Genomic DNA, 72,089 nt, shown 5'->3' with positions numbered 1-72,089 from the left:
TTTCAGTCAATTACTGTCATCCTGATCCTCTTTCCATGCTAATTATCTATGTCCTGTTTCAGTCAATTGCTATCATCCTGATCCTTTGACCATTCTAATAATCTATGCCCTATTTCAGTCAATTACTATCATCTTGATCCTCTGAACATTCTAATTATCTATGTCCTGTTTCAGTCAATTACTATCATCATGATCTTCTGTCCATTCTAATTATCTATGTCCTGTTTCAGTCAATTACTATCATCCTGATCCTCTGTCTATTATAATTATCTATGTCCTGTTTCAGTCAATTACTATCATCCTGATCCTCTGTCCATTCTAATTATCTATGTCCTGTTTCAGTCAATTGCTATCATCCTGATCCTCTGACCATTCTAATTATCTCTGCCCTATTTCAGTCAATTACTCTCATCTTGATCCTCTGAGCATTCTAATTATCTATGTCCTGTTTCAGTCAATTACTATCATCATGATCCTCTGTCCATTCTAATTATCTATGTCCTGTTTCAGTCAATTACTATCATCCTGATCCTCTGTCCATTCTAATTATCTATGTCCTGTTTCAGTCAATTGCTATCATCCTGATCCTCTGAACATTCTAATTATCTATGTTCTATTTCAGTCAATTGCTATCATCCTGATCCTCTGAACATTCTAATTATCTATGTCCTATTTCTGTCAATTACTGACATCTTGATTCTCTGAACATTCTAATTATCTATGTCCTGTTTCAGTAAATTGCTATCATCCTGATCCTCTGAACATTCTAATTATCTATGTTCTATTTCAGTCAATTACTATCATCCTGATCCTCTGTCTATTCTAATTATCTATGTCCTGTTTCAGTCAATTACTATCATCATGATCCTCTGTCCATTCTAATTATCTATGTCCTGTTTCAGTCAATTACTATCATCCTGATCCTCTGTCCATTCTAATTATCTATGTCCTGTTTCAGTCAATTGCTATCATCCTGATCCTCTGAACATTCTAATTATCTATGTTCTATTTCAGTCAATTACTATCATCCTGATCCTCTGTCCATTCTAATTATCTATGTCCTGTTTCAGTCAATTGCTATCATCCTGATCTTCTGTCTATTCTAATTATCTATGTCCTGTTTCAGTCAATTGCTATCATCCTGATCCTCTGAACATTCTAATTATCTATGTCCTATTTCTGTCAATTACTGACATCTTGATTCTCTGAACATTCTAATTATCTATGTCCTGTTTCAGTCAATTGCTATCATCCTGATCCTCTGACCATTCTAATTATCTATGCCCTATTTCAGTCAATTACTATCATCTTGATCCTCTGAACATTCTAATTATCTATGTCCTGTTTCAGTCAATTACTATCATCCTGATCGTCTGTCCTTTCTAATTATCTATGTCCTGTTTCAGTCAATTACTATCATCCTGACTGTCTGTCCATTCTAAATATCTATGTCCTGTTTCAGTCAATTAAAATCATCTTGATCCTCTGATCATTCTAATTATCTATGTCCTATTTCTGTCAATTACTGACATCTTGATCCTCTGAACATTCTAATTATCTATGTCCTGTTTCAGTCAATTACTATCATCCTGATCCTCTGAACATTCTAATCATCCATGTCCTATTTCAGTCAATTACTATCATCTTGATCCTCTGAACATTCTAATTATCTATGTCCTATTTCAGTCAATTACTATCATCCTGATCCTCTGAAGATTCTAATTCTCTATGTCCTATTTCAGTCAATTACTATCATCCCGATCCTCTGAACATTCTAATTATCTATGTCCTGTTTCAGTCAATTACTATCATCATGATCCTCTGTCCATTCTAATTATCTATGTCCTGTTCCAGTCATTTACTATCATCCTGATCCTCTGTCTATTCTAATTATTTATGTCCTGTTTCAGTCAATTACTATCATCCTGATCCTCTGTCTCTTCTAATTATCTATGTCCTTTTTCAGCCAAATACTATCATCTTGATCCTCTGAACATTGTAATTATCTATGTCCTATTTCAGTCAATTACGATCACCCTGATCCTCTGAACATTCTAATTATCTATGTCCTATTTCAGGCAATTACTATCATCCTGATCCTCTGTCTATTCTAATTATCTCTGTTCTATTTCAGTCAATTACTATCATCCTGATCCTCTGTCTATTCAAATTATCTATGTCCTATTTCAGTCAATTACGATCATCCTGATCCTCTGAACATTCTAATTATCTATGTCCTATTTCAGTCAATTACTATCATCCTGATCCTCTGTCTATTCAAATTATCTATGTCCTGTTTCAGTCAATTACTATCATCCTGATCCTCTGTCTATTCTAATTATCTATGTCCTGTTTCAGTCAATTACTATCATCCTGATCCTTTGAACATTCTAATTATCTATGTCCTGTTTCAGTCAATTACTATCATCCTGACTGTCTGTCCATTCTAAATATCTATGTCCTGTTTCAGTCAATTACTGTCATCCTGATCCTCTTTCCATGCTAATTATCTATGTCCTGTTTCAGTCAATTGCTATCATCCTGATCCTTTGACCATTCTAATAATCTATGCCCTATTTCAGTCAATTACTATCATCTTGATCCTCTGAACATTCTAATTATCTATGTCCTGTTTCAGTCAATTGCTATCATCCTGATCCTCTGAACATTCGAATTATCTATGTCCTGTTTCAGTCAATTACTATCATCATGATCCTCTGTCCATTCTAATTATCTATGTCCTGTTTCAGTCAATTACTATCATCTTGATCCTCTGAACATTCTAATTATCTATGTCCTGTTTCAGTCAATTACTATCATCCTGATCGTCTGTCCTTTCTATTTATCTATGTCCTGTTTCAGTCAATTACTATCATCCTGACTGTCTGTCCATTCTAAATATCTATGTCCTGTTTCAGTCAATTACAATCATCTTGATCCTCTGATCATTCTAATTATCTATGTCCTATTTCTGTAAATTACTGACATCTTGATCCTCTGAACATTCTAATTATCTATGTCCTGTTTCAGTCAATTACTATCATCCTGATCCTCTGAACATTCTAATCATCCATGTCCTATTTCAGTCAATTACTATCATCTTGATCCTCTGAACATTCTAATTATCTATGTCCTATTTCAGTCAATTACTATCATCCTGATCCTCTGAAGATTCTAATTATCTATGTCCTTTTTCAGCCAAATACTATCATCTTGATCCTCTGAACATTGTAATTATCTATGTCCTATTTCAGTCAATTACGATCACCCTGATCCTCTGAACATTCTAATTATCTATGTCCTATTTCAGGCAATTACTATCATCCTGATCCTCTGTCTATTCTAATTATCTCTGTTCTATTTCAGTCAATTACTATCATCCTGATCCTCTGTCTATTCAAATAATCTATGTCCTATTTCAGTCAATTACGATCATCCTGATCCTCTGAACATTCTAATTATCTATGTCCTATTTCAGTCAATTACTATCATCCTGATCCTCTGTCTATTCAAATTATCTATGTCCTGTTTCAGTCAATTACTATCATCCTGATCCTCTGTCTATTCTAATTATCTATGTCCTGTTTCAGTCAATTACTATCATCCTGATCCTTTGAACATTCTAATTATCTATGTCCTGTTTCAGTCAATTACTATCATCCTGACTGTCTGTCCATTCTAAATATCTATGTCCTGTTTCAGTCAATTACTGTCATCCTGATCCTCTTTCCATGCTAATTATCTATGTCCTGTTTCAGTCAATTGCTATCATCCTGATCCTTTGACCATTCTAATAATCTATGCCCTATTTCAGTCAATTACTATCATCTTGATCCTCTGAACATTCTAATTATCTATGTCCTGTTTCAGTCAATTACTATCATCATGATCTTCTGTCCATTCTTATTATCTATGTCCTGTTTCAGTCAATTACTATCATCCTGATCCTCTGTCTATTATAATTATCTATGTCCTGTTTCAGTCAATTACTATCATCCTGATCCTCTGTCCATTCTAATTATCTATGTCCTGTTTCAGTCAATTGCTATCATCCTGATCCTCTGACCATTCTAATTATCTCTGCCCTATTTCAGTCAATTACTCTCATCTTGATCCTCTGAGCATTCTAATTATCTATGTCCTGTTTCAGTCAATTACTATCATCATGATCCTCTGTCCATTCTAATTATCTATGTCCTGTTTCAGTCAATTACTATCATCCTGATCCTCTGTCCATTCTAATTATCTATGTCCTGTTTCAGTCAATTGCTATCATCCTGATCCTCTGAACATTCTAATTATCTATGTTCTATTTCAGTCAATTACTATCATCCTGATCCTCTGTCCATTCTAATTATCTATGTCCTGTTTCAGTCAATTGCTATCATCCAGATCTTCTGTCTATTCTAATTATCTATGTCCTGTTTCAGTCAATTGCTATCATCCTGATCCTCTGAACATTCTAATTATCTATGTCCTATTTCTGTCAATTACTGACATCTTGATTCTCTGAACATTCTAATTATCTATGTCCTGTTTCAGTAAATTGCTATCATCCTGATCCTCTGAACATTCTAATTATCTATGTTCTATTTCAGTCAATTACTATCATCCTGATCCTCTGTCTATTCTAATTATCTATGTCCTGTTTCAGTCAATTACTATCATCATGATCCTCTGTCCATTCTAATTATCTATGTCCTGTTTCAGTCAATTACTATCATCCTGATCCTCTGTCCATTCTAATTATCTATGTCCTGTTTCAGTCAATTGCTATCATCCTGATCCTCTGAACATTCTAATTATCTATGTTCTATTTCAGTCAATTACTAACATCCTGATCCTCTGTCCATTCTAATTATCTATGTCCTGTTTCAGTCAATTGCTATCATCCTGATCTTCTGTCTATTCTAATTATCTATGTCCTGTTTCAGTCAATTGCTATCATCCTGATCCTCTGAACATTCTAATTATCTATGTCCTATTTCTGTCAATTACTGACATCTTGATTCTCTGAACATTCTAATTATCTATGTCCTGTTTCAGTCAATTGCTATCATCCTGATCCTCTGACCATTCTAATTATCTATGCCCTATTTCAGTCAATTACTATCATCTTGATCCTCTGAACATTCTAATTATCTATGTCCTGTTTCAGTCAATTACTATCATCCTGATCGTCTGTCCTTTCTAATTATCTATGTCCTGTTTCAGTCAATTACTATCATCCTGACTGTCTGTCCATTCTAAATATCTATGTCCTGTTTCAGTCAATTACAATCATCTTGATCCTCTGATCATTCTAATTATCTATGTCCTATTTCTGTCAATTACTGACATCTTGATCCTCTGAACATTCTAATTATCTATGTCCTGTTTCAGTCAATTACTATCATCCTGATCCTCTGAACATTCTAATCATCCATGTCCTATTTCAGTCAATTACTATCATCTTGATCCTCTGAACATTCTAATTATCTATGTCCTATTTCAGTCAATTACTATCATCCTGATCCTCTGAAGATTCTAATTCTCTATGTCCTATTTCAGTCAATTACTATCATCCCGATCCTCTGAACATTCTAATTATCTATGTCCTGTTTCAGTCAATTACTATCATCATGATCCTCTGTCCATTCTAATTATCTATGTCCTGTTTCAGTCATTTACTATCATCCTGATCCTCTGTCTATTCTAATTATTTATGTCCTGTTTCAGTCAATTACTATCATCCTGATCCTCTGTCTCTTCTAATTATCTATGTCCTTTTTCAGCCAAATACTATCATCTTGATCCTCTGAACATTGTAATTATCTATGTCCTATTTCAGTCAATTACGATCACCCTGATCCTCTGAACATTCTAATTATCTATGTCCTATTTCAGGCAATTACTATCATCCTGATCCTCTGTCTATTCAAATTATCTATGTCCTATTTCAGTCAATTACGATCATCCTGATCCTCTGAACATTCTAATTATCTATGTCCTATTTCAGTCAATTACTATCATCCTGATCCTCTGTCTATTCAAATTATCTATGTCCTGTTTCAGTCAATTACTATCATCCTGATCCTCTGTCTATTCTAATTATCTATGTCCTGTTTCAGTCAATTACTATCATCCTGATCCTTTGAACATTCTAATTATCTATGTCCTGTTTCAGTCAATTACTATCATCCTGACTGTCTGTCCATTCTAAATATCTATGTCCTGTTTCAGTCAATTACTGTCATCCTGATCCTCTTTCCATGCTAATTATCTATGTCCTGTTTCAGTCAATTGCTATCATCCTGATCCTTTGACCATTCTAATAATCTATGCCCTATTTCAGTCAATTACTATCATCTTGATCCTCGGAACATTCTAATTATCTCTGTCCTGTTTCAGTCAATTGCTATCATCCTGATCCTCTGAACATTCGAATTATCTATGTCCTGTTTCAGTCAATTACTATCATCATGATCCTCTGTCCATTCTAATTATCTATGTCCTGTTTCAGTCAATTACTATCATCTTGATCCTCTGAACATTCTAATTATCTATGTCCTGTTTCAGTCAATTACTATCATCCTGATCGTCTGTCCTTTCTATTTATCTATGTCCTGTTTCAGTCAATTACTATCATCCTGACTGTCTGTCCATTCTAAATATCTATGTCCTGTTTCAGTCAATTACAATCATCTTGATCCTCTGATCATTCTAATTATCTATGTCCTATTTCTGTAAATTACTGATATCTTGATCCTCTGAACATTCTAATTATCTATGTCCTGTTTCAGTCAATTACTATCATCCTGATCCTCTGAACATTCTAATCATCCATGTCCTATTTCAGTCAATTACTATCATCTTGATCCTCTGAACATTCTAATTATCTATGTCCTATTTCAGTCAATTACTATCATCCTGATCCTCTGAAGATTCTAATTCTCTATGTCCTATTTCAGTCAATTACTATCATCCCGATCCTCTGAACATTCTAATTATCTATGTCCTGTTTCAGTCAATTACTATCATCATGATCCTCTGTCCATTCTAATTATCTATGTCCTGTTTCAGTCATTTACTATCATCCTGATCCTCTGTCTATTCTAATTATTTATGTCCTGTTTCAGTCAATTACTATCATCTTGATCCTCTGAACATTGTAATTATCTATGTCCTATTTCAGTCAATTACGATCATCATGATCCTCTGTCCATTCTAATTATCTATGTCCTGTTTCAGTCAATTACTATCATCTTGATCCTCTGAACATTCTAATTATCTATGTCCTATTTCAGGCAATTACTATCATCCTGATCCTCTGTCTATTCTAATTATCTCTGTTCTATTTCAGTCAATTACTATCATCCTGATCCTCTGTCTATTCAAATTATCTATGTCCTATTTCAGTCAATTACGATCATCCTGATCCTCTGAACATTCTAATTATCTATGTCCTATTTCAGTCAATTACTATCATCCTGATCCTCTGTCTATTCAAATTATCTATGTCCTGTTTCAGTCAATTACTATCATCCTGATCCTCTGTCTATTCTAATTATCTATGTCCTGTTTCAGTCAATTACTATCATCCTGATCCTTTGAACATTCTAATTATCTATGTCCTGTTTCAGTCAATTACTATCATCCTGACTGTCTGTCCATTCTAAATATCTATGTCCTGTTTCAGTCAATTACTGTCATCCTGATCCTCTTTCCATGCTAATTATCTATGTCCTGTTTCAGTCAATTGCTATCATCCTGATCCTTTGACCATTCTAATAATCTATGCCCTATTTCAGTCAATTACTATCATCTTGATCCTCTGAACATTCTAATTATCTATGTCCTGTTTCAGTCAATTACTATCATCATGATCTTCTGTCCATTCTTATTATCTATGTCCTGTTTCAGTCAATTACTATCATCCTGATCCTCTGTCTATTATAATTATCTATGTCCTGTTTCAGTCAATTACTATCATCCTGATCCTCTGTCCATTCTAATTATCTATGTCCTGTTTCAGTCAATTGCTATCATCCTGATCCTCTGACCATTCTAATTATCTCTGCCCTATTTCAGTCAATTACTCTCATCTTGATCCTCTGAGCATTCTAATTATCTATGTCCTGTTTCAGTCAATTACTATCATCATGATCCTCTGTCCATTCTAATTATCTATGTCCTGTTTCAGTCAATTACTATCATCCTGATCCTCTGTCCATTCTAATTATCTATGTCCTGTTTCAGTCAATTGCTATCATCCTGATCCTCTGAACATTCTAATTATCTATGTTCTATTTCAGTCAATTACTATCATCCTGATCCTCTGTCCATTCTAATTATCTATGTCCTGTTTCAGTCAATTGCTATCATCCAGATCTTCTGTCTATTCTAATTATCTATGTCCTGTTTCAGTCAATTGCTATCATCCTGATTCTCTGTCTATTATAATTATCTATGTCCTGTTTCAGTCAATTACTATCATCCTGATCCTCTGTCCATTCTAATTATCTATGTCCTGTTTCAGTCATTTGCTATCATCCTGATCCTCTGACCATTCTAATAATCTATGCCCTGTTTCAGTCAATTACATTCATCCTGATCCTCTGAACATTCTAATTATGTATGTCCTGTTTCAGTCAATTACTATCATCCTGATCCTCTGTCTATTCTAATTATCTATGTCCTGTTTCAGTCAATTGCTATCATCCTGATCCTCTGACCATTCTAATTATCTATGCCCTTTTTCAGTCAATTACTATCATCTTGATCCTCTGAACATTCTAATTATCTATGTCCTGTTTCAGTCAATTACTATCATCCTGATCGTCTGTCCATTCTAATTATCTATGTCCTGTTTCAGTCAATTACTATCATCCTGACTGTCTGTCCATTCTAAATATCTATGTCCTGTTTCAGTCATTTAAAATCATCTTGATCCTCTGATCCTTCTAATTATCTATGGCCTATTTCTGTAAATTACTGACATCTTGATCCTCTGAACATTCTAATTATCTATGTCCTGTTTCAGTCAATTACAATCATCTTGATCCTCTGAACATTATAATTATCTATGTCCTATTTCTGTAAATTACTGACATCTTAATCCTCTGAACATTCTAATTATCTCTGTCCTATTTCAGTCAATTAATATCATCCTGATCCTCTGTCCATTCTAATTATCTATGTCCTGTTTCAGTCAATTACTATCATCCTGATCCTCTGAACATTCTAATTATCTATGTCCTGTTTCAGTCAATTGCTATCATCCTGATCCTCTGAACATTCTAATTATCTATGTCCTATTTCTGTCAATTACTGACATCTTGATCCTCTGAACATTCTAATTATCTACGTCCTGTTTCAGTCAATTGCTATCATCCTGATCCTCTGAACATTCTATTTATCTATGTCCTATTTCTGTCAATTACTGACATCTTGATTCTCTGAACATTCTAATTATCTATGTCCTGTTTCAGTCAATTGCTATCATCCTGATCCTCTGAACATTCTATTTATCTATGTCCTATTTCTGTCAATTACTGACATCTTGATCCTCTGAACATTCTAATTATCTCTGTCCTGTTTCAGTCAATTGCTATCATCCTGATCCTCTGAACATTCTAATTATCTATGTCCTATTTCTGTCAATTACTGACATCTTGATCCTCTGAACATTCTAATTATCTATGTCCCGTTTCAGTCAATTGCTATCATCCTGATCCTCAGAAGATTCTAATTATCTATGTCCAATTTCAGTCAATTACTATCATCCTGATCCTCTGAACATTCTAATTATCTATCTCCAGTTTCAGTCAATTACTATCATCCTGATCCTCTGAAGATTCTAATTATCTATGTCCTGTTTCAGTCAATTACTATCATCCTGATCCTCTGAACATTCTAATTATCGATGTCCTATTTCTGTCAAATTACTGACATCTTGATCCTCTGAACTTTCTAATTATCTGTGTCCTGTTTCAGTCAATTACTTTCATCCTTATCCTCCAAACATTCAAATTATCTATGTCCTATTTCAGTCAATTACTATCATCCTGATCCTCTGTCTATTCTAATTATCTATTTCCTGTTTCAGTAAATTACTATCATCCTGATCATCTGTCCATTCTAATTATCTATGCCCTGTTCCAGTCAATTACTATCATCCTGATCCTCTGAACATTCTAATTATCTATGTCCTATTTCAGTCAATTACTATCATCTTGATCCTCTGAACATTCTAATTATCTATGTCCTATTTCAGTCAATTACTATCATCCTGATCCTCTGAAGATTCTAATTATCTATGTCCTATTTCAGTCAATTACTATCATCCTGATCCTCTGAACATTCTAATTATCTATGTCCTGTTTCAGTCAATTACTATCATCATGATCCTCTTTCCATTCTAATTATCGATGTCCTGTTTCAGTCATTTACTATCATCCTGATCCTCTGTCCATTCTAATTATTTATGTCCTGTTTCAATTAATTACTATCATCCTGATACTCTGAACATTCTAATTATCTATGCCCTTTTTCAGTCAATTACTATCATCTTGATCGTCTGAACATTGTAATTATCTATGTCCTATTTCAGTCAATTACGATCATCCTGATCCTCTGAACATTCTAATTATCTATGTCCTATTTCAGTCAATTACTATCATCCTGATCCTCTGTCTATTCTAATTATCTATGTCCTATTTCAGTCAATTACTATCATCCTGATCCTCTGTCTATTCAAATTATCTATGTCCTGTTTCAGTCAATTACTATCATCCTGATCCTCTGTCTATTCTAATTATCTATGTCCTGTTTCAGTCAATTACTATCATCCTGATCCGCTGAACATTCTAATTATCTATGTCCTGTTTCAGTCAATTACTATCATCCTGACTGTCTGTCCATTCTAAATATCTATGTCATGTTTCAGTCAATTACTGTCATCCTGATCCTCTTTCCATTCTAATTATCTATGTCCTGTTTCAGTCAATTACTAACATCCTGATCCTCTGAACATTCGAATTATCTGTGTCCTGTTTCAATCAATTACTATCATCATGATCCTCTGTCCATTCTAATTATCTATGTCCTGTTTCAGTAAATTACTATCATCCTGATCCTCTGTCTATTATAATTATCTATGTCCTGTTTCAGTCAATTACTATCATCCTGATCCTCTGTCCATTCTAATTATCTATTTCCTGTTTCAGTCAATTGCTATCATCCTGATCCTTTGACCATTCTAATTATCTATGCCCTATTTCAGTCAATTACTATCATCATGATCCTCTGTCCATTCCAATTATCTATGTCCTGTTTCAGTCAATTACTATCATCATGATCCTCTGTCCATTCTAATTATCTATGTCCTGTTTCAGTCAATTACTATCATCCTGATCCTCTGTCCATTCTAATTATCTATGTCCTGTTTCAGTCAATTGCTATCATCCTGATCCTCTGACCATTCTAATTATCTATGCCCTATTTCAGTCAATTACTATCATCTTGATCCTCTGAACATTCTAATTATCTGTGTCCTGTTTCAGTCAAATTACTGACATCTTGATCCTCTGAACATTCTAATTATCTGTGTCCCGTTTCAGTCAATTACTATCATCCTTATCCTCCAAAAATTCAAATTATCTATGTCCTGTTTCAGTCAATTACTATCATCCTGATCCTCTGTCTATTCTAATTATCTATTTCCTGTTTCAGTAAATTACTATCATCGTGATCATCTGTCCATTCTAATTATCTATGCCCTGTTTCAGTCAATTACTATCATCCTGATCCTCTGTCCATTCTAATTATCTATGTCCTGCTTCAGTCAATTACTATCATCCTGATCCTCTGAACATTCTAATTATCTATGTCCTATTTCTGTCAATTACTATCATCCTGATCCTCTGTCTATTCTAATTATCTATGTCCTATTTCAGTCAATTACTATCATCCTGATCCTCTGTCCATTCAAATTATCTATGTCCAGTTTCAGTCAATTACTATCATCCTGATCCTCTGTCTATTCTAATTATGTATGTCCTGTTTCAGTCAATTACTATCATCCTGATCCTCTGAACATTCTAATTATCTATGTCCTGTTTCAGTCAATTACTATCATCCTGACTGTCTGTCCATTCTAAATATCTATGTCCTGTTTCAGTCAATTACTGTCATCCTGATCCTCTTTCCATTCTAATTATCTATGTCCTGTTTCAGTCAATTACTATCATCCTGATCCTCTGAACATTTGAATTATCTGTGTCCTGTTTCAGTCAATTACTATCATCATGATCCTCTGTCCATTCTAATTATCTATGTCCTGTTTCAGTAAATTACTATCATCCTGATCCTCTGTCTATTATAATTATCTATGTCCTGTTTCAGTCAATTACTATCATCCTGATCCTCTGTCCATTCTAATTATCTATGTCCTGTTTCAGTCAATTGCTATCATCCTGAACCTCTGACCATTCTAATTATCTATGCCCTATTTCAGTCAATTACTATCATCATGATCCTCTGTCTATTCTAATTATCTATTTCCTGTTTCAGTAAATTACTATCATCCTGATCATCTGTCCATTCTAATTATCTATGCCCTGTTTCAGTCAATTACTATCATCCTGATCCTCTGTCCATTCTAATTATCTATGTCCTGCTTCAGTCAATTACTATCATCCTGATCCTCTGAACATTCTAATTATCTATGTCCTATTTCTGTCAATTACTATCATCCTGATCCTCTGTCTATTCTAATTATCTATGTCCTATTTCAGTCAATTACTATCATCCTGATCCTCTGTCTATTCAAATTATCGATGTCCAGTTTCAGTCAATTACTATCATCCTGATCCTCTGTCTATTCTAATTATGTATGTCCTGTTTCAGTCAATTACTATCATCCTGATCCTCTGAACATTCTAATTATCTATGTCCTGTTTCAGTCAATTACTATCATCCTGACTGTCTGTCCATTCTAAATATCTATGTCCTGTTTCAGTCAATTACTGTCATCCTGATCCTCTTTCCATTCTAATTATCTATGTCCTGTTTCAGTCAATTACTATCATCCTGATCCTCTGAACATTTGAATTATCTGTGTCCTGTTTCAGTCAATTACTATCATCATGATCCTCTGTCCATTCTAATTATCTATGTCCTGTTTCAGTAAATTACTATCATCCTGATCCTCTGTCTATTATAATTATCTATGTCCTGTTTCAGTCAATTACTATCATCCTGATCCTCTGTCCATTCTAATTATCTATGTCCTGTTTCAGTCAATTGCTATCATCCTGAACCTCTGACCATTCTAATTATCTATGCCCTATTTCAGTCAATTACTATCATCATGATCCTCTGTCCATTCCAATTATCTATGTCCTGTTTCAGTCAATTACTATCATCATGATCCTCTGTCCATTCTAATTATCTATGTCCTGTTTCAGTCAATTACTATCATCCTGATCCTCTGTCCATTCTAATTATCTATGTCCTGTTTCAGTCAATTGCTATCATCCTGATCCTCTGACCATTCTAATTATCTATGCCCTATTTCAGTCAATTACTATCATCTTGATCCTCTGAACATTCTAATTATCTGTGTCCTGTTTCAGTCAAATTACTGACATCTTGATCCTCTGAACTTTCTAATTATCTGTGTCCTGTTTCAGTCAATTACTATCATCCTTATCCTCCAAACATTCTAATTATCTATGTCCTATTTCAGTCAATTACTATCATCCTGATCCTCTGTCTATTCTAATTATCTATTTCCTGTTTCAGTAAATTACTATCATCCTGATCATCTGTCCATTCTAATTATCTATGCCCTGTTTCAGTCAATTACTATCATCCCGATCCTCTGTCCATTCTAATTATCTATGTCCTGTTTCAGTCAATTACTATCATCCTGATCCTCTGAACATTCTAATTATCTATGTCCTATTTCAGTCAATTACTATCATCTTGATCCTCTGAACATTCTAATTATCTATGTCCTATTTCAGTCAATTACTATCATCCTGATCCTCTGAAGATTCTAAGTATCTATGTCCTATTTCAGTCAATTACTATCATCCTGATCTTCTGAACATTCTAATTATCTATGTCCTGTTTCAGTCAATTACTATCATCATGATCCTCTGTCCATTCTAATTATCGATGTCCTGTTTCAGTCATTTACTATCATCCTGATCCTCTGTCCATTCTAATTATTTATGTCCTGTTTCAGTCAATTACTATCATCCTGATACTCTGAACATTCTAATTATCTATGTCCTTTTTCAGTCAATTACTATCATCTTGATCGTCTGAACATTGTAATTATCTATGTCCTATTTCAGTCAATTACTATCATCCTGATCCTCTGTCTATTCCAATTATCTATGTCCTATTTCAGTCAATTACTATCATCCTGATCCTCTGAAGATTCTAAGTATCTATGTCCTATTTCAGTCAATTACTATCATCCTGATCTTCTGAACATTCTAATTATCTATGTCCTGTTTCAGTCAATTACTATCATCATGATCCTCTGTCCATTCTAATTATCGATGTCCTGTTTCAGTCATTTACTATCATCCTGATCCTCTGTCCATTCTAATTATTTATGTCCTGTTTCAGTCAATTACTATCATCCTGATACTCTGAACATTCTAATTATCTATGTCCTTTTTCAGTCAATTACTATCATCTTGATCGTCTGAACATTGTAATTATCTATGTCCTATTTCAGTCAATTACTATCATCCTGATCCTCTGTCTATTCCAATTATCTATGTCCTATTTCAGTCAATTACTATCATCCTGATCCTCTGTCTATTCAAATTATCTATGTCCTGTTTCAGTCAATTACTATCATCCTGATCCTCTGTCTATTCTAATTATCTATGTCCTGTTTCAGTCAATTACTATCATCCTGATCCTCTGAACATTCTAATTATCTATGTCCTGTTTCAGTCAATTACTATCATCCTGACTGTCTGTCCATTCGAAATATCTATGTCCTGTTTCAGTCAATTCCTGTCATCCTGATCTTCTTTCCATTCTAATTATCTATGTCCTGATTCAGTCAATTACTATCATCCTGATCCTCTGTCTATTCTAATTATCTATGTCCTGTTTCAGTGAATTACTATCATCCTGATCCTCTGAACATTCTAATTATCTATGTCCTGTTTCAGTCAATTACTATCATCCTGATCCTCTGAACATTCGAATTATCTATGTCCTGTTTCAGTCAATTACTATCATCATGATCCTCTGTCCATTCTAATTATCTATGTCCTGTTTCAGTAAATTACTATCATCCTGATCCTCTGTCTATTATAATTATCTATGTCCTGTTTCAGTCAATTACTATCATCCTGATCCTCTGTCCATTCTAATTATCTATGTCCTGTTTCAGTCAATTGCTATCATCCTGCTCCTCTGACCATTCTAATTATCTATGCACCATTTCAGTCAATTACTATCATCATGATCCTCTGTCCATTCTAATTATCTATGCCCTGTTTCAGTCAATTGCTATCATCATGATCCTCTGTCCATTCTAATTATCAATGTCCTGTTTCAGTCAATTACTATCATCCTGATCCTCTGTCCATTCTAATTATCTATGTCAAGTTTCAGTCAATTGCTATCATCCTGATCCTCTGACCATTCTAATTATCTATGCCCTATTTCAGTCAATTACTATCATCTTGATCCTCTGAACATTCTAATTATCTATGTCCTGTTTCAGTCAATTGCTATCATCCTGATCCTCTGAACATTCTAATTATCTATGTCCTATTTCTGTCAATTACTGACATCTTGATCCTCTGAACATTCTAATTATCTATGTCCTGTTTCAGTCAATTGCTATCATCCTGATCCTCTGAACATTCTAATTATCTCTGTCCTATTTCTGTCAATTGCTATCATCCTGATCCTCTGAATATTCTAATTATCTATGTCCAGTTTCAGTCAATTACTATCATCCTGATCCTCTGAAGATTCTAATTATCTATGTCCTGTTTCAGTCAATTACTATCATCCTGATCCTCTGAACATTCTAATTATCGATGTCCTATTTCTGTCAAATTACTGACATCTTGATCCTCTGAACTTTCTAATTATCTGTGTCCTGTTTCAGTCAATTACTGTCATCCATATCCTCCAAACATTCTAATTATCTATGTCCTATTTCAGTCAATTACTATCATCCTGAACCTCTGTCTATTCTAATTATCTATTTCCTGTTTCAGTAAATTACTATCATCCTGATCATCTGTCCATTCTAATTATCTATGCCCTGTGTGAGTCAATTACTATCATCCTGATCCTCTGAACATTCTAATTATCTATGTCCTGTTTCAGTCAATTACTATCATCTTGATCCTCTGAACATTCTAATTATCTATGTCCTATTTCAGTCAATTACTATCATCCTGATCCTCTGAAGATTCTAATTATCTATGTCCTATTTCAGTCAATTACTATCATCCTGATCCTCTGAACATTCTAATTATCTATGTCCTGTTTCAGTCAATTACTATCATCATGATCCTCTTTCCATTCTAATTATCGATGTCCTGTTTCAGTCATTTACTATCATCCTGATCCTCTGTCCATTCTAATTATTTATGTCCTGTTTCAGTCAATTACTATCATCCTGATACTCTGAACATTCTAATTATCTATGTCCTTTTTCAGTCAATTACTATCATCTTGATCGTCTGAACATTGTAATTATCTATGTCCTATTTCAGTCAATTACGATCATCCTGATCCTCTGAACATTCTAATTATCTATGTCCTATTTCAGTCAATTACTATCATCCTGATCCTCTGTCTATTCTAATTATCTATGTCCTATTTCAGTCAATTACTATCATCCTGATCCTCTGTCTATTCAAATTATCTATGTCCTGTTTCAGTCAATTACTATCATCCTGATCCTCTGTCTATTCTAATTATCTATGTCCTGTTTCAGTCAATTACTATCATCCTGATCCTCTGAACATTCGAATTATCTATGTCCTGTTTCAGTCAATTACTATCATCCTGATCCTCTGAACATTCTAATTATCTATGTCCTATTTCAGTCAATTACTATCATCTTGATCCTCTGAACATTCTAATTATCTATGTCCTATTTCAGTCAATTACTAGCATCCTGATCCTCTGAAGATTCTAAGTATCTATGTCCTATTTCAGTCAATTACTATCATCCTGATCTTCTGAACATTCTAATTATCTATGTCCTGTTTCAGTCTATTACCATCATCAGGATCCTCTGTCCATTCTAATTATCTATGTCCTGTTTCAGTCATTTACTATCATCCTGATCCTCTGTCCATTCTAATTATTTATGTCCTGTTTCAGTCAATTACTATCATCCTGATACTCTGAACATTCTAATTATCTATGTCCTTTTTCAGTCAATTACTATCATCTTGATCGTCTGAACATTGGAATTATCTATGTCCTATTTCAGTCAATTACTATCATCCTGATCCTCTGTCTATTCCAATTATCTATGTCCTATTTCAGTCAATTACTATCATCCTGATCCTCTGTCTATTCAAATTATCTATGTCCTGTTTCAATCAATTACTATCATCCTGATCCTCTGTCTATTCTAATTATCTATGTTCTGTTTCAGTCAATTACTATCATCCTGATCCTCTGAACATTCTAATTATCTATGTCCTGTTTCAGTCAATTACTATCATCCTGACTGTCTGTCCATTCGAAATATCTATGTCCTGTTTCAGTCAATTCCTGTCATCCTGATCCTCTTTCCATTCTAATTATCTATGTCCTTATTCAGTCAATTACTATCATCCTGATCCTCAGTCTATTCTAATTATCTATGTCCTGTTTCAGTCAATTACTATCATCCTGATCCTCTGAACATTCTAATTATCTATGTCCTGTTTCAGTCAATTACTATCATCCTGATCCTCTGAACATTCGAATTATCTATGTCCTGTTTCAGTCAATTACTATCATCATGATCCTCTGTCCATTCTAATTATCTATGTCCTGTTTCAGTAAATTACTATCATCCTGATCCTCTGTCTACTATAATTATCTATGTCCTGTTTCAGTCAATTACTATCATCCTGATCCACTGTCCATTCTAATTATCTATGTCCTGTTTCAGTCAATTGCTATCATCCTGCTCCTCTGACCATTCTAATTATCTATGCCCCATTTCAGTCAATCACTATCATCATGATCCTCTGTCCATTCTAATTATCTATGTCCTGTTTCAGTCAATTGCTATCATCATGATCCTCTGTCCATTCTAATTATCTATGTCCTGTTTCAGTCAATTACTATCATCCTGATCCTCTGTCCATTCTAATTATCTATGCCCTGTTTCAGTCAATTGCTATCATCCTGATCCTCTGACCGTTCTAATTATCTATGCCCTATTTCAGTCAATTACTATCATCTTGATCCTCTGAACATTCTAATTATCTATGTCCTGTTTCAGTCAATTGCTATCATCCTGATCCTCTGAACATTCTAATTATCTATGTCCTATTTCTGTCAATTACTGACATCTTGATCCTCTGAACATTCTAATTATCTATGTCCTGTTTCAGTCAATTGCTATCATCCTGATCCTCTGAACATTCTAATTATCTCTGTCCTATTTCTGTCAATTGCTATCATCCTGATCCTCTGAACATTCTAATTATCTATGTCCAGTTTCAGTCAATTACTATCATCCTGATCCTCTGAAGATTCTAATTATCTATGTCCTGTTTCAGTCAATTACTATCATCCTGATCCTCTGAACATTCTAATTATCGATGTCCTATTTCTGTCAAATTACTGACATCTTGATCCTCTGAACTTTCTAATTATCTGTGTCCTGTTTCAGTCAATTACTATCATCCTTATCCTCCAAACATTCTAATTATCTATGTCCTATTTCAGTCAATTACTATCATCCTGATCCTCTGTCTATTCTAATTATCTATTTCCTGTTTCAGTAAATTACTATCATCCTGATCATCTGTCCATTCTAATTATCTATGCCCTGTTTCAGTCAATTACTATCATCCTGATCCTCTGAACATTATAATTATCTATGTCCTATTTCAGTCAATTACTATGATCTTGATCCTCTGAACATTCCAATTATCTATGTCCTATTTCAGTCAATTACTATCATCCTGATCCTCTGAAGATTCTAATTATCTATGTCCTATTTCAGTCAATTACTGTCATCCTGATCCTCAGAACATTCTAATTATCTATGTCCTGTTTCAGTCAATTACTATCATCATGATCCTCCTTCCATTCTAATTATCGATGTCCTGTTTCAGTCATTTACTATCATCCTGATCCTCTGTCCATTCTAATTATTTATGTCCTGTTTCAGTCAATTACTATCATCCTGATACTCTGAACATTCTAATTATCTATGTCCTTTTTCAGTCAATTACTATCATCTTGATCGTCTGAACATTGTAATTATCTATGTCCTATTTCAGTCAATTACGATCATCCTGATCCTCTGAACATTCTAATTATCTATGTCCTATTTCAGTCAATTACTATCATCCTGATCCTCTGTCTATTCAAATTATCTATGTCCTGTTTCAGTCAATTACTATCATCCTGATCCTCTGTCTATTCTAATTATCTATGTCCTGTTTCAGTCAATTACTATCATCCTGATCCTCTGAACATTCTAATTATCTATGCCCTGTTTCAGTCAATTACTATCATCCTGATCCTCTGAACATTCTAATTATCTATGTCCTATTTCAGTCAATTAATATCATCTTGATCCTCTGAACATTCTAATTATCTATGTCCTATTTCAGTCAATTACTATCATCCTGATCCTCTGAAGATTCTAATTATCTATGTCCTATTTCAGTCAATTACTATCATCCTGATCCTCTGAACATTCTAATTATCTATGTCCTGTTTCAGTCAATTACTATCATCATGATCCTCCTTCCATTCTAATTATCGATGTCCTGTTTCAGTCATTTACTATCATCCTGATCCTCTGTCCATTCTAATTATTTATGTCCTGTTTCAGTCAATTACTATCATCCTGATACTCTGAACATTCTAATTATCTATGTCCTTTTTCAGTCAATTACTATCATCTTGATCGTCTGAACATTCTAATTATCTATGTCCTATTTCAGTCAATTACTATCATCCTGATCCTCTGTCTATTCAAATTATCTATGTCCTGTTTCAGTCAATTACTATCATCCTGATCCTCTGTCTATTCTAATTATCTATGTCCTGTTTCAGTCAATTACTCTCATCCTGATCCTCTGAACATTCTAATTATCTATGTCCTGTTTCAGTCAATTACTATCATCCTGACTGTCTGTCCATTCTAAATATCTATGTCCTGTTTCAGTCAATTACTGTCATCCTGATCCTCTTTCCATTCTAATTATCTATGTCCTGTTCCAGTCAATTACTATCATCCTGATCCTCTGAACATTCGAATTATCTGTGTCCTGTTTCAGTCAATTACTGTCATCATGATCCTCTGTCCATTCTAATTATCTATGTCCTGTTTCAGTAAATTACTATCATCCTGATCCTCTGTCTATTATAATTATCTATGTCCTGTTTCAGTCAATTGCTATCATCCTGATCCTCTGACCATTCTAATTATCTATGCCCTATTTCAGTCAATTACTATCATCATGATCCTCTGTCCATTCTAATTATCGATGTCCTGTTTCAGTCATTTACTATCATCCTGATCCTCTGTCCATTCTAATTATTTATGTCCTGTTTCAGTCAATTACTATCATCCTGATACTCTGAACATTCTAATTATCTATGTCCTTTTTCAGTCAATTACTATCATCTTGATCGTCTGAACATTGTAATTATCTATGTCCTATTTCAGTCAATTACGATCATCCTGATCCTCTGAACATTCTAATTATCTATGTCCTATTTCAGTCAATTACTATCATCCTGATCCTCTGTCTATTCTAATTATCTATGTCCTATTTCAGTCAATTACTATCATCCTGATCCTCTGTCTATTCAAATTATCTATGTCCTGTTTCAGTCAATTGCTATCATCCTGATCCTCTGTCTATTCTAATTATCTATGTCCTGTTTCAGTCAATTACTATCATCCTGATCCTCTGAACATTCTAATTATCTATGTCCTGTTTCAGTCAATTACTATCATCCTGACTGTCTGTCCATTCTAAATATCTATGTCCTGTTTCAGTCAATTACTATCATCCTGATCCTCTGAACATTCTAATTATCTATGTCCTATTTCAGTCAATTACTATCATCTTGATCCTCTGAACATTCTAATTATCTATGTCCTATTTCAGTCAATTACTATCATCCTGATCCTCTGAAGATTCAAAGTATCTATGTCCTATTTCAGTCAATTACTATCATCCTGATCTTCTGAACATTCTAATTATCTATGTCCTGTTTCAGTCAATTACTATCATCATGATCCTCTGTCCATTCTAATTATCGATGTCCTGTTTCAGTCATTTACTATCATCCTGATCCTCTGTCCATTCTAATTATTTATGTCCTGTTTCAGTCAATTACTATCATCCTGATACTCTGAACATTCTAATTATCTATGTCCTTTTTCAGTCAATTACTATCATCTTGATCGTCTGAACATTGTAATTATCTATGTCCTATTTCAGTCAATTACTATCATCCTGATCCTCTGTCTATTCCAATTATTTATGTCCTATTTCAGTCAATTACTATCATCCTGATCCTCTGTCTATTCAAATTATCTATGTCCTGTTTCAGTCAATTACTATCATCCTGATCCTCTGTCTATTCTAATTATCTATGTCCTGTTTCAGTCAATTACTATCATCCTGATCCTCTGAACATTCTAATTATCTATGTCCTGTTTCAGTGAATTACTATCATCCTGACTGTCTGTCCATTCGAAATATCTATGTCCTGTTTCAGTCAATTCCTGTCATCCTGATCCTCTTTCCATTCTAATTATCTATGTCCTGATTCAGTCAATTACTATCATCCTGATCCTCTGTCTATTCTAATTATCTATGTCCTGTTTCAGTCAATTACTATCATCCTGATCCTCTGAACATTCTAATTATCTATGTCCTGTTTCAGTCAATTACTATCATCCTGATCCTCTGAACATTCGAATTATCTATGTCCTGTTTCAGTCAATTACTATCATCATGATCCTCTGTCCATTCTAATTATCTATGTCCTGTTTCAGTAAATTACTATCATCCTGATCCTCTGTCTACTATAATTATCTATGTCCTGTTTCAGTCAATTATTATCATCCTGATCCTCTGTCCATTCTAATTATCTATGTCCTGTTTCAGTCAAATGCTATCATCCTGCTCCTCTGACCATTCTAATTATCTATGCCCTATTTCAGTCAATTCCTGTCATCCTGATGCTCTTTCCATTCTAATTATCTATGTCCTGATTCAGTCAATTACTATCATCCTGATCCTCTGTCTATTCTAATTATCTATGTCCTGTTTGAGTCAATTACTATCATCCTGATCCTCTGAACATTCTAATTATCTATGTCCTGTTTCAGTCAATTACTATCATCCTGATCCTCTGAACATTCGAATTATCTATGTCCTGTTTCAGTCAATTACTATCATCATGATCCTCTGTCCATTCTAATTATCTATGTCCTGTTTCAGTAAATTACTATCATCCTGATCCTCTGTCTACTATAATTATCTATGTCCTGTTTCAGTCAATTATTATCATCCTGATCCTCTGTCCATTCTAATTATCTATGACCTGTTTCAGTCAATTGCTATCATCCTGCTCCTCTGACCATTCTAATTATCTATGCCCCATTTCAGTCAATTACTATCATCATGATCTTCTGTCCATTCTAATTATCTATGTCCTGTTTCAGTCAATTGCTATCATCATAATCCTCTGTCCATTCTAATTATCTATGTCCTGTTTCAGTCAATTACTATCATCTTGATCCTCTGTCCATTCTAATTATCTATGTCAAGTTTCAGTCAATTGCTATCATCCTGATCCTCTGACCATTCTAATTATCTATGCCCTATTTCAGTCAATTACTATCATCTTGATCCTCTGAACATTCTAATTATCTATGTCCTGTTTCATTCAATTGCTATCATCCTGATCCTCTGAACATTCTAATTATCTATGTCCTATTTCTGTCAATTACTGACATCTTGATCCTCTGAACATTCTAGTTATCTATGTCCTGTTTCAGTCAATTGCTGTCATCCTGATCCTCTGAAGATTCTAAATATCTCTGTCCTATTTCTGTCAATTGCTATCATCCTGATCCTCTGAACATTCTAATTATCTATGTCCAGTTTCAGTCAATTGCTATCATCCTGATCCTCTGAAGATTCTAATTATCTATGTCCTGTTTCAGTCAATTACTATCATCCTGATCCTCTGAACATTCTAATTATCGATGTCCTATTTCTGTCAAATTACTGACATCTTGATCCTCTGAACTTTCTAATTATCTGTGTCCTGTTTCAGTCAATTACTATCATCCTTATCCTCCAAACATTCTAATTATCTATGTCCTATTTCAGTCAATTACTATCATCCTGATCCACTGTCTATTCTAATTATCTATTTCCTGTTTCAGTAAATTACTATCATCCTGATCATCTGTCCATTCTAATTATCTATGCCCTGTTTCAGTCAATTACTATCATCCTGATCCTCTGAACATTCTAATTATCTATGTCCTATTTCAGTCAATTACTATCATCTTGATCCTCTGAACATTCTAATTATCTATGTCCTATTTCAGTCAATTACTATCATCCGGATCCTCTGAAGATTCTAATTATCTATGTCCTATTTCAGTCAATTACTATCATCCTGAACCTCTGAATATTCTAATTATCTATGTCCTGTTTCAGTCAATTACTATCATCATGATCCTCTTTCCATTCTAATTATCGATGTCCTGTTTCAGTCAATTACTATCATCCTGATCCTCTGTCCATTCTAATTATTTATGTCCTGTTTCAGTCAATTACTATCATCCTGATACTCTGAACATTCTAATTATCTATGTCCTTTTTCAGTCAATTACTATCATCTTGATCGTCTGAACATTGTAATTATCTATGTCCTATTTCAGTCAATTACGATCATCCTGATCCTCTGAACATTCTAATTATCTATGTCCTATTTCAGTCAATTACTATCATCCTGATCCTCTGTCTATTCTAATTATCTATGTCCTATTTCAGTCAATTACTATCATCCTGATCCTCTGTCTATTCAAATTATCTATGTCCTGTTTCAGTCAATTACTATCATCCTGATCCTCTGTCTATTCTAATTATCTATGTCCTGTTTCAGTCAATTACTATCATCCTGATCCTCTGAACATTCTAATTATCTATGTCCTGTTTCAGTCAATTACTATCATCCTGACTGTCTGTCCATTCTAAATATCTATGTCCTGTTTCAGTCAATTACTGTCATCCTGATCCTCTTTCCATTCTAATTATCTATGTCCTGTTCCAGTCAATTACTATCATCCTGATCCTCTGAACATTCGAATTATCTATGTCCTGTTTCAGTCAATTACTGTCATCATGATCCTCTGTCCATTCTAATTATCTATGTCCTGTTTCAGTCAATTACTATCATCCTGATCCTCTGTCTATTATAATTATCTATGTCCTGTTTCAGTCAATTGCTATCATCCTGATCCTCTGACCATTCTAATTATCTATGCCCTATTTCAGTCAATTACTATCATCATTTGAGGGGGGTGATCTTCTTGATGGTTGGCCCAAGAGCTCTCTTCATGCCATCATACATTCCTCTGATGTTTCCGGTGTCTGAGGCCAGCTGAATATGACTGCATAGGTGTTGCCAGTAGTCGTTTGCGCAACGCCTAGCTGTTCTTTGTGCAGTACTTCTGGCTGCTTTAAGTGCTGCGGATGTTAAATCGCTGGGGGGTTTCTTGTAGTTCAAAAGTGCAATGCGCTTAGCGGCTATGACAGGTTCCAGCTCTTCATTATGAGATTGAAACCAGTCTGCATTTCTCTTCGCACTTTTGCCGTAGGTGGTCAAAGCTGACTCATAGATGGCGTCTCTGATGTGGGCCCACTTGGTCTCAGCATCCCCTGTGGGAGTGTTTTGAAGGGCTGTTACAAGTGAATTTAGAAATTTTTGTAACAGCTGTGGGTGAGAAATTCTGCTCGTGTTGATGCGCGGGTGGCCCTTCTGCTTGGAATGATGCAACTTCTTTGATCTGAGTCTAACCTTGCTGCACACCAGGGAGTGGTCGGTGTCGCAGTCCGCACTGTGGAAGCTGCGTGTGATTTGAACACTGTTTAAGGCGGCTCGCCTTGTGACAATGAGGTCTAGCTGGTGCCAACGACGTGATCTTGGGTGCCTCCATGAAACCTGGTGACAGGGTTTAGTGTGAATCTAAATCGGGGGACATAATCACTGACCAACGCAAACAGATGGACCGCTGGGTTGTGCACTACCTAGAACTGTACTCCAGGGAGAATGCTGTCACTGAGACTGCCCTCAATGCAGCCCAGCCTCTACCAGTCATGGATGAGCTGGACATACAGCCAACCAAATCGGAACTCAGTGATGCCATTGATTCCCTAGCCAGCGGAAAAGCCCCTGGGAAGGACAGCATTACCCCTGAAATAATCAAGAGTGCCAAGCCTGCTATACTCTCAGCACTACATGAACTGCTATGCCTGTGCTGGGACGAGGGAGCAGTACCCCAGGACATGCGCGATGCCAACATCATCACCCTCTATAAAAACAAAGGTGACCGCGGTGACTGCAACAACTACCGTGGAATCTCCCTGCTCAGCATAGTGGGGAAAGTCTTTGCTCGAGTCGCTCTGAACAGACTCCAGAAGCTGGCCGAGCGCGTCTACCCTGAGGCACAGTGTGGCTTTCGTGCAGAGAGATCGACTATTGACATGCTGTTCTCCCTTCGTCAGATACAGGAGAAATGCCGTGAACAACAGATGCCCCTCTACATTGCTTTCATTGATCTCACCAAAGCCTTTGACCTCGTCAGCAGACGTGGTCTCTTCAGACTACTAGAAAAGATCGGATGTCCACCAAAGCTACTAAGTATCATCACCTCATTCCATGACAATATGAAAGGCACAATTCAACATGGTGGCTCCTCATCAGAGCCCTTTCCTATCCTGAGTGGTGTGAAACAGGGCTGTGTTCTCGCACCCACACTTTTTGGGATTTTCTTCTCCCTGCTGCTTTCACATGCGTTCAAATCCTCTGAAGAAGGAATTTTCCTCCACACAAGATCAGGGGGCAGGTTGTTCAACCTTGCCCGTCTAAGAGCGAAGTCCAAAGTACGGAAAGTCCTCATCAGAGAACTCCTCTTTGCTGACGATGCTGCTTTAACATCTCACACTGAAGAATGCCTGCAGAGTCTCATCGACAGGTTTGCGTCTGCCTGCAATGAATTTGGCCTAACCATCAGCCTCAAGAAAACGAACATCATGGGGCAGGATGTCAGAAATGCTCCATCCATCAATATTGGCGACCACGCTCTGGAAGTGGTTCAAGAGTTCACCTACCTAGGCTCAACTATCACCAGTAACCTGTCTCTAGATGCAGAAATCAACAAGCGCATGGGTAAGGCTTCCACTGCTATGTTCAGACTGGCCAAGAGAGTGTGGGAAAATGGCGCACTGACACGGAACACAAAAGTCCGAGTGTATCAGGCCTGTGTCCTCAGTACCTTGCTCTACGGCAGCGAGGCCTGGACAACGTATGCCAGCCAAGAGCGACGTCTCAATTCATTCCATCTTCGCTGCCTTCGGAGAATACTTGGCATCAGGTGGCAGGACTATATCTCCAACACAGAAGTCCTTGTAGCAGCCAACATCCCCAGCTTATACACACTACTGAGTCAGCGGCGCTTGAGATGGCTTGGCCATGTGAGCCGCATGGAAGATGGCAGGATCCCCAAAGACACATTGTACAGCGAGCTCGCCACTGGTATCAGACCCACCGGCCGTCCATGTCTCCGTTATAAAGACGTCTGCAAACGCGACATGAAATCGTGTGACATTGATCACAAGTCGTGGGAGTCAGTTGCCAGCATTCGCCAGAGCTGGCGGGCAGCCATAAAGAAAGGGCTAAATTGTGGCGAGTCAAAGAGACTTAGTAGTTGGCAGGAAAAAAGACAGAGGCGCAAGGGGAGAGCCAACTGCGCAACAGCCCCAACAAACAAATTTCTCTGCAGCACCTGTGGAAGAGCCTGTCACTCCAGAATTGGCCTTTATAGCCACTCCAGGCGCTGCTTCACAAACCACTGACCACCTCCAGGCGCGTATCCATTGTCTCTCGAGATAAGGAGGCCCAAAAGAGAGAAGAAGAAGAAGACTATCATCATGATCCTCTGTCCATTCCAATTATCTATGTCCTGTTTCAGTCAATTACTATCATCATGATCCACTGTCCATTCTAATTATCTATGTCCTGTTTCAGTCAATTGCTATCATCATAATCCTCTGTCCATTCTAATTATCTATGTCCTGTTTCAGTCAATTACTATCATCTTGATCCTCTGTCCATTCTAATTATCTATGTCAAGTTTCAGTCAATTGCTATCATCCTGATCCTCTGACCATTCTAATTATCTATGCCCTATTTCAGTCAATTACTATCATCTTGATCCTCTGAACATTCTAATTATCTATGTCCTGTTTCAGTTAATTGCTATCATCCTGATCCTCTGAACATTCTAATTATCTATGTCCTATTTCTGTCAATTACTGACATCTTGATCCTCTGTCCATTCTAATTATCTATGTCCTGTTTCAGTCAATTACTATCATCTTGATCCTCTGTCCATTCTAATTATCTATGTCAAGTTTCAGTCAATTGCTATCATCCTGATCCTCTGACCATTCTAATTATCTATGCCCTATTTCAGTCAATTACTATCATCTTGATCCTCTGAACATTCTAATTATCTATGTCCTGTTTCAGTCAATTGCTATCATCCTGATCCTCTGAACATTCTAATTATCTCTGTCCTATTTCTGTCAATTGCTATCATCCTGATCCTCTGAACATTCTAATTATCTATGTCCAGTTTCAGTCAATTACTATCATCCTGATCCTCTGAAGATTCTAATTATCTATGTCCTGTTTCAGTCAATTACTATCATCCTGATCCTCTGAACATTCTAATTATCAATGTCCTATTTCTGTCAAATTACTGACATCTTGATCCTCTGAACTTTCTAATTATCTGTGTCCTGTTTCAGTCAATTACTATCATCCTGATCCTCTGTCTATTCTAATTATCTATGTCCTATTTCAGTCAATTACTATCATCCTGATCCACTGTCTATTCTAATTATCTATTTCCTGTTTCAGTAAATTACTATCATCCTGATCATCTGTCCATTCTAATTATCTATGCCCTGTTTCAGTCAATTACTATCATCTTGATCCTCTGAACATTCTAATTATCTATGTCCTATTTCAGTCAATTACTATCATCCGGATCCTCTGAAGATTCTAATTATCTATGTCCTATTTCAGTCAATTACTATCATCCTGATCCTCTGAACATTCTAATTATCTATGTCCTGTTTCAGTCAATTACTATCATCATGATCCTCTTTCCATTCTAATTATCGATGTCCTGTTTCAGTCATTTACTATCATCCTGATCCTCTGTCCATTCTAATTATTTATGTCCTGTTTCAGTCAATTACTATCATCCTGATACTCTGAACATTCTAATTATCTATGTCCTTTTTCAGTCAATTACTATCATCTTGATCGTCTGAACATTGTAATTATCTATGTCCTATTTAAGACAATTACGATCATCCTGATCCTCTGAACATTCTAATTATCTATGTCCTATTTCAGTCAATTACTATCATCCTGATCCTCTGTCTATTCTAATTATCTATGTCCTATTTCAGTCAATTACTATCATCCTGATCCTCTGTCTATTCAAATTATCTATGTCCTGTTTCAGTCAATTACTATCATCCTGATCCTCTGTCTATTCTAATTATCTATGTCCTGTTTCAGTCAATTACTATCATCCTGATCCTCTGAACATTCTAATTATCTATGTCCTGTTTCAGTCAATTACTATCATCCTGACTGTCTGTCCATTCTAAATATCTATGTCCTGTTTCAGTCAATTACTGTCATCCTGATCCTCTTTCCATTCTAAGTATCTATGTCCTGTTCCAGTCAATTACTATCATCCTGATCCTCTGAACATTCGAATTATCTATGTCCTGTTTCAGTCAATTACTGTCATCATGATCCTCTGTCCATTCTAATTATCTATGTCCTGTTTCAGTCAATTACTATCATCCTGATCCTCTGTCTATTATAATTATCTATGTCCTGTTTCAGTCAATTGCTATCATCCTGATCCTCTGACCATTCTAATTATCTATGCCGTATTTCAGTCAATTACTATCATCATGATCCTCTGTCCATTCCAATTATCTATGTCCTGTTTCAGTCAATTACTATCATCATGATCCTCTGTCCATTCTAATTATCTATGTCCTGTTTCAGTCAATTACTATCATCCTGATCCTCTGTCCATTCTAATTATCTATGTCCTGTTTCAGTCAATTGCTATCATCCTGATCCTCTGACCATTCTAATTATCTATGCCCTATTTCAGTCAATTACTATCATCCTGATCCTCTGAACATTCTAATTATCTATGCCCTATTTCTGTCAAATTACTGACATCTTTATCCTCTGAACTTTCTAATTATCTGTGTCCTGTTTCAGTCAATTACTATCATCCTTATCCTCCAAACATTCTAATTATCTATGTCCTATTTCAGTCAATTACTATCATCCTGATCCTCTGTCTATTCTAATTATCTATTTCCTGTTTCAGTAAATTACTATCATCCTGATCATCTGTCCATTCTAATTATCTATGCCCTGTTTCAGTCAATTACTATCATCCTGATCCTCTGTCCATTCTAATTATCTATGTCCTGTTTCAGTCAATTACTATCATCCTGATCCTCTGAACATTCTAATTATCTATGTCCTGTTTCAGTCAATTGCTATCAGCCTGATCCTCTGAACATTCTAATTATCTATGTCCTGTTTCAGTCAATTACTATCATCCTGACTGTCTGTCCATTCGAAATATCTATGTCCTGTTTCAGTCAATTCCTGTCATCTTGATCCTCTGTCCATTCTAATTATCTATGTCAAGTTTCAGTCAATTGCTATCATCCTGATCCTCTGACCATTCTAATTATCTATGCCCTATTTCAGTCAATTACTATCATCTTGATCCTCTGAACATTCTAATTATCTATGTCCTGTTTCAAAAAAATTGCTATCATCCTGATCCTCTGAACATTCTCATTATCTATGTCCTATTTCTGTCAATTACTGACATCTTGATCCTCTGAACATTCTAATTATCTATGTCCTGTTTCAGTCAATTGCTATCATCCTGATCCTCTGAACATTCTAATTATCTCTGTCCTATTTCTGTCAATTGCTATCATCCTGATCCTCTGAACATTCTAATTATCTATGTCCAGTTTCAGTCAATTACTATCATCCTGATCCTCTGAAGATTCTAATTATCTATGTCCTGTTTCAGTCAATTACTATCATCCTGATCCTCTGAACATTCTAATTATCGATGTCCTATTTCTGTCAAATTACTGACATCTTGATCCTCTGAACTTTCTAATTATCTGTGTCCTGTTTCAGTCAATTACTATCATCCTTATCCTCCAAACATTCTAATTATCTATGTCCTATTTCAGTCAATTACTATCATCCTGATCCACTGTCTATTCTAATTATCTATTTCCTGTTTCAGTAAATTACTATCATCCTGATCATCTGTCCATTCTAATTATCTATGCCCTGTTTCAGTCAATTAGTATCATCCTGATCCTCTGAACATTCTAATTATCTATGTCCTATTTCAGTCAATTACTATCATCTTGATCCTCTGAACATTCTAATTATCTATGTCCTATTTCAGTCAATTACTATCATCTTGATCCTCTGAACATTCTAATTATCTATGTCCTATTTCAGTCAATTACTATCATCCTGATCCTCTGAACATTCTAATTATCTATGCCCTGTTTCAGTCAATTACTATCATCCTGATCCTCTGAACATTCTAATTATCTATGTCCTATTTCAGTCAATTACTATCATCTTGATCCTCTGAACATTCTAATTATCTATGTCCTATTTCAGTCAATTACTATCATCCTGATCCTCTGAACATTCTAATTATCTATGTCCTGTTTCAGTCAATTACTATCATCATGATCCTCTTTCCATTCTAATTATCGATGTCCTGTTTCAGTCATTTACTATCATCCTGATCCTCTGTCCATTCTAATTATTTATGTCCTGTTTCAGTCAATTACTATCATCCTGATACTCTGAACATTCTAATTATCTATGTCCTTTTTCAGTCAATTACTATCATCTTGATCGTCTGAACATTGTAATTATCTATGTCCTATTTCAGTCAATTACGATCATCCTGATCCTCTGAACATTCTAATTATCTATGTCCTATTTCAGTCAATTACTATCATCCTGATCCTCTGTCTATTCAAATTATCTATGTCCTGTTTCAGTCAATTACTATCATCCTGATCCTCTGTCTATTCTAATTATCTATGTCCTGTTTCAGTCAATTACTATCATCCTGATCCTCTGAACATTCTAATTATCTATGTCCTGTTTCAGTCAATTACTATCATCCTGACTGTCTGTCCATTCTAAATATCTATGTCCTGTTTCAGTCAATTACTGTCATCCTGATCCTCTTTCCATTCTAATTATCTATGTCCTGTTCCAGTCATTTACTATCATCCTGATCCTCTGAACATTCGAATTATCTGTGTCCTGTTTCAGTCAATTACTGTCATCATGATCCTCTGTCCATTCTAATTATCTATGTCCTGTTTCAGTAAATTACTATCATCCTGATCCTCTGTCTATTATAATTATCTATGTCCTGTTTCAGTCAATTGCTATCATCCTGATCCTCTGACCATTCTAATTATCTGTGCCCTATTTCAGTCAATTACTATCATCATGATCCTCTGTCCATTCCAATTATCTATGTCCTGTTTCAGTCAATTACTATCATCATGATCCTCTGTCCATTCTAATTATCTATGTCCTGTTTCAGTCAATTACTATCATCCTGATCCTCTGTCCATTCTAATTATCTATGTCCTGTTTCAGTCAATTGCTATCATCCTGATCCTCTGACCATTCTAATTATCTATGCCCTATTTCAGTCAATTACTATCATCTTGATCCTCTGAACATTCTAATTATCTATGTCCTATTTCTGTCAATTTATGACATCTTGATCCTCTGAACTTTCTAATTATCTGTGTCCTGTTTCAGTCAATTACTATCATCCTTATCCTCCAAACATTCTAATTATCTATGTCCTATTTCAGTCAATTACTATCATCCTGATCCTCTGTCTATTCTAATTATCTATTTCCTGTTTCAGTAAATTACTATCATCCTGATCATCTGTCCATTCTAATTATCTATGCCCTGTTTCAGTCAATTACTATCATCCTGATCCTCTGTCCATTCTAATTATCTATGTCCTGTTTCAGTCAATTACTATCATCCTGATCCTCTGAACATTCTAATTATCTATGTCCTATTTCAGTCAATTACTATCATCTTGATCCTCTGAACATTCTAATTATCTATGTCCTATTTCAGTCAATTACTATCATCCTGATCCTCTGAAGATTCTAAGTATCTATGTCCTATTTCAGTCAATTACTATCATCCTGATCCTCTGAACATTCTAATTATCTATGTCCTGTTTCAGTCATTTACTATCATCCTGATCCTCTGTCCATTCTAATTATTTATGTCCTGTTTCAGTCAATTACTATCATCCTGATACTCTGAACATTCTAATTATCTATGTCCTTTTTCAGTCAATTACTATCATCTTGATCCTCTGAACATTGTAATTATCTAAGTCCTATTTCAGTCAATTACAATCATCCTGATGCTCTGTCTATTCCAATTATCTATGTCCTATTTCAGTCAATTACTATCATCCTGATCCTCTGTCTATTCAAATTATCTATGTCCTGTTTCAGTCAATTACTATCATCCTGATCCTCTGTCTATTCTAATTATCTATGTCCTGATGATTCAGTCAATTACTATCATCCTGATCCTCTGAACATTCTAATTATCTATGTCCTGTTTCAGTCAATTACTATCATCCTGACTGTCTGTCCATTCTAAATATCTATGTCCTGTTTCAGTCAATTCCTGTCATCCTGATCCTCTTTCCATTCTAATTATCTATGTCCTGATTCAGTCAATTACTATCATCCTGATCCTATGTCTATTCTAATTATCTATGTCATGTTTCAGTCAATTACTATCATCCTGATCCTCTGAACATTCGAATTATCTATGTCCTGTTTCAGTCAATTACTATCATCATGATCCTCTGTCCATTCTAATTATCTATGTCCTGTATCAGTAAATTACTATCATCCTGACCCTCTGTCTATTATAATTATCTATGTCCTGTTTCAGTCAATTACTATCATCCTGATCCTCTGTCCATTCTAATTATCTATGTCCTGTTTCAGTCAATTGCTATCATCCTGCTCCTCTGACCATTCTAATTATCTATGCACTATTTCAGTCAATTACTATCATCATGATCCTCTGTCCCTTCTAATTATCTATGTCCTGTTTCAGTCAATTACTAACATCATGATCCTCTGTCCATTCTAATTATCTATGTCCTGTTTCAGTCAATTACTAACATCCTGATCCTCTGTCCATTCTAATTATCTGTGTCAAGTTTCAGTCAATTGCTATCATCCTGATCCTCTGACCATTCTAATTATCTATGCCCTATTTCAGTCAATTAATATCATCTTGATCCTCTGAACATTCTAATTATCTATGTCCTGCTTCAGTCAATTGCTATCATCCTGATCCTCTGAACATTCTAATTATCTATGTCATATTTCTGTCAATTACTGACATCTTGATCCTCTGAACATTTTAATTATCTATGTCCTGTTTCAGTCAATTGCTATCAACCTGATCCTCTGAACATTCTAATTATCTCTGTCCTATTTCTGTCAATTGCTATCATCCTGATCCTCTGAACATTCTAATTATCTATGTCGTATTTCAGTCAATTACTATCATCCTGATCCTCTGTCCATTCTAATTATCTATGTCCTGTTTCAGTCAATTACTATCATCCTGAACCTCTGAACATTCTAATTATCTATGTCCTGTTTCAGTCAATTGCTATCATCCTGATCCTCTGAACATTCTAATTATCTATGTCCTGTTTCAGTCAATTGCTATCATCCTGATCCTCTGAACATTCTAATTATCTTTGTCCTATTTCTGTCAATTACTGACATCCTGATGCTCTGAACATTCTCATTATCTATGTCCCGCTTCAGTCAATTACTATCATCCTGATCCTCTGAAGATTCTAATTACCTATGTCCTGTTTCAGTCAATTACTATCATCCTGATCCTCTGTCCATTCTAATTATCTCTGTCCTATTTCAGTCAATTACTATCATCCTGATCCTCTGTCTATTCAAATTATCTGTGTCCTGTTTCAGTCAATTACTATCATCCTGATCCTCTGAACATTCTCATTATCTATGTCCCGTTTCAGTCAATTACTATCATCCTGATCCTCTGTCTATTCTAATTATCTATGTCCTGTTTCAGTCAATTACGATCGTCCTGATCCTCTGAACATTCTAATTATCTATGTCCTGTTTCAGTCAATTACTATCATCCTGATCCTCTGTCCATTCTAATTATCTATGCCCTGTTTCAGTCAATTACTATCATCTTGATCCTCTGAACATTCTAATTATCTATGTCCTGTTTCAGTCAATTGCTATCATCCTGATCCTCTGAACATTCTAATTACCTATGTCCTATTTCTGTCAATTACTGACATCTTGATCCTCTGAACATTCTAATTATCTATGTCCTGTTTCAGTCAATTACTATCATCCTGATCCTCTGTCTATTCTAATTATCTATGTCCTGTTTCAGTCAATTGCTATCATACTGATCCTCTGAACATTCTAATTATCTCTGTCCTATTTCTGTCAATTGCTATCATCCTGATCCTCTGAACATTCTAATTATCGATGTCCTATTTCTGTCAAATTACTGACATCTTGATCCTCTGAACTTTCTAATTATCTATTTCCTGTTTCAGTAAATTACTATCATCCTGATCATCTGTCCATTCTAATTATCTATGCCCTGTTTCAGTCAATTACTATCATCCTGATCCTCTGAACATTCTAATTATCTATGTCCTATTTCAGTCAATTACTATCATCTTGATCCTCTGAACATTCTAATTATCTATGTCCTATTTCAGTCAATTACTATCATCCTGATCCTCTGAAGATTCTAATTATTTATGTCCTGTTTCAGTCAATTACTATCATCCTGCTACTCTGAACATTCTAATTATCTATGTCCTTTTTCAGTCAATTACTATCATCTTGATCGTCTGAACATTGTAATTATCTATGTCCTATTTCAGTCAATTACGATCATCCTGATCCTCTGAACATTCTAATTATCTCTGTCCTGTTTCAGTCAATTACTATCATCCTGATCCTCTGTCTATTCTAATTATCTATGTCCTATTGCAGTCAATTACTTTCATCCTGATCCTCTGTCTATTCAAATTATCTATGTCCTCTTTCAGTCAATTACTATCATCCTGATCCTCTGTCTATTCTAATTATCTATGTCCTTTTTCAGTCAATTACTATCATCCTGATCCTCTGAACATTCTAATTATCTATGTCCTGTTTCAGTCAATTACTATCATCCTGACTGTCTGTCCATTCTAAATATCTATGTCCTGTTTCAGTCAATTACTGTCATCCTGATCCTCTTTCCATTCTAATTATCTATGTCCTGTTTCAGTCAATTACTATCATCCTGATCCTCTGAACATTCGAATTATCTGTGTCCTGTTTCAGTCAATTACTATCATCATGATCCTCTGTCCATTCTAATTATCTATCTCCTGTTTCAATAAATTACTCTCATCCTGATCCTCTGTCTATTATAATTATCTATGTCCTGTTTCAGTCAACTACTATCATCCTGATCCTCTGTCCATTCTAATTATCTATGTCCTGTTTCAGTCAATTGCTATCATCCTGATCCTCTGACCATTCTAATTATCTATGCCCTATTTCAGTCAATTACTATCATCATGATCCTCTGTCCATTCCAATTATCTATGTCCTGTTTCAGTCAATTACTATCATCATGATCCTCTGTCCATTATAATTATCTATGTCCTGTTTCAGTCAATTACTATCATCCTGATCCTCTGTCCATTCTAATTATCTATGTCCTGTTTCAGTCAATTGCTATCATCCTGATCCTCTGACCATTCTAATTATCTATGCCCTATTTCAGTCAATTACTATCATCTTGATCCTCTGAACATTCTAATTATCTATGTCCTATTTCTGTCAAATTACTGACATCTTGATCCTCTGAACTTTCTAATTATCTATGTCCTGTTTCAGTCAATTACTATCATCCTTATCCTCCAAACATTCTAATTATCTATGTCCTATTTCAGTCAATTACTATCATCCTGATCCTCTGAACATTCTAATTATCTATGTCCTATTTCAGTCAATTACTATCATCTTGATCCTCTGAACATTCTAATTATCTATGTCCTATTTCAGTCAATTACTATCATCCTGATCCTCTTAAGATTCTAAGTATCTATGTCCTATTTCAGTCAATTACTATCATCCTGATCTTCTGAACATTCTAATTATCTATGTCCTGTTTCAGTCAATTACTATCATCATCATCCTCTGTCCATTCTAATTATCGATGTCCTGTTTCAGTCATTTACTATCATCCTGATCCTCTGTCCATTCTAATTATTTATGTCCTGTTTCAGTCAATTACTATCATCCTGATACTCTGAACATTCTAATTATCTATGTCCTTTTTCAGTCAATTACTATCATCTTGATCGTCTGAACATTGTAATTATCTATGTCCTATTTCAGTCAATTACTATCATCCTGATCCTCTGTCTATTCCAATTATCTATGTCCTATTTCAGTCAATTACTATCATCCTGATCCTCTGTCTATTCAAATTATCTATGTCCTGTTTCAGTCAATTACTATCATCCTGATCCTCTGTCTATTCTAATTATCTATGTCCTGTTTCAGTCAATTACTATCATCCTGATCCTCTGAACATTCTAATTATCTATGTCCTGTTTCAGTCAATTACTATCATCCTGACTGTCTGTCCATTCTAAATATCTATCTCCTGTTTCAGTCAATTCCTGTCATCCTGATCCTCTTTCCATTCCAATTATCTATGTCCTGATTCAGTCAATTACTATCATCCTGATCCTCTGTCTATTCTAATTATCTATGTCCTATTTCAGTCAATTACTATCATCCTGATCCTCCGTCTATTATAATTATCTATGTCCTGTTTCAGTCAATTACTATCATCCTGATCCTCTGTCCATTCTAAGTATCTATGTCCTGTTTCAGTCAATTGCTATCATCCTGCTCCTCTGACCATTCTAATTATCTATGCCCTATTTCAGTCAATTACTATCATCATGATCCTCTGTCCATTCTAATTATCTATGTCCTGTTTCAGTCAATTACTATCATCATGATCCTCTGTCCATTCTAATTATCTATGTCCTGTTTCAGTCAATTACTATCATCCTGATCCTCTGTCCATTCTAATTATCTATGTCAAGTTTCAGTCAATTGCTATCATCCTGATCCTCTGACCATTCTAATTATCTATGCCCTATTTCAGTCAATTAATATCATCTTGATCCTCTGAACATTCTAATTATCTATGTCCTGCTTCAGTCAATTGCTATCATCCTGATCCTCTGTCCATTCTAATTATCTATGTCCTGTTTCAGTCAATTACTATCATCCTGATCCTCTGAACATTCTAATTATCTCTGTCCTGTTTCAGTCAATTGCTATCATCCTGATCCTCTGTCCATTCTAATTATCTATGTGCTGTTTCAGTCAATTGCTATCATCCTGATCCTCTGAACATTCTAATTATCTATGTCCTGTTTCAGTCAATTACTATCATCCTGATCCTCTGTCTATTCTAATTATCTATGTCCTATTTCAGTCAATTACTATCATCCTGATCCTCTGTCTATTATAATTATCTATGTCCTGTTTCAGTCAATTACTATCATCCTGATCCTCTGTCCATTCTAATTATCGATGTCCTGTTTCAGTCAATTACTATCATCCTGATCCTCTGTCCATTCTAATTATCTATGTCCTGTTTCAGTCAATTGCTATCATCCTGCTCCTCTGACCATTCTAATTATCTATGCCCTATTTCAGTCAATTACTATCATCATGATCCTCTGTCCACTCTAATTATCTATGTCCTGTTTCAGTCAATTACTATCATCATGATCCTCTGTCCATTCTAATTATCTATGTCCTGTTTCAGTCAATTACTATCATCCTGATCCTCTGTCCATTCTAATTATCTATGTCATGTTTCAGTCAATTACTATCATCCTGATCCTCTGACCATTCTGATTATCTATGCCCTATTTCAGTCAATTAATATCATCTTGATCCTCTGAACATTCTAATTATCTGTCCTGCTTCAGTCAATTGCTATCATCCTGATCCTCTGAACATTCTAATTATCTTTGTCCTATTTCTGTCAATTACTGACATCTTGATCCTCTGAACATTCTAATTATCTCTGTCCTTTTTCAGTCAATTGCTATCATCCTGATCCTCTGAACATTCTAATTATCTCTGTCCTGTTTCAGTCAATTACTATCATCCTGATCCTCTGAACATTCTAATTATCTATGTCCTGTTTCAGTCAATTGCTATCATCCTGATCCTCTGAACATTCTAATTATCTATGTGCTGTTTCAGTCAATTGCTATCATCCTGATCCTCTGAACATTCTAATTATCTTTGTCCTATTTCTGTCAATTACTGACATCCTGATCCTCTGAACATTCTCATTATCTATGTCCCGTTTCAGTCAATAATTATCATCCTGATCCTCTGAAGATTCTAATTATCTATGTCCTGTTTCAGTCAATTACTATCATCCTGATCCTCTGTCTATTCTAATTATCTATGTCCTATTTCAGTCAATTACTATCATCCTGATCCTCTGTCTATTCAAATTATCTATGTCCTGTTTCAGTCAACTACTATCATCCTGATCCTCTGTCCATTCTAATTATCTATGTCCTGTTTCAGTCAATTGCTATCATCCTGATCCTCTGACCATTCTAATTATCTATGCCCTATTTCAGTCAATTACTATCATCATGATCCTCTGTCCATTCCAATTATCTATGTCCTGTTTCAGTCAATTACTATCATCATGATCCTCTGTCCATTATAATTATCTATGTCCTGTTTCAGTCAATTACTATCATCCTGATCCTCTGTCCATTCTAATTATCTATGTCCTGTTTCAGTCAATTGCTATCATCCTGATCCTCTGACCATTCTAATTATCTATGCCCTATTTCAGTCAATTACTATCATCTTGATCCTCTGAACATTCTAATTATCTATGTCCTATTTCTGTCAAATTACTGACATCTTGATCCTCTGAACTTTCTTATTATCTATGTCCTGTTTCAGTCAATTACTATCATCCTTATCCTCCAAACATTCTAATTATCTATGTCCTATTTCAGTCAATTACTATCATCCTGATCCTCTGAACATTCTAATTATCTATGTCCTATTTCAGTCAATTACTATCATCTTGATCCTCTGAACATTCTAATTATCTATGTCCTATTTCAGTCAATTACTATCATCCTGATCCTCTTAAGATTCTAAGTATCTATGTCCTATTTCAGTCAATTACTATCATCCTGATCTTCTGAACATTCTAATTATCTATGTCCTGTTTCAGTCAATTACTATCATCATCATCCTCTGTCCATTCTAATTATCGATGTCCTGTTTCAGTCATTTACTATCATCCTGATCCTCTGTCCATTCTAATTATTTATGTCCTGTTTCAGTCAATTACTATCATCCTGATACTCTGAACATTCTAATTATCTATGTCCTTTTTCAGTCAATTACTATCATCTTGATCGTCTGAACATTGTAATTATCTATGTCCTATTTCAGTCAATTACTATCATCCTGATCCTCTGTCTATTCCAATTATCTATGTCCTATTTCAGTCAATTACTATCATCCTGATCCTCTGTCTATTCAAATTATCTATGTCCTGTTTCAGTCAATTACTATCATCCTGATCCTCTGTCTATTCTAATTATCTATGTCCTGTTTCAGTCAATTACTATCATCCTGATCCTCTGAACATTCTAATTATCTATGTCCTCTTTCAGTCAATTACTATCATCCTGACTGTCTGTCCATTCTAAATATCTATCTCCTGTTTCAGTCAATTCCTGTCATCCTGATCCTCTTTCCATTCCAATTATCTATGTCCTGATTCAGTCAATTACTATCATCCTGATCCTCTGTCTATTCTAATTATCTATGTCCTATTTCAGTCAATTACTATCATCCTGATCCTCCGTCTATTATAATTATCTATGTCCTGTTTCAGTCAATTACTATCATCCTGATCCTCTGTCCATTCTAAGTATCTATGTCCTGTTTCAGTCAATTGCTATCATCCTGCTCCTCTGACCATTCTAATTATCTATGCCCTATTTCAGTCAATTACTATCATCATGATCCTCTGTCCATTCTAATTATCTATGTCCTGTTTCAGTCAATTACTATCATCATGATCCTCTGTCCATTCTAATTATCTATGTCCTGTTTCAGTCAATAACTATCATCCTGATCCTCTGTCCTTTCTAATTATCTATGTCAAGTTTCAGTCAATTGCTATCATCCTGATCCTCTGACCATTCTAATTATCTATGCCCTATTTCAGTCAATTAATATCATCTTGATCCTCTGAACATTCTAATTATCTATGTCCTGCTTCAGTCAATTGCTATCATCCTGATCCTCTGAACATTCTAATTATCTATGTCCTATTTCTGTCAATTACTGACATCTTGATCCTCTGAACATTCTAATTATCTATGTCCTGTTTCAGTCAATTGCTATCATCCTGATCCTCTGAACATTCTAATTATCTCTGTCCTATTTCTGTCAATTGCTATCATCCTGATCCTCTGAACATTCTAATTATCTATGCCCTATTTCAGTCAATTACTATCATCCTGATCCTCTGTCCATTCTAATTATCTATGTCCTGTTTCAGTCAATTACTATCATCCTGATCCTCTGAACATTCTAATTATCTCTGTCCTGTTTCAGTCAATTGCTATCATCCTGATCCTCTGTCCATTCTAATTATCTATGTGCTGTTTCAGTCAATTGCTATCATCCTGATCCTCTGAACATTCTAATTATCTATGTCCTGTTTCAGTCAATTACTATCATCCTGATCCTCTGTCTATTCTAATTATCTATGTCCTATTTCAGTCAATTACTATCATCCTGATCCTCTGTCTATTATAATTATCTATGTCCTGTTTCAGTCAATTACTATCATCCTGATCCTCTGTCCATTCTAATTATCTATGTCCTGTTTCAGTCAATTACTATCATCCTGATCCTCTGTCCATTCTAATTATCTATGTCCTGTTTCAGTCAATTGCTATCATCCTGCTCCTCTGACCATTCTAATTATCTATGCCCTATTTCAGTCAATTACTATCATCATGATCCTCTGTCCACTCTAATTATCTATGTCCTGTTTCAGTCAATTACTATCATCATGATCCTCTGTCCATTCTAATTATCTATGTCCTGTTTCAGTCAATTACTATCATCCTGATCCTCTGTCCATTCTAATTATCTATGTCATGTTTCAGTCAATTACTATCATCCTGATCCTCTGACCATTCTGATTATCTATGCCCTATTTCAGTCAATTAATATCATCTTGATCCTCTGAACATTCTAATTATCTGTCCTGCTTCAGTCAATTGCTATCATCCTGATCCTCTGAACATTCTAATTATCTTTGTCCTATTTCTGTCAATTACTGACATCTTGATCCTCTGAACATTCTAATTATCTCTGTCCTTTTTCAGTCAATTGCTATCATCCTGATCCTCTGAACATTCTAATTATCTCTGTCCTGTTTCAGTCAATTACTATCATCCTCATCCTCTGAACATTCTAATTATCTATGTCCTGTTTCAGTCAATTGCTATCATCCTGATCCTCTGAACATTCTAATTATCTATGTGCTGTTTCAGTCAATTGCTATCATCCTGATCCTCTGAACATTCTAATTATCTTTGTCCTATTTCTGTCAATTACTGACATCCTGATCCTCTGAACATTCTCATTATCTATGTCCCGTTTCAGTCAATAATTATCATCCTGATCCTCTGAAGATTCTAATTATCTATGTCCTGTTTCAGTCAATTACTATCATCCTGATCCTCTGTCTATTCTAATTATCTATGTCCTATTTCAGTCAATTACTATCATCCTGATCCTCTGTCTATTCAAATTATCTATGTCCTGTTTCAGTCAATTACTATCATCCTGATCCTCTGTCTATTCCAATTATCTATGTCCTGTTTCAGTCAATTACTATCATCCTGATCCTCTGAACATTCTAATTATCTATGTCCTGTTTCAGTCAATTACTGTCATCCTGACTGTCTGTCCATTCTAAATATCTATGTCCTGTTTCAGTCAATTACTATCATCCTGATCCTCTGAACATTCTCATTATCAATGTCCCGTTTCAGTCAATTACTATCATCCTGATCCTCTGTCTATTCTAATTATCTATGTCCTGTTTCAGTCAATTACGATCATCCTGATCCTCTGAACATTCTAATTATCTATGTCCTATTTCAGTCAATTACTATCATCCTGATCCTCTGTCTATTCTAATTATCTATGTCCTATTTCAGTCAATTACTGTCATACTGATCCTCTGTCTATTCAAATTATCAATGTCCTGTTTCAGTCAATTACTATCATCCTGATCCTCTGTCTATTCTAATTATCTATGTCCTGTTTCAGTCAATTACTATCATCCTGATCCTCTGTCCATTCTAATTATCTTTGTCCTGTTTCAGTCAATTGCTGTCATCCTGACTGTCTGTGCATTCTAAATATCTATGTCCTATTTCAGTCAATTACTGTCATCCTGATCCTATTTCCATTCTAATTATCTATGTCCTGATTCAGTCAATTACTATCATCCTGATCCTCTGTCCATTCTAATTATCTATGCCCTATTTCAGTCAATTACTATCATCTTGATCCTCTGAACATTCTAATTATCTATGTCCTGTTTCAGTCAATTACTATCATCCTGATTCTCTGTCTATTCTAATTATCTATGTCCTGTTTCAGTCAATTACTATCATAATGATCCTCTGTCCATTCTAATTATCTATGTCCTGTTTCAGTCAATTGCTATCATCCTGCTCCTCTGACCATTCTAATTATCTATGCCCTATTTCAGTCAATTACTATCATCATGATCCTCTGTCCATTCTAATTATCTATGCCCTGTTTCAGTCAATTACTATCATCATGATCCCCTGTCCATTCTAATTATCTATGTCCTGTTTCAGTCAATTACTATCATCCTGATCCTCTGTCCATTCTAATTATCTATGTCAAGTTTCAGTCAATTGCTATCATCCTGATCCTCTGACCATTCTAATTATCTATGCCCTATTTCAGTCAATTACTATCATCTTGATCCTCTGTCCATTCTAATTATCTATGCCCTATTTCAGTCAATTACTATCATCTTGATCCTCTGAACATTCTAATTATCTATGTCCTGCTTCAGTCAATTGCTATCATCCTGATCCTCTGAACATTCTAATTATCTATGTCCTATTTCTGTCAATTACTATCATCCTGATCCTTTGTCTATTATAATTATCTATGTCCTGTTTCAGTCAATTACTATCATCCTGATCCTCTGTCCATTCTAATTATCTATGTCCTGTTTCAGTCAATTACTATCATCCTGATCCTCTGTCCATTCTAATTATCTATGCCCTATTTCAGTCAATTACTATCATCTTGATCCTCTGAACATTCTAATTATCTATGTCCTGTTTCAGTCAATTACTATCATCCTGATTCTCTGTCTATTCTAATTATCTATGTCCTGTTTCAGTCAATTACTATCATCATGATCCTCTGTCCATTCTAATTATCTATGTCCTGTTTCAGTCAATTGCTATCATCCTGCTCCTCTGACCATTCTAATTATCTATGCCCTATTTCAGTCAATTACTATCATCATGATCCTCTGTCCATTCTAATTATCTATGTCCTGTTTCAGTCAATTACTATCATCATGATCCTCTGTCCATTCTAATTATCTATGTCCTGTTTCAGTCAATTACTATCATCCTGATCCTCTGTCCATTCTAATTATCTATGTCAAGTTACAGTCAATTGCTATCATCCTGATCCTCTGACCATTCTAATTATCTATGCCCTATTTCAGTCAATTAATATCATCTTGATCCTCTGAACATTCTAATTATCTATGTCCTGCTTCAGTCAATTGCTATCATCCTGATCCTCTGAACATTCTAATTATCTATGTCCTATTTCTGTCAATTACTGACATCTTGATCCTCTGAACATTCTAATTATCTATGTCCTGTTTCAGTCAATTGCTATCATCCTGATCCTCTGAACATTCTAATTATCTCTGTCCTATTTCTGTCAATTGCTATCATCCTGATCCTCTGAACATTCTAATTATCTATGCCCTATTTCAGTCAATTACTATCATCCTGATCCTCTGTCCATTCTAATTATCTATGTCCTGTTTCAGTCAATTACTATCATCCTGATCCTCTGAACATTCTAATTATCTCTGTCCTGTTTCAGTCAATTGCTATCATCCTGATCCTCTGTCCATTCTAATTATCTATGTGCTGTTTCAGTCAATTGCTATCATCCTGATCCTCTGAACATTCTAATTATCTATGTCCTGTTTCAGTCAATTACTATCATCCTGATCCTCTGTCTATTCTAATTATCTATGTCCTATTTCAGTCAATTACTGTCATCCTGATCCTCTGTCTATTCAAATTATCTATGTCCTGTTTCAGTCAATTACTATCATCCTGATCCTCTGTCTATTATAATTATCTATGTCCTGTTTCAGTCAATTACTATCATCCTGATCCTCTGTCCATTCTAATTATCTATGTCCTGTTTCAGTCAATTGCTGTCATCCTGACTGTCTGTGCATTCTAAATATCTATGTCCTATTTCAGTCAATTACTGTCATCCTGATCCTATTTCCATTCTAATTATCTATGTCCTGATTCAGTCAATTACTATCATCTTGATCCTCTGAACATTCTAATTATCTATGTCCTGTTTCAGTCAATTGCTGTCATCCTGACTGTCTGTGCATTCTAAATATCTATGTCCTATTTCTGTCAATTACTGACATCTTGATCCTCTGAACATTCTAATTATCTATGTCCTATTTCAGTCAATTACTATCATCCTGATCCTCTGTCTATTCTAATTATCTATGTCCTATTTCAGTCAATTACTGTCATCCTGATCCTCTGTCTATTCAAATTATCTATGTCCTGTTTCAGTCAATTACTATCATCCTGATCCTCTGTCTATTATAATTATCTATGTCCTGTTTCAGTCAATTACTATCATCCTGATCCTCTGTCCATTCTAATTATCTATGTCCTGTTTCAGTCAATTGCTGTCATCCTGACTGTCTGTGCATTCTAAATATCTATGTCCTATTTCAGTCAATTACTGTCATCCTGATCCTATTTCCATTCTAATTATCTATGTCCTGATTCAGTCAATTACTATCATCCTGATCCTCTGAACATTCTAATTATCTATGCCCTATTTCAGTCAATTACTATCATCTTGATCCTCTGAACATTCTAATTATCTATGTCCTGTTTCAGTCAATTACTATCATCCTGATTCTCTGTCTATTCTAATTATCTATGTCCTGTTTCAGTCAATTACTGTCATAATGATCCTCTGTCCATTCTAATTATCTATGTCCTGTTTCAGTCAATTGCTATCATCCTGCTCCTCTGACCATTCTAATTATCTATGCCCTATTTCAGTCAATTACTATCATCATGATCCTCTGTCCATTCTAATTATCTATGCCCTGTTTCAGTCAATTACTATCATCATGATCCCCTGTCCATTCTAATTATCTATGTCCTGTTTCAGTCAATTACTATCATCCTGATCCTCTGTCCATTCTAATTATCTATGTCAAGTTTCAGTCAATTGCTATCATCCTGATCCTCTGACCATTCTAATTATCTATGCCCTATTTCAGTCAATTACTATCATCTTGATCCTCTGTTCATTCTAATTATCTATGCCCTATTTCAGTCAATTACTATCATCTTGATCCTCTGAACATTCTAATTATCTATGTCCTGCTTCAGTCAATTGCTATCATCCTGATCCTCTGAACATTCTAATTATCTATGTCCTATTTCTGTCAATTACTATCATCCTGATCCTTTGTCTGTTATAATTATCTATGTCCTGTTTCAGTCAATTACTATCATCCTGATCCTCTGTCCATTCTAATTATCTATGTCCTGTTTCAGTCAATTACTATCATCCTGATCCTCTGTCCATTCTAATTATCTATGCCCTATTTCAGTCAATTACTATCATCTTGATCCTCTGAACATTCTAATTATCTATGTCCTGTTTCAGTCAATTACTATCATCCTGATTCTCTGTCTATTCTAATTATCTATGTCCTGTTTCAGTCAATTACTATCATCATGATCCTCTGTCCATTCTAATTATCTATGCCCTGTTTCAGTCAAATGCTATCATCCTGCTCCTCTGACCATTCTAATTATCTATTCCCTATTTCAGTCAATTACTATCATCATGATCCTCTGTCCATTCTAATTATCTATGTCCTGTTTCAGTCAATTACTATCATCATGATCCTCTGTCCATTCTAATTATCTATGTCCTGTTTCAGTCAATTACTATCATCCTGATCCTCTGTCCATTCTAATTATCTATGTCAAGTTACAGTCAACTGCTATCATCCTGATCCTCTGACCATTCTAATTATCTATGCCCTATTTCAGTCAATTAATATCATCTTGATCCTCTGAACATTCTAATTATCTATGTCCTGCTTCAGTCAATTGCTATCATCCTGATCCTCTGAACATTCTAATTATCTATGTCCTATTTCTGTCAATTACTGACATCTTGATCCTCTGAACATTCTAATTATCTATGTCCTGTTTCAGTCAATTGCTATCATCCTGATCCTCTGAACATTCTAATTATCTCTGTCCTATTTCTGTCAATTGCTATCATCCTGATCCTCTGAACATTCTAATTATCTATGTCCTATTTCAGTCAATTACTATCATCCTGATCCTCTGAACATTCTAATTATCTATGTCCTGTTTCAGTCAATTACTATCATCCTGATCCTCTGAACATTCTAATTATCTATGTCCTGTTTCAGTCAATTGCTATCATCCTGATCCTCTGAACATTCTAAATATCTATGTCCTGTTTCAGTCAATTACTATCATCCTGATCCTCTGTCCATTCTAATTATCTATGTCCTGTTTCAGTCAATTACTATCATCATGATCCTCTGAACATTCTAATTATCTATGTCCTGTTTCAGTCAATTGCTATCATCCTGATCCTCTGAACATTCTAATTATCTATGTCCTGTTTCAGTCAATTGCTATCATCCTGATCCTCTGAACATTCTAATTATCTTTGTCCTATTTCTGTCAATTACTGACATCCTGATCCTCTGAACATTCTCATTATCTATGTCCCGTTTCAGTCAATTACTATCATCCTGATCCTCTGAAGATTCTAATTACCTATGTCCTGTTTCAGTCAATTACTATCATCCTGATCCTCTGAAGATTCTAATTACCTATGTCCCGTTTCAGTCAATTACTATCATCTTGATCCTCTGAACATTCTAATTATCTATGTCCTGTTTCAGTCAATTGCTATCATCCTGATCCTCTGAACATTCTAATTATCTATGTCCTATTTCAGTCAATTACAATCATCCTGATCCTCTGTCCATACTAATTATCTATGTCCTGTTTCAGTCAATTGCGATCATCCTGATCCTCTGTCTATTCTAATTATCTATGTCCTGTTTCAGTCAATTGCTATCATCCTGATCCTCTGAACATTCTAACTATCTATGTCCTATTTCTGTCAATTACTGACATCTTGATACTCTGAAAATTCTAATTATCTATGTCCTGTTTCTGTCAATTACTATCATCCTGATCCTCTGAACATTCTAATTATCTATGTCCTGTTTCTGTCAATTACTGACATCTTGATCCTCTGAACATTCTAATTATCTATGTCCTGATTCAGTCAATTGCTATCATCCTGATCCTCTGAACATTCTAATTATCTATGTCCTATTTCTGTCAATTCCTGACATCTTGATCCTCTGAACATTCTAATTATCTATGCCCTGATCAGTCAATTGCTATCATCCTGGTCCACTGAACATTCTAATTATCTATGTCCTATTTCAGTCAATTACTATCATCTTGATCCTCTGAACATTCTAATTAACTATGTCCTGTTTCAGTCAATTGCTATCATCCTGATCCTCTGACCATTCTAATTATCTATGCCCTATTTCAGTCAATTACTATCATCTTGATCCTCTGAACATTCTAATTATCTATGTCCTGTTTCAGTCAATTGCTATCATCCTGATTCTCTGAACATTCTAATTATCTATGTCCTATTTCTGTCAATTACTGACATCTTGATACTCTGAAAATTCTAATTATCTATGTCCTATTTCTGTCAATTACTGACATCTTGATACTCTGAACATTCTAATTATCTATGTCCTGTTTCAGTCAATTGCTGTCATCCAGACTGTCTGTCCATTCTAAATATCTATGTCCTGTTTCAGTCAATTGCTGTCATCCAGACTGTCTGTCCATTCTAAATATCTATGTCCTGTTTCAGTCAATTACTGTCATCCTGATCCTCTTTCCATTCTAATTATCTATGTCCTGTTTCAGTCAATTACTATCATCCTGATCCTCTGTCCATTCTAATTATCTATGTCCTTTTTCAGTCAATTACTATCATCCTGATCCTCTGAACATTCTAATTATCTATGTCCAGTTTCAGTCAATTACTATCATCCTGATCCTCTGTCCATTCCAATTATCTATGTCCTATTTCAGTCAATTACTATCATCCTGATCCTCTGAAGATTCTAATTATCAATGTCCTATTTCAGTCAAATACTATTATCCTGATCCTCTGAACATTCTAATTATCTATGTCCAGTTTCAGTCAATTACTATCATCCTGATCCTCTGAAGATTCTAATTATCTGTGTCCTATTTCAGTCAATTACTATCATCCTGATCCTGTGAACATTCTAATTATCTATGTCCTGTTTCTGTCAATTACTGACTTCCTGATCCTCTGATCATTCTAATTATCTGTGTCCTGTTTCAGTCAATTACTCTCATCCTGATCCTCGAAACATTCTAATTATCTATGTCCTATTTCAGTCAATTACTATCATCCTGATCCTCTGTCCATTCTAATTATCTATGTCCTGTTTCAGTCAATTACTATCATCCTGATCCTCTGAACATTCTAATTATCTATGTCCTGTTTCAGTCAATAACTATCATCCTGATCCTCTGAACATTCTGATCATCTACGTCCTATTTCAGTCAATTACTATCATCTTGATCCTCTGAACATTCTAATTATCTACGTCCTATTTCAGTCAATTACTATCATCCTGATCCTCTGTCCATTCTAATTATCTATGTCCTGTTTCAGTCAATTGCTATCATCCTGATCCTCTGAACATTCCAATTATCGATGTCCTGTTTCAGTCAATTACTGACATCTTGATCCTCTGAACATTCTAATTATCGATGTCCTGTTTCAGTCAATTGCTATCATCCTGATCCTCTGAACATTCTATTTAACTATGTCCTATTTCTGTCAATTAATGACATCTTGATCCTCTGAACATTCTAATTATCTATGTCCTATTTCAGTCAATTACTATCATCCTGATCCTCAGTCCATTCTAATTATCTATGTCCCATTTCAGTCAATTACTATCATCCTGATCCTCTGAACATTCTAATTATCTATGTCCTATTTCTGTCAATTACTGACATCTTGATCCTCTGAACATTCTAATTAACTATGGCCTGTTTCAGTCAATTGCTATCATCCTGATCCTCTGAACATTCTAATTATCTATGTCCTATTTCAGTCAATTACTATCATCCTGATCCTCTGAACATTCTAATTATCTATGTCCTGTTTCAGTCAATTACTATCATCCTGATCCTCTGAACATTCTAATTATCTATGTCCCATTTCTGTCAATTACTGACATCTTGATCCTCTGAACTTTCTAATTATCTGTGTCCTGTTTCAGTCAATTACTATCATCCTTATCCTCTAAACATTCTAATTACCTATGTCCTATTTCAGTCAATTACTACCATCCTGATCCTCTGTCTATTCTAATTATCTATTTCCTGTTTCAGTAAATTACTATCATCCTGATCCTCTGTCCATTTTAATTATCTATGCCCTGTTTCAGTCAATTAATATCATCCTGATCCTCTGTCCATTCTAATTATCTATGTCCTGTTTCAGTCAATTACTATCATCCTGATCCTCTGAACATTCTAATTATCTATGTCCTGTTTCAGTCAATTACTATCATCCTGATCCTCTGAACATTCTAATCATCTATGTCCTATTTCAGTCAATTACTATCATCCTGATCCTCTGAAGATTCTAATTATCTATGTCCTATTTCAGTCAATTACTATCATCCTGATCCTCTGAACATTCTAATTATCTATGTCCTGTTTCAGTCAATTACCATCATCATGATCCTCTGTCCATTCTAAATATCTATGTCCTGTTTCAGTCATTTAGTATCATCCTGATCCTCTGTCTATTCTAATTATTTATGTCCTGTTTCAGTCAATTACTATCATCCTGATGCTCTGTGTATTCTAATTATCTATGTCCTTTTTCAGTCAATTGCGATCATCTTGATCATCTGAACATTGTAATTATCTATTTCCTATTACAGTCAATTACGATCATCCTGATCCTCTGAACATTCTAATTATCTATGTGCTATTTCTGTCAATTAATGACATCTTGATCCTCTGAGCATTCTAATTATCTATGTCCTGTTTCAGTCAATTGCTAGCATCCTGATCCTCTGAACATTCTAATCATCTATGCCCTATTTCAGTCAATTACTATCATCCTGATCCTCTGTCCATTCTAATTATCTATGTCCTGTTTCAGTCAATTGCTATCATCCTGATCCTCTGAACATTCTAATTATCTATGTCTTGTTTCAGTCAATTGCTATCATCCTGATCCTCTGAACATTCTAATCATCAATGCCCTATTTCAGTCAATTACTATCATCCTGATCCTCTGTCCATTCTAATTATCTATGTCCTGTTTCAGTCAATTGCTATCATCATGATCCTCTGAACATTCTAATTATCTATGTTCCGTTTCAGTCAATTACTATCATCCTGATCCTCAGAACATTCTAATTATCTATGTCCTATTTCAGTCAATTACTATCATCCTGATCCTCTGTCTATTCTAATTATCTATGTCCTATTTCAGTCAATTACTATCATCCTGATCCTCTGTCTATTTAAATTATCTATGTTCTGTTTCAGTAAATTACTATCATCCTGATACTCTGTCTATTCTAATTATCTATGTCCTGTTTCAGTCAATTACTAACATCCTGATCCTCTGTCCATTCTAATTATCTATGTCCTGTTTCAGTCAATTGCTGTCATCCTGACTGTCTGTGCATTCTAAATATCTATGTCCTATTTCAGTCAATTACTGTCATCCTGATCCTCTTTCCATTCTAACTATCTATGTCCTGTTTCAGTCAATTACTATCATCCTGATCCTCTGAACATTCTAATTATCTATGTCCTTTTTCAGTCAATTACTATCATCATGATCCTTTGTCCATTCTAATTATCCATGTCCTGTTTCAGTCAATTACTATCATCCTGATCCTCTGTCCATTCTAATTATCTATGTCCTTTTTCAGTCAATTACTATCATCATGATCCTTTGTCCTTTCTAATTATCTATGTCCTGTTTCAGTCAATTACTATCATCCTGATCCTCTGAACATTCTAATTATCTATGTCCTGTCTCAGTCAATTACTATCATCCTGATCCTCTGAACATTCGAATTATCTATGTCCTGTTTCAGTCAATTACTATCATCATGATCCTCTGTCCATTCTAATTATCTATGTCCTGTTTCAGTAAATTACTATCATCCTGATCCTCTGTCTATTATAATTATCTATGTCCTGTTTCAGTCAATTACTATCATCCGGATCCTCTGTCCATTCTAATTATCTATGTCCTGTTTCAGTCAATTGCTATCATCCTGATCCTCTGACCATTCTAATTATCTATGCCCTATTTCAGTCAATTACTATCATCATGATCCTCTGTCCATTCGAATTATCTATGTCCTGTTTCAGTCAATTACTATCATCCTGATCCTCTGTCTATTATAATTATCTATGTCCTGTTTCAGTCAATTACTATCATCCTGATACTCTGTCCATTCTAATTATCTATGTCCTGTTTCAGTCAATTACTATCATCCTGATCCTCTGTCCATTCTAATTATCTATGCCCTATTTCAATCAATTACTATCATCTTGATCCTCTGAACATTCTAATTATCTATGTCCTATTTCAGTCAATTACTATCATCCTGATCCTCTGTCTATTCGAATTATCTATGTCCTGTTTCAGTCAATTACTATCATCATGATCCTCTGTCCATTCTAATTATCTATGTCCTGTTTCAGTCAATTACTATCATCCTGATCCTCTGTCCATTCTAATTATCTATGTCCTGTTTCAGTCAATTGCTATCATCCTGATCCTCTGTCCATTCTAATTATCTATGTCCTGTTTCAGTCAATTGCTATCGTCCTGATCCTCTGAACATTCTAATTATCTATGCCCTATTTCAGTCAATTACTATCATCTTGATCCTCTGAACGTTCTAATTATCTATGTCCTGTTTCAGTCAATTGCTATCATCCTGATCCTCTGAACATTCTAATTATCTATGTCCTATTTCAGTCAATTACTATCATCCTGATCCTCTGTCTATTCTAATTATCTATGTCCTGTTTCAGTCAATTGCTATCATCCTGATCCTCTGAACATTCTAATTATCTATGTCCTGTTTCAGTCAATTGCTATCATCCTGATCCTCTGAACATTCTAATTATCTATGTCCTATTTCTGTCAATTACTGACATCTTGATCCTCTGAACATTCTAATTATCTATGTCTTGTTTCAGTCAATTGCTATCATCCTGATCCTCTGAACATTCTAATTATCTATGTCCTATTTCAGTCAATTACTATCATCCTGATCCTCTGTCCATTCTAATTATCTATGTCCTGTTTCAGTCATTTACTATCATCCTAATCCTCTGAACATTCTAATTATCTATGTCCTGTTTCAGTCAATTGCTATCATCCTGATCCTCTGAACATTCTAATTATCTATGTCCCATTTCTGTCAATTACTGAAATCTTGATCCTCTGAACATTCTAATTATCTATGTCCCGTTTCAGTCAATTACTATCATCCTGATCCTCTGAAGATTCTAATTATCTATGTCCTATTTCAGTCAATTACTATCATCCTGATCCTCTGAACATTCTAATTATCTATGTCCAGTTTCAGTCAATTACTATCATCCTGATCCTCTGAAGATTCTAATTATCTGTGTCCTATTTCAGTCAATTACTATCATCCTGATCCTCTGAACATTCTAATTATCTATGTCCTGTTTCTGTCAATTACTGACTTCCTGATCCTCTGAACATTCTAATTATCTGTGTCCTGTTTCAGTCAATTACTATCATCCTGATCCTCGAAACATTCTAATTATCTATGTCCTATTTCAGTCAATTACTATCATCCTGATCTTCTGTCTTTTCTAATTATCTATGTCCTGTTTCAGTCAATTACTGTCATCCTGATCCTCTTTCCATTCTAATTATCTATGTCCTGATTCAGTCAATTACTATCATCCTGATCCTCTGTCTATTCTAATTATCTATGTCCTGTTTCAGTCAATTACTATCATCCTGATCCTCTGAACATTCTAATTATCTGTGTCCTTTTTCAGTCAATTACTATCATCATGATCCTCTGTCCATTCTAATTATCTATGTCCTGTTTCAGTCAATTACTATCATCCTGATCCTCTGAACATTCTAATTATCTATGTCCTGTTTCAGTCAATTACTATCATCCTGATCCTCTGAACATTCGAATTATCTATGTCCTGTTTCAGTCAATTACTATCATCATGATCCTCTGTCCATTCTAATTATCTATGTCCTGTTTCAGTAAATTACTATCATCCTGATCCTCTGTCTATTATAATTATCTATGTCCTGTTTCAGTCAATTACTATCATCCTGATCCTCTGTCCATTCTAATTATCTATGTCCTGTTTCAGTCAATTGCTATCATCCTGATCCTCTGACCATTCTAATTATCTATGCCCTATTTCAGTCAATTACTATCATCCTGATCCTCTGTCTATTATAATTATCTATGTCCTGTTTCAGTCAATTACTATCATCCTGATCCTCTGTCCATTCTAATTATCTATGTCCTGTTTCAGTCAATTACTATCATCCTGATCCTCTGTCCATTCTAATTATCTATGTCCTGTTTCAGTCAATTACTATCATCCTGATCCTCTGTCTATTATAATTATCTATGTCCTGTTTCAGTCAATTACTATCATCATGATCTTCTGTCCATTCTAATTATCTATGTCCTGTTTCAGTCAATTACTATCATCCTGATCCTCTGACCATTCTAATTATCTATGCCCTATTTCAGTCAATTACTATCATCTTGATCCTCTGAACGTTCTAATTATCTATGTCCTGTTTCAGTCAATTGCTATCATCCTGATCCTCTGAACATTCTAATTATCTATGTCCTATTTCACTCAATTCCTATCATCCTGATCCTCTGTCTATTCTAATTATCTATGTCCTGTTTCAGTCAATTGCTATCGTCCTGATCCTCTGAACATTCTAATTATCTATGTCCTGTTTCAGTCAATTGCTATCATCCTGATCCTCTGAACATTCTAATTATCTATGTCCTATTTCTGTCAATTACTGACACCTTGATCCTCTGAACATTCTAATTATCTATGTCTTGTTTCAGTCAATTACTATCATCTTGATCCTCTGAACGTTCTAATTATCTATGTCCTGTTTCAGTCAATTGCTATCATCCTGATCCTCTGAACATTCTAATTATCTATGTCCTATTTCAGTCAATTACTATCATCCTGATCCTCTGTCCATTCTAATTATCTATGTCCTGTTTCAGTCAATTGCTATCATCCTGATCCTCTGAACATTCTAATTATCTATGTCCTGTTTCAGTCAATTGCTATCATCCTGATCCTCTGAACATTCTAATTATCTATGTCCCATTTCTGTCAATTGCTGAAATCTTGATCCTCTGAACATTCTAATTATCTATGTCCCGTTTCAGTCAATTACTATCATCCTGATCCTCTGAACATTCTAATTATCTATGTCCAGTTTCAGTCAATTACTATCATCCTGATCCTCTGTCCATTCTAATTATCTATGTCCAGTTTCAGTCAATTACTATCATCCTGATCCTCTGAAGATTCTAATTATCTGTGTCCTATTTCAGTCAATTACTATCATCCTGATCCTCTGAACATTCTAATTATCTATGTCCTGTTTCTGTCAATTACTGACTTCCTGATCCTCTGAAGATTCTAATTATCTGTGTCCTATTTCAGTAAATTACTATCATCCTGATCCTCTGAACATTCTAATTATCTATGTCCAGTTTCAGTCAATTACTATCATCCTGATCCTCTGAAGATTCTAATTATCTGTGTCCTATTTCAGTCAATTACTATCATCCTGATCCTCTGAACATTCTAATTATCTATGTCCTGTTTCTGTCAATTACTGACTTCCTGATCCTCTGAACATTCTAATTATCTGTGTCCTGTTTCAGTCAATTACTATCATCCTGATGCTCGAAACATTCTAATTATCTATGTCCTATTTCAGTCAATTACTATCATCCTGATCTTCTGTCTTTTCTAATTATCTATGTCCTGTTTCAGTCAATTACTATCATCCTGATTCTCTGTCCATTCTAATTATCTATGTCCTGTTTCAGTCAATTACTATCATCCTGATCCTCTGTCCATTCTAATTATCTATGTCCTGTTTCAGTCAATTACTATCATCCTGATCCTCTGAACATTCTAATTATCTATGTCCTGTTTCAGTCAATAACTATCATCCTGATCCTCTGAACATTCTAATCATCTACGTCCTATTTCAGTCAATTACAATCATCTTGATCCTCTGAACATTCTAATTATCTATGTCCTATTTCAGTCAATTACTATCAACCTGATCCTCTGTCCATTCTAATTATCTGTGTCCTGTTTCAGTCAATTGCTATCATCCTGATCCTCTGAACATTCTAATTATCTATGTCCTGTTTCAGTCAATTACTGACATCTTGATCCTCTGAACATTCTAATTATCGATGTCCTGTTTCAGTCAATTGCTATCATCCTGATCCTCTGAACATTCTATTTAACTATGTCCTATTTCTGTCAATTAATGACATCTTGTTCCTCTGAACATTCTAATTATCTATGTCCTGTTTCAGTCAATTGCTATCATCCTGATCCTCTGAACATTCTAATCATCTATGCCCTATCTCAGTCAATTACTATCATCCTGATCCTCTGTCCATTCTAATTATCTATGTCCTGTTTCAGTCGATTACTATCATCCTGATCCTCTGAACATTCTAATTATCTATGTCCTGTTTCAGTCAATTGCTATCATCCTGATCCTCTGAACATTCTAATTATCTCTGTCCTGTTTCAGTCAATTACTATCATCCTGATCCTCTGACCATTCTAATCATCTATGTCCTGTTTCAGTCAATTACTATCATCCTGATCCTCTGTCCATTCTAATTATCTATGTCCTATTTCAGTCAATTACTATCATCCTGATCCTCTGAACATTCTAATTATCTATGTCCTATTTCTGTCAATTACTGACATCTTGATCCTCTGAACATTCTAATTATCTATGGCCTGTTTCAGTCAATTGCTATCATCCTGATCCTCTGAACATTCTAATTATCTATGTCCTATTTCAGTCAATTACTATCATCCTGATCCTCTGAACATTCTAATTATCTATGTCCAGTTTCAGTCAATTACTATCATCCTGAACCTATGAAGATTCCACTTATCTATGTCCTGTTTCAGTCAATTACTATCATCCTGATCCTCTGAACATTCTAATTATCTATGTCCTATTTCTGTCATTTACTGACATCTTGATCCTCTGAACCTTCTAATTATCTGTGTCCTGTTTCAGTCAATTACTATCATCCTTATCCTCTAAACATTCTAATTATCTATGTCCTATTTCAGTCAATTACTACCATCCTGATCCTCTGTCTATTCGAATTATCTATTTCCTGTTTCAGTAAATTACTATCATCCTGATCCTCTGTCCATTCTAATTATCTATGCCCTGTTTCAGTCAATTACTATCATCCTGATCCTCTGTCCATTCTAATTATCTATGTCCTGTTTCAGTCAATTGCTATCATCCTGATCCTCTGAACATTCTAATTATCTATGTCCTGTTTCAGTCAATTACTATCATCCTGATCCTCTGAACATTCTAATCATCTATGTCCTGTTTCAGTCAATTACTATCATCATGATCCTCTGTCCATTCTAATTATCTATGTCCTGTTTCAGTCATTTAGTATCATCCTGATCCTCCGTCTATTCTAATTATTTATGTCCTGTTTCAGTCAATTACTATCATCCTGATGCCCTGTGTATTCTAATTATCTCTGTCCTTTTTCAGTCAATTGCGATCATCTTGATCGTCTGAACATTGTAATTATCTATTTCCTATTACAGTCAATTACGATCATCCTGATCCTCTGAACATTCTAATTATCTATGTGCTATTTCTGTCAATTAATGACATCTTGATCCTCTGAACATTCTAATTATCTATGTCCTGTTTCAGTCAATTGCTATCATCCTGATCCTCTGAACATTCTAATCATCTATGCCCTATATCAGTCAATTACTATCATCCTGATCCTCCGTCCATTCTAATTATCTATGTCCTGTTTCAGTCAATTGCTATCATCCTGATCCTCTGAACATTCTAATTATCTATGTCCTGTTTCAGTCAATTGCTATCATCCTGATCCTCTGAACATTCTAATCATCTATGCCCTATTTCAGTCAATTACTATCATCCTGATCCTCTGTCCATTCTAATTATCTATGTCCTGTTTCAGTCAATTGCTATCATCCTGATCCTCTGAACATTCTAATTATCTATGTCCTATTTCTGTCAATTACTGACATCTTGATCCTCTGAACATTCTAATTATCTATGTTCCGTTTCAGTCAATTACTATCATCCTGATCCTCAGAACATTCTAATTATCTATGTCCTATTTCAGTCAATTACTATCATCCTGATCCTCTGAACATTCTAATTATCTATGTCCAGTTTCAGTCAAGTACTATCATCCTGATCCTTTGAAGATTCCAATTATCTATGTCCTGTTTCAGTCAATTACTATCATCCTGATCCTCTGTCTATTCTAATTATCTATTTCCTGTTTCAGTAAATTACTATCATCCTGATCCTCTGTCCATTCTAATTATCTATGCCCTGTTTCAGTCAATTACTATAATCCTGATCCTCTTTCCATTCTAATTATCTATGTCCTGTTTCAGTCAATTACTATCATCCTGATCCTCTGAACATCCTAATTATCGATGTCCTGTTTCAGTCATTTACTATCATCCTGATCCTCTGTCTATTCTAATTATTTATGTCCTGTTTCAGTCAATTACTATCGTCCTGATGCTCTGTCCATTCTAATTATCTATGTCCTGTTTCAGTCAATTACTATCATCCTGATCCTCTGAACATTCTAATTATCTATGTCCTGTTTCAGTCAATTACTATCATCCTGATCCTCTGAACATGCGAATTATCTATGTCCTGTTTCAGTCAATTACTATCATCATGATCCTCTGTCCATTCTAATTATCTATGTCCTGTTTCAGTCAATTACTATCATCCTGATCCTCTGAACATTCTAATTATCTATGTCCTGTTTCAGTCAATTACTATCATCCTGATCCTCTGAACATGCGAATTATCTATGTCCTGTTTCAGTCAATTACTATCATCATGATCCTCTGTCCATTCTAATTATCTATGTCCTGTTTCAGTCAATTACTATCATCCTGATCCTCTGAACATTCTAATTATCTATGTCCTATTTCTGTCAATTACTGACACCTTGATCCTCTGAACATTCTAATTATCTATGTCTTGTTTCAGTCAATTACTATCATCTTGATCCTCTGAACGTTCTAATTATCTATGTCCTGTTTCAGTCAATTGCTATCATCCTGATCCTCTGAACATTCTAATTATCTATGTCCTATTTCAGTCAATTACTATCATCCTGATCCTCTGTCCATTCTAATTATCAATGTCCTGTTTCAGTCAATTGCTATCATCCTGATCCTCTGAACATTCTAATTATCTATGTCCTGTTTCAGTCAATTGCTATCATCCTGATCCTCTGAACATTCTAATTATCTATGTCCCATTTCTGTCAATTGCTGAAATCTTGATCCTCTGAACATTCTAATTATCTATGTCCCGTTTCAGTCAATTACTATCATCCTGATCCTCTGAACATTCTAATTATCTATGTCCAGTTTCAGTCAATTACTATCATCCTGATCCTCTGAAGATTCTAATTATCTGTGTCCTATTTCAGTCAATTACTATCATCCTGATCCTCTGAACATTCTAATTATCTATGTCCAGTTTCAGTCAATTACTATCATCCTGATCCTCTGAAGATTCTAATTATCTGTGTCCTATTTCAGTCAATTACTATCATCCTGATCCTCTGAACATTCTAATTATCTATGTCCAGTTTCAGTCAATTACTATCATCCTGATCCTCTGAACATTCTAATTATCTATGTCCTGTTTCTGTCAATTACTGACTTACTGATCCTCTGAACATTCTAATTATCTGTGTCCTGTTTCAGTCAATTACTATCATCCTGATCCTCGAAACATTCTAATTATCTATGTCCTATTTCAGTCAATTACTATCATCCTGATCTTCTGTCTTTTCTAATTATCTATGTCCTGTTTCAGTCAATTACTATCATCCTGATTCTCTGTCCATTCTAATTATCTATGTCCTGTTTCAGTCAATTACTATCATCCTGATCCTCTGTCCATTCTAATTATCTATGTCCTGTTTCAGTCAATTACTATCATCCTGATCCTCTGAACATTCTAATTATCTATGTCCTGTTTCAGTCAATAACTATCATCCTGATCCTCTGAACATTCTAATCATCTACGTCCTATTTCAGTCAATTACTATCATCTTGATCCTCTGAACATTCTAATTATCTATGTCCTATTTCAGTCAATTACTGTCAACCTGATCCTCTGTCCATTCTAATTATCTATGTTGTTTCAGTCAATTGCTATCATCCTGATCCTCTGAACATTCTAATTATCTATGTCCTGTTTCAGTCAATTACTGACATCTTGATCCTCTGAACATTCTAATTATCGATGTCCTGTTTCAGTCAATTGCTATCATCCTGATCCTCTGAACATTCTATTTAACTATGTCCTATTTCTGTCAATTAATGACATCTTGTTCCTCTGAACATTCTAATTATCTATGTCCTGTTTCAGTCAATTGCTATCATCCTGATCCTCTGAACATTCTAATCATCTATGCCCTATCTCAGTCAATTACTATCATCCTGATCCTCTGTCCATTCTAATTATCTATGTCCTGTTTCAGTCGATTACTATCATCCTGATCCTCTGAACATTCTAATTATCTATGTCCTGTTTCAGTCAATTGCTATCATCCTGATACTCTGAACATTCTAATTATCTCTGTCCTGTTTCAGTCAATTACTATCATCCTGATCCTCTGACCATTCTAATCATCTATGTCCTGTTTCAGTCAATTACTATCATCCTGATCCTCTGTCCATTCTAATTATCTATGTCCTATTTCAGTCAATTACTATCATCCTGATCCTCTGAACATTCTAATTATCTATGTCCTATTTCTGTCAATTACTGACATCTTGATCCTCTGAACATTCTAATTATCTATGGCCTGTTTCAGTCAATTGCTATCATCCTGATCCTCTGAACATTCTAATTATCTATGTCCTATTTCAGTCAATTACTATCATCCTGATCCTCTGAACATTCTAATTATCTATGTCCAGTTTCAGTCAATTACTATCATCCTGAACCTATGAAGATTCCAATTATCTATGTCCTGTTTCAGTCAATTACTATCATCCTGATCCTCTGAACATTCTAATTATCTATGTCCTATTTCTGTCAATTACTGACATCTTGATCCTCTGAACTTTCTAATTATCTGTGTCCTGTTTCAGTCAATTACTATCATCCTTATCCTCTAAACATTCTAATTATCTATGTCCTATTTCAGTCAATTACTACCATCCTGATCCTCTGTCTATTCGAATTATCTATTTCCTGTTTCAGTAAATTACTATCATCCTGATCCTCTGTCCATTCTAATTATCTATGCCCTGTTTCAGTCAATTACTATCATCCTGATCCTCTGTCCATTCTAATTATCTATGTCCTGTTTCAGTCAATTACTATCATCCTGATCCTCTGAACATTCTAATTATCTATGTCCTGTTTCAGTCAATTACTATCATCCTGATCCTCTGAACATTCTAATCATCTATGTCCTGTTTCAGTCAATTACTATCATCATGATCCTCTGTCCATTCTAATTATCTATGTCCTGTTTCAGTCATTTAGTATCATCCTGATCCTCCGTCTATTCTAATTATTTATGTCCTGTTTCAGTCAATTACTATCATCCTGATGCCCTGTGTATTCTAATTATCTCTGTCCTTTTTCAGTCAATTGCGATCATCTTGATCGTCTGAACATTGTAATTATCTATTTCCTATTACAGTCAATTACGATCATCCTGATCCTCTGAACATTCTAATTATCTATGTGCTATTTCTGTCAATTAATGACATCTTGATCCTCTGAACATTCTAATTAACTATGTCCTGTTTCAGTCAATTGCTATCATCCTGATCCTCTGAACATTCTAATCATCTATGCCCTATATCAGTCAATTACTATCATCCTGATCCTCCGTCCATTCTAATTATCTATGTCCTGTTTCAGTCAATTGCTATCATCCTGATCCTCTGAACATTCTAATTATCTATGTCCTGTTTCAGTCAATTGCTATCATCCTGATCCTCTGAACATTCTAATCATCTATGCCCTATTTCAGTCAATTACTATCATCCTGATCCTCTGTCCATTCTAATTATCTATGTCCTGTTTCAGTCAATTGCTATCATCCTGATCCTCTGAACATTCTAATTATCTATGTCCTATTTCTGTCAATTACTGACATCTTGATACTCTGAACATTCTAATTATCTATGTTCCGTTTCAGTCAATTACTATCATCCTGATCCTCAGAACATTCTAATTATCTATGTCCTACTTCAGTCAATTACTATCATCCTGATCCTCTGAACATTCTAATTATCTATGTCCAGTTTCAGTCAAGTACTATCATCCTGATCCTGTGAAGATTCCAATTATCTATGTCCTGTTTCAGTCAATTACTATCATCCTGATCATCTGTCTATTCTAATTATCTATTTCCTGTTTCAGTAAATTACTATCATCCTGATCCTCTGTCCATTCTAATTATCTATGCCCTGTTTCAGTCAATTACTATAATCCTGATCCTCTGTCCATTCTAATTATCTATGTCCTGTTTCAGTCATTTACTATCATCCTGATGCTCTGTCTATTCTAATTATCTATGTCCTATTTCAGTCAATTACTATCATCCTGATCCTCTGAACATTCTAATTATCTATGTCCTGTTTCTGTCAATTACTTACTTCCTGTTCCTCTGAACATTCTAATTATCTGTGTCCTGTTTCAGTCAATTACTATCATCCTGATCCTCGAAACATTCTAATTATCTATGTTCTATTTCAGTCAATTACTATCATCCTGATCTTCTGTCTTTTCTAATTATCTATGTCCTGTTTCAGTCAATTACTATCATCCTGATCCTCTGAACATTCTTATTATCTATGTCCTGTTTCAGTCAATTACTATCATCCTGATCCTCTGTCCATTCTAATTATCTATGTCCTGTTTCAGTCAATTGCTATCATCCTGATCCTCTGAACATTCTAATTATCTATGTCCTATTTCTGTCAATTACTGACATCTTGATCCTCTGAACATTCTAATTATCTATGTCCAGTTTCAGTCAAGTACTATCATCCTGATCCTGTGAAGAGTCCAATTATCTATGTCCTGTTTCAGTCAATTACTATCATCCTGAACCTCTGTCTATTCTAATTATCTATTTCCTGTTTCAGTAAATTACTATCATCCTGATCCTCTGTCCATTCTAATTATCTATGTTCTGTTTCTGTCAATTATTATCATCCTGATCCTCTGAACATCCTAATTATCTATGTCCTGTTTCAGTCATTTACTATCATCCTGATCCTCTGTCTATTCTAATTATTTATGTCCTGTTTCAGTCAATTACTATCGTCCTGATGCTCTGTCTATTCTAATTATCTATGTCCTATTTCAGTCAATTACTATCATCCTGGTCCTCTGAACATTCTAATTATCTATGTCCTGTTTCTGTCAATTACTTACTTCCTGATCCTCTGAACATTCCAATTATCTGTGTCCTGTTTCAGTCAATTACTATCATCCTGATCCTCGAAACATTCTAATTATCTATGTCCTGTTTCAGTCAATTACTATCATCCTGATCCTCTGTCCATTCTAATTATCTATGTCCTGTTTCAGTCAATTACTATCATCCTGATCCTCTGTCCATTCTAATTATCTATGTCCTGTTTCAGTCAATTACTATCATCCTGATCCTCTGAACATTCTAATTATCTATGTCCTGTTTCAGTCAATTACTATCATCCTGATCCTTTGAACATTCTAATCATCTACGTCCTATTTCAGTCAATTACTATCATCTTGACCCTCTGAACATTCTAATTATCTATGTCCTGTTTCAGTCAATTGCTATCATCCTGATCCTCTGAACATTCTAATTATCTATGTCCTGTTTCAGTCAATTACTGACATCTTGATCCTCTGAACATTCTAATTATTTATGTCCTGTTTCAGTAAATTACTATCGTCCTGATGCTCTGTCTATTCTAATTATCTATGTCCTGTTTCAGTCAATTACTATCATCCTGATCCTCTGTCCATTCTAATTATCTATGTCCTGTTTCAGTCAATTACTATCATCCTGATCCTATGAATATTCTAATTATCTATGTCCTGTTTCAGTCAATTACTATCATCCTGATCCTCTGAACATTCTAATCATCTACGTCCTATTTCAGTCAATTACTATCATCTTGACCCTCTGAACATTCTAATTATCTATGTCCTGTTTCAGTCAATTGCTATCATCCTGATCCTCTGAACATTCTAATTATCTATGCCCTATCTCAGTCAATTACTATCATCCTGATCCTCTGTCCATTCTAATTATCTGTGTCCTGTTTCATTCAATTGCTATCATCCTGATCCTCTGAACATTCTTCTTATCTAAGGCCTGTTTCAGTCAATTACTATCATCCTGATCCTCTGACCATTCTAATTATCAATGTCCTGTTTCAGTCAATTACTATCATCCTGATCCTTTGTCCATTCTAATTATCTATGTCCTATTTCAGTCAATTACTATCATCCTGATCCTCTGAACATTCTAATTATCTATGTCCTATTTCTGTCAATTACTGACATCTTGATCCTCTGAACATTCTAATTCTCTATGGCCTGTTTCAGTCAATTGTTATCATCCTGATCCTCTGAACATTCTAATTATCTATGTCCTGTTTCAGTCAATTACTATCATCCTGATCCTCTGAACATTCTAATTATCTATGTCCAGTTTCAGTCATTTACTACCATCCTGATCCTCTGTCTATTCTAATTATCTATTTCCTGTTTCAGTAAATTACTATCATCCTGATCCTTTGAACATTCTAATTATCTATGTCCTATTTCTGTCAATTACTGACATCTTGATCCTCTGAACTTTCTAATTATCTGTGTCCTGTTTCAGTCAATTACTATCATCCTTATCCTCTAAACATTCTAATTATCTATGTCCTATTTCAGTCAATTACTACCATCCTGATCCTCTGTCTATTCTAATTATCTATTTCCTGTTTCAGTAAATTACTATCATCCTGATCCTCTGTCCATTCTAATTATCTATGCCCTGTTTCAGTCAATTACTATCATCCTGATCCTCTGTACATTCTAATTATCTATGTCCTGTTTCAGTCAATTACTATCATCCTGATCCTCTGAACACTCTAATTATCTATGTCCTGTTTCAGTCAATTACTATCATCCTGATCCTCTGAACATTCTAATCATCTATGTCCTATTTCAGTCAATTACTATCATCCTGATCCTCTGAAGATTCTAATTATCTATGTCCTATTTCAGTCAATTACTATCATCCTGATCCTCTGAACATTCTAATTATCTATGTCCTGTTTCAGTCAATTACTATCATCATGATCCTCTGTCCATTCTAATTATCTATGTCCTGCTTCAGTCATTTAGTATCATCCTGATCCTCTGTCTATTCTAATTATTTATATCCTGTTTCACTCAATTACTATCATCCTGATGCTCTGTGTATTCTAATTATCTATGTCCTTTTTCAGTCAATTGCTTTCATCTTGATCGTCTGAACATTGTAATTATCTATTTCCTATTACAGTCAATTACGATCATCCTGATCCTCTGTCCATTCTAATTATCTATGTCCTGTTTCAGTCAATTGCTATCATCCTGATCCTCTGAACATTCTAATTATCTATGTCCTGTTTCAGTCAATTGCTATCATCCTGATCCTCTGAAGATTCCAATTATCTATGTCCTGTTTCAGTCAATTACTATCATCCTCATCGTCTGAACATTCTAATTATCTATGTCCTATTTCACTCAATTACTATCATCCTGATCCTCTGAACATTCTAATTATCTATGTCCAGTTTCAGTCAATTACTATCATCCTGATCCTCTGAACATTCTAATTATCTATGTCCTATTTCTGTCAAATACTGACATCTTGATCCTCTGAACATTCTAATTATCTATGTCCCGTTTCAGTCAATTACTATCATCCTGATCCTCTGAACATTCTAATTATCTATGTCCAGTTTCAGTCAATTACTATCATCCTGATCCTCTGAAGATTCCAATTATCTATGTCCTGTTTCAGTCAATTACTATCATCCTGATCCTCTGAAGATTCCAATTATCTGTGTCCTGTTTCAGTCAATTACTATCATCCTTATCCTCTAAACATTCTAATTATCTATGTCCTATTTCAGTCAATTACTACCATCCTGATCCTCTGTCTATTCTAATTATCTATTTCCTGTTTCAGTAAATTACTATCATCCTGATCCTCTGTCCATTCTAATTATCTATGCCCTGTTTCAGTCAATTACTATCATCCTGATCCTCTGTACATTCTAATTATCTATGTCCTGTTTCAGTCAATTACTATCATCCTGATCCTCTGAACATTCTAATTATCTATGTCCTGTTTCAGTCAATTACTATCATCCTGATCCTCTGAACATTCTAATCATCTATGTCCTATTTCAGTCAATTACTATCATCCTGATCCTCTGAAGATTCTAATTATCTATGTCCTATTTCAGTCAATTACTATCATCCTGATCCTCTGAACATTCTAATTATCTATGTCCTGTTTCAGTCAATTACTATCATCATGATCCTCTGTCCATTCTAATTATCTATGTCCTGCTTCAGTCATTTAGTATCATCCTGATCCTCTGTCTATTCTAATTATTTATATCCTGTTTCACTCAATTACTATCATCCTGATGCTCTGTGTATTCTAATTATCTATGTCCTTTTTCAGTCAATTGCTTTCATCTTGATCGTCTGAACATTGTAATTATCTATTTCCTATTACAGTCAATTACGATCATCCTGATCCTCTGTCCATTCTAATTATCTATGTCCTGTTTCAGTCAATTGCTATCATCCTGATCCTCTGAACATTCTAATTATCTATGTCCTGTTTCAGTCAATTGCTATCATCCTGATCCTCTGAAGATTCCAATTATCTATGTCCTGTTTCAGTCAATTACTATCATCCTCATCGTCTGAACATTCTAATTATCTATGTCCTATTTCACTCAATTACTATCATCCTGATCCTCTGAACATTCTAATTATCTATGTCCAGTTTCAGTCAATTACTATCATCCTGATCCTCTGAACATTCTAATTATCTATGTCCTATTTCTGTCAAATACTGACATCTTGATCCTCTGAACATTCTAATTATCTATGTCCCGTTTCAGTCAATTACTATCATCCTGATCCTCTGAACATTCTAATTATCTATGTCCAGTTTCAGTCAATTACTATCATCCTGATCCTCTGAAGATTCCAATTATCTATGTCCTGTTTCAGTCAATTACTATCATCCTGATCCTCTGAACATTCTAATTATCTATGTCCTATTTCACTCAATTACTATCATCCTGATCCTCTGAACATTCTAATTATCTATGTCCAGTTTCAGTCAATTACTATCATCCTGATCCTCTGAAGATTCCAATTATCTATGTCCTGTTTCAGTCAATTACTATCATCCTGATCCTCTGTCTATTCTAATTATCTATTTCCTGTTTCAGTAAATTACTTTCATCCTGATCCTCTGTCCATTCTAATTATCTATGCCCTGTTTCAGTCAATTACTATCATCCTGATCCTCTGTCCATTCTAATTATCTATGTCCTGTTTCAGTCAATTACTATCATCCTGATCCTCTGAACATCCTAATGATCTATGTCCTGTTTCAGTCAATTACTATCATCATGATCCTCTGAACATTCTAATCATCTGTGTCCTATTTCAGTCAATTACTATCAACTTGATCCTCTGAACATTCTAATTATCTATGTCCTATTTCAGTCAATTACTATCATCCTGATCCTCTGAAGATTCTAATTATCTATGTCCTATTTCAGTCAATTACTATCATCTTGATCCTCTGAACATTCTAATTATCTATGCCTTGTTTCAGTCAATTGCTATCATCCTGATCCTCTGTCCATTCTAAATATCAATGTCCTATTTCAGTCAATTACTATCATCTTGATCCTTTGAACATTCTAATTAGCTATGTCCTGTTTCAATCAATTACTATCATCCTGATCCTCTGAACATTCTAATTATCTATGTCCTGTTTCAGTCAATTACTATCATCATGATCCTCTGTCCATTCTAATTATCTATGTCCTGTTTCAGTCATTTACTATCATCCTGATCCTCTGTCTATTCTAATTATTTATGTCCTGTTTCAGTCAATTACTATCGTCCTGATGCTCTGTGTATTCTAATTATCTATGTCCTGTTTCAGTCAATTACTGACATCTTGATCGTCTGAACATTCTAATTATCGATGTCCTGTTTCAGTCAATTGCTATCATCCTGATCCTCTGAACATTCTATTTAACTATGTGTTATTTCTGTCAATTGATGACATCTTGATCCTCTGAACATTCTAATTATCTATGTCCTGTTTCACTCAATTGCTATCATCCTGATCCTCTGAACATTCTAATCATCTATGCCCTATCTCAGTCAATTACTATCATCCTGATCCTCTGTCCATTCTAATTATCTATGTCCTGTTTCATTCAATTGCTATCATCCTGATCCTCTGAACATTCTACTTATCTATGGCCTGTTTCAGTCAATTGCTATCATCCTGATCCTCTGTCCATTCTAATTATCTATGTCCTGTTTCAGTCAATTGCTATCATCCTGATCCTCTGAACATTCTAATTATCTATGTCCTGTTTCAGTCAATTGCTATCATCCTGATCCTCTGAAGATTCCAATTATCTATGTCCTGTTTCAGTCAATTACTATCATCCTGATCCTCTGAACATTCTAATTATCTATGTCCTATTTCACTCAATTACTATCATCCTGATCCTCTGAACATTCTAATTATCTATGTCCAGTTTCAGTCAATTACTATCATCCTGATCCTCTGAACATTCTAATTATCTATGTCCTATTTCTGTCAAATACTGACATCTTGATCCTCTGAACATTCTAATTATCTATGTCCCGTTTCAGTCAATTACTATCATCCTGATCCTCTGAACATTCTAATTATCTATGTCCAGTTTCAGTCAATTACTATCATCCTGATCCTCTGAAGATTCCAATTATCTATGTCCTGTTTCAGTCAATTACTATCATCCTGATCCTCTGAACATTCTAATTATCTATGTCCTATTTCACTCAATTACTATCATCCTGATCCTCTGAACATTCTAATTATCTATGTCCAGTTTCAGTCAATTACTATCATCCTGATCCTCTGAAGATTCCAATTATCTATGTCCTGTTTCAGTCAATTACTATCATCCTGATCCTCTGTCTATTCTAATTATCTATTTCCTGTTTCAGTAAATTACTTTCATCCTGATCCTCTGTCCATTCTAATTATCTATGCCCTGTTTCAGTCAATTACTATCATCCTGATCCTCTGTCCATTCTAATTATCTATGTCCTGTTTCAGTCAATTACTATCATCCTGATCCTCTGAACATCCTAATGATCTATGTCCTGTTTCAGTCAATTACTATCATCATGATCCTCTGAACATTCTAATCATCTGTGTCCTATTTCAGTCAATTACTATCAACTTGATCCTCTGAACATTCTAATTATCTATGTCCTATTTCAGTCAATTACTATCATCCTGATCCTCTGAAGATTCTAATTATCTATGTCCTATTTCAGTCAATTACTATCATCTTGATCCTCTGAACATTCTAATTATCTATGCCTTGTTTCAGTCAATTGCTATCATCCTGATCCTCTGTCCATTCTAAATATCAATGTCCTATTTCAGTCAATTACTATCATCTTGATCCTTTGAACATTCTAATTAGCTATGTCCTGTTTCAATCAATTACTATCATCCTGATCCTCTGAACATTCTAATTATCTATGTCCTGTTTCAGTCAATTACTATCATCATGATCCTCTGTCCATTCTAATTATCTATGTCCTGTTTCAGTCATTTACTATCATCCTGATCCTCTGTCTATTCTAATTATTTATGTCCTGTTTCAGTCAATTACTATCGTCCTGATGCTCTGTGTATTCTAATTATCTATGTCCTGTTTCAGTCAATTACTGACATCTTGATCGTCTGAACATTCTAATTATCGATGTCCTGTTTCAGTCAATTGCTATCATCCTGATCCTCTGAACATTCTATTTAACTATGTGTTATTTCTGTCAATTGCTGACATCTTGATCCTCTGAACATTCTAATTATCTATGTCCTGTTTCACTCAATTGCTATCATCCTGATCCTCTGAACATTCTAATCATCTATGCCCTATCTCAGTCAATTACTATCATCCTGATCCTCTGTCCATTCTAATTATCTATGTCCTGTTTCATTCAATTGCTATCATCCTGATCCTCTGAACATTCTACTTATCTATGGCCTGTTTCAGTCAATTGCTATCATCCTGATCCTCTGAACATTTTAATTATCTATGTCCTGTTTCAGTCAATTACTATCATCCTGATCCTCTGACCATTCTAATTATCAATGTCCTGTTTCAGTCAATTACTATCATCCTGATCCTCTGTCCATTCTAATTATCTATGTCCTATTTCAGTCAATTACTATCATCCTGATCCTCTGAACATTCTAATTATCTATGTCCTATTTCTGTCAATTACTGACATCTTGATCCTCTGAACATTCTAATTATCTATGGCCTGTTTCAGTCAATTACTATCATCCTGATCCTCTGAAGATTCCAATTATCTGTGTCCTGTTTCAGTCAATTATTATCATCCTGATCCTCTGAACATTCTAATTATCTATGTCCTATTTCTGTCAATTACTGACATCTTGATCCTCTGAACTTTCTAATTATCTGTGCCCTGTTTCAGTCAATTACTATCATCCTTATCCTCTAAACATTCTAATTATCTATGTCTTATTTCAGTCAATTACTACCATCCTGATCCTCTGTCTATCCTAATTATCCATTTCCTGTTTCAGTAAATTACTATCATCCTGATCATCTGTCCATTCTAATTATCTATGCCCTGTTTCAGTCAATTACTATCATCCTGATCCTCTGTACATTCTAATTATCTATGTCCTGTTTCAGTCAATTACTATCATCCTGATCCTCTGAACATTCTAATTATCTATGTCCTGTTTCAGTCAATTACTATCATCCTGATCCTCTGAACATTCTAATCATCTATGTCCTATTTCAGTCAATTACTATCATCCTGATCCTCTGAAGACTCTAATTATCTATGTCCTATTTCAGTCAATTACTATCATCCTGAACCTCTGAACATTCTAATTATCTATGTCCTGTTTCAGTCAATTACTATCATCATGATCCTCTGTCCATTCTAATTATCTATGTCCTG

This window comes from Heterodontus francisci, unplaced genomic scaffold, assembly GCF_036365525.1.
Source record: "Heterodontus francisci isolate sHetFra1 unplaced genomic scaffold, sHetFra1.hap1 HAP1_SCAFFOLD_167, whole genome shotgun sequence".
Classification (NCBI taxonomy): domain Eukaryota; kingdom Metazoa; phylum Chordata; class Chondrichthyes; order Heterodontiformes; family Heterodontidae; genus Heterodontus; species Heterodontus francisci.
Note: the sequence above shows the minus strand (reverse complement) of the source record.